The sequence below is a fragment of the Solanum dulcamara genome, chromosome 10, assembly GCF_947179165.1.
Source record: "Solanum dulcamara chromosome 10, daSolDulc1.2, whole genome shotgun sequence".
NCBI lineage: Eukaryota > Viridiplantae > Streptophyta > Magnoliopsida > Solanales > Solanaceae > Solanum > Solanum dulcamara.
Window position 1 is genome coordinate 15,120,667 of NC_077246.1, and position 72,089 is coordinate 15,192,755.

General features: G+C 35.1%; 2 protein-coding genes across 2 annotated transcripts; both read right to left on the reverse strand.

Moving 5' to 3' along the window:
* Nucleotides 1-13,624: 13,624 nt before the first annotated feature.
* LOC129905071 (uncharacterized) lies at nt 13,625-14,386 on the reverse strand. Its single transcript, XM_055980445.1, has one exon. The coding sequence runs from the start codon at nt 14,384-14,386 to the stop codon at nt 13,625-13,627; it is 762 nt and encodes a 253-aa protein (XP_055836420.1).
* A 3,631-nt stretch (nt 14,387-18,017) lies between these two features.
* Nucleotides 18,018-45,043, reverse strand: LOC129870788 (uncharacterized). The gene is made up of 11 exons (XM_055945649.1): nt 44,984-45,043; nt 44,852-44,913; nt 28,862-28,998; nt 27,026-27,084; nt 26,819-26,842; nt 21,509-21,591; nt 21,332-21,396; nt 21,114-21,163; nt 18,757-18,858; nt 18,339-18,398; nt 18,018-18,140 (listed from the first exon to the last, which is right to left on the reverse strand). Exons 1-11 carry the CDS (start codon nt 44,984-44,986, stop codon nt 18,024-18,026), a joined length of 762 nt encoding a protein of 253 aa, XP_055801624.1. The 5' UTR covers nt 44,987-45,043; the 3' UTR covers nt 18,018-18,023.
* Nucleotides 45,044-72,089: the final 27,046 nt, after the last annotated feature.

Below are 72,089 nucleotides of genomic sequence, written 5' to 3' on the forward strand. Positions count from 1 at the left end.
CCTCTATTTTCCTAAAAAAATGCAACTAGATGAAGCTGTTGGCTAACCTCTGAACATCCCTAGACAATGGCCTCTTGTCCGCGGCAAGACTCCCTATACTAGGAGTCTTCCTACTCAAAGCATTGGCCACCACATTAGCCTTTCCTAGATGATACAAGATAGTCATTTCATAGTCTTTTAGTAACTCAAGCCACCTATGCTGTCTCAAATTTAGATCCCTCTGACTGAAAATGTACTAAAGATTCCAGTGATCAATTAATACCTCATAATGCACACCATACAAGTAATGATGCCATAGATTCAATACAAATATTACCATTGCTAACTTTAAATCATGAGTAGAGCAATTCTTCTCATGAGCCTTCAACTGTCTAGAAGCATAGGCAACTACCTTCCTTTTCTACATCAATACTCCACCTAAACAAACTTTGGAAGCATCATAATACATGGTGAAGTCCACACCCTCCTCATGTAAAGTCAAAATAGGAGCCAAGAAAACTCTTTAGCTTTTGAAAGCTCACCTCACACTCGTCGGACTAATGAAAATATACTACCTTATGAGTCAGTCTCTTCAAATATGCCATAATAGTAGAGAATTCCAGCACGAAGCCTCTGTAATAACCAACCAATCCCATAAAACTCCAATTCTTGGTAGGGGAAGTAGGCCTAGTCCAACCTCTAACAAGTTCAATCTTGGCCGGATCTACTCTAATACCCTCCTTGGACACCACAGATCCTAGAAATTCCATCGAATTGAGCCAAAAATCACACTTCGAGAACTTTGCATATAACTTCTGCTCTTTCAATTTCTGAAGCACCGACCACAAATAACAAGCATGATCCTCATTGGACTTGGAAAATACCAACATATCATCAATAAAAACAATCACAAAGGAGTCTAAATACGGGTGAAATACCCAATTCATTAACTCCATTAACATTGTCGGAGCATTAGTCAGCCTAAATGACATAACTAAGAACTCATAATGGTTATAACAGGCCCGGAAAGCCTTTTTAGGAATATTCGATGACCTAATCCTTAGCTGATGATAACCAGATCTCAAATCAATCTTAGAGAACAAGGGAACTCCCTGAAGCTGATCAAATAAATCATCGATATAGGGAAGAGGATATTTGTTCATGACTGTCACCTTGTTCAACTATCTATAATCAATGCACATCCTCATAGACCCATCTTTCTTTTTTACAAATAGAATTGGAGCACCCTAAGGTGACACTCTAGGGAGAATAACCCCCTTACTAAATAAGTCCTGCAATTGATCCTTCAACTCCTTTAATTCATCCAGAGCTATGCGACATAGAGGAATAGAAATAGGCTTAGTGCCCGGCTCCAAGTCAATAGAAATGTCAATATTCCTATTCATAGGATCACTAGGAAGATCAAATAAGACTTACACTCTCTATAAATCAACTTGTGAGAACGGATATAAGAGATGACCTTATTAGGATAAGAACCACTAGTACCCTTCCATTCAATTCTTGGGACACCACGTATCGCTAAGGTAACAATTTTGGCATAACAATCAAGAATAGCATGATACGGAGAAAACCTATACATACCTAATATCACATCAAAATTGACCATCTCTAAAATAATTATATCTATATAAGTATCAACCCGACCAATCAAAGAAGATAAGATCGACACACACGATCCACTACTAAGGGCTCACACATAGGTGTAGAAACATGAATAAGCACAGGCATGCGATCACAAATCAAATCAAATCCAGATGCAAAATAGGTAAACACATAGGAAAATATAGATCTAAAATCATATAACACATATCTAGGTTGATGGTAAACCGGGACGATACTCGTGATAACTGTATCGAAAGCCTTAGCATTAGATCTCCCCAAAAAAGTATAGAATTGATCTCCCTTACCAACACCAATCTGTACCACACCTCTACCTCCTCGCGAGACTACATCACCACTACCAGATGCTCTACCATCTTTACCTGATTGACATTTATTCCGACCTTCAGCCGAAGGCGTTGAATCTTTCTCTAGATCAGTTGAACAAATATGCTTGGGTCCTAATTGAGTCTGCAGAAGGAATTATCACATCAAATGATTCGAATCCCCACAACTATAACAAGATCTCAGAACAGAGGACTATTGCAATTAACTCAATGAAATACCATAGCCACCTCGGCAAGAATTATGAGACTCTCGAGCTACGAGTCCACCCTCGGCTACTAACTTGGAAGCATGAATGAGTATCTGATGCTGAAATGAACTAACACTCTTGTGTGAACCTCTACCTCTAGATGAGATGCCGAAAAACTGACCACTAGAATGGGCCCTCTTGGGGTCCCAAAACTCCTCTCTAACCATCAACTTCGCCTTCTTGGCAGTGCTCACTATAGACTGCAAGGAAGCTCCCTCATGAGCCGACCTGAACACATATGACCTAATGGAGAAAGTCAATCCCCTCACAAAGTTGCTGACTCTTTCTGCCTCATCTAGGATCAATGTCATGGCATATCGAGACAACTAGCAGAATAGTGCCTCATACTCAACAACAAACATACCACCCTAGATCAAATCCTCAAAGCTCAACATGCTCTCCTCACGTACGCTCTATGGAATGAAGTAATCTTCAAAAGTACGAGAAAATGCATCCCATTCTACTAGAGGGAATCCTATTGGTCTAGACCTTATAAACGTCCTCCACCACTCCTTGGCTGACTTATAAAGATAGAGTGTAATAAATAAAGCCCCACGAGAGTCAACTATGCTCATTGCCTCAAGCATCTCATGGCATAAAGTTAGGAACTCGTGAGCATCCTTGCTCTTACCACCCTGAAACTAGGGTGGTTTCATCTTCTGAAATCTCTCATAACACTATTGATCATCTATTGTTAGAACTATATTAGGAGCAACTCATGGATTGATAGTTGGTGCAGGAACCTGCAGTAGCTGGCCTACCTGATCATGAACAACTGGGACCTGATACTATGCTGGGGTCTGAGCCCTTTCTCTTGTCTGAGAACCTTCGCGTATACCAATCGCACCCACACTCTGTGTGAAGCCCTCATGCGCACAAACATTTACAGCAGAGTAGCCTAAAGAAATGATGCAGTAGAAATTTCAGGAGGGACTTGGTCCTCTCTAGCATTAACATGTGACTCAAGAGAAGCCTCTCTAGCTCGTCCTCTGAATGGTACCGCTCATCGGGAACAACCTCTACTTGTTGCCACTCCATGACCATAGACTCTAGCTAGGGCCCTAGCCCTACCCCTAACTTAGGTCTCAAAATTGCATCAGGGATTTCCTCCTCTTTACCATTAGTTTTAGCTCTGATCCTCGGCATCTATCAAAACAACAGATGACACTCAACACTAGCGATAATAACCTCGCAGATAAGAAAGTATCAATAAAGGAAGTTTTCTAAAAGTCTTCATAGTCTCTCGAAGATAAGTACAAATGTCTCCATACCGATCCTCAAGACTTTACTTAGACTTGGATTGTACACGTGAGACCTATAAACCTAGGGATCTGATACTACTTTTTCACGACCTGAACCTGGGTGTGATGGCACTTATGCTTTCCCACCAAATAAGTTAGCCTAAACCCAAACAATTCAGTGAAATAACATGAAAGTAATTTAAATAAATCATATTTATATAAATTAGGAAGTCTTAACCAACTACAATAACCCCAAAGACTAATTTTTACATGGACAAGCCTTTAATACAACAGAAATAAAAGTAAGTACAAGTCTCAATATCTTTTTTTCTTGAATAGAAAAAAGCATAATAAAAGGAACAAGGGAGATTACCAGTATAGATCATCTACCTCTCAAGTCTCTTTAAAAACATCAGAATAATAAGGAGAAATTGAATCAGTGTCCGGACTCGAAACCTACACATGTGTAGATAGCAAGGAGTGAGTATCAAACAACAAGGTACTCAACAAGCCAACTAACAAAATAAAGTAAATCTAATAGACACTAGAACTTCTTTCATCTTAACCGAACCTCCTCAACTACAACCTGCACAAATCAGCCCAATTTATACTACATAGTTCATATAGCACATAGATCAAAAATAGCTCATCAGCATTACCGAATAAGCCACATCAGTATCAAATATATCAATCAAAGAGACAAAAGTGACATACACACAACTTCACAATTACAAATAAAATGTAATGCTGTGCAATGTGATATCAAGTAAAGTGATGCATGTATGTCCTAATGATGCACATCCACTGAATCTCAGACTGAAACTCATGGGGGGACTCACAAGGTCCATGTATCTGTCAGAACTATTTTTCATTAGCATCAATATCAATTGCTAGAACCATTTTCCATCAGCATCGCCGAAACCATTTCCCATTGGCATTGCAGGAACCATTTTCTATCCGAATAAATATCAATCAGATCTCACCATAATGTTTCAAAAGCAATACAAATAATCATGTTTACAGATATAATGAGAAATGATAGTATTTACAGTCACAATGTAAATCATATCAATGCAACTCACGTCACACTATTAACATTATGCCAACATCAGCATATACATTATTATAAGTCATCAAGTTTTCATTTCATTATCCCTTTATCATAAAATTAGGATCAATAGATGAGCAAGCATCTTCCAAGTCAAGTCCATAATCAACAATGAGCAAATGAAAATTTCATCAATTTCACAATTAGCTTTTCATCAAGTTCAAGGAGTTCACGTTTCCGATTACAATCAAAACACAAATTACCTTTTTATTAACACCGATCTTTCATTAAGCATAATTCACATAATTATCATCCTCAAACCTTGTTCCCATTACTCCCCAAAACACACATGAAAGAAAGTTTAAGTAATCTGCAAGATTTATGGAGTTTTGAAGTTCACTTGCCTTATTCAATAACCGATCAATCAAGTATTTGAGTCTTTCCCTTCCGAATAGCATTCAACTCACCACAATCTAATATAATAATGATTCACATTCAAAAATTGAGTCTAACGACACCGAAAAGATTAAAGTCGGGTAAAAGAGTCAAAATGGCTCAAAAATTCAATTTCAAAAATAAGGTTTAAATCTGAAAAATTTTATACGAAAATGATCCTCAAAGAATTTGGAATCTACCGGTGAAAACCAATTTAAAAATGGAGTTAAACCAATTCATAATCAACATTTTATCAAAATCCAAATCCTTAAACGAAACCCCAATTTCTTTAATTTAAAAATCACCAATTTGATGTTAAAATCTGCGAATAATCAATGGGTAATGGAGGTTTTGGGTTAAAATAACTTATCCAATCACTTTATCTCAAAAATTTCACTTGGGACGCTCCTTCCCGAGCTCCCAAGGTCCAACAATGGTGAAAAGTAAGATATTCCCGACTTTGGGAAATGTCTTTAAGTTTGGTAGGTATTGTTCTTCGCAATCGCAGCAACCACCTCACGATCGTTGAAAAGGAGCTTTATAAACCTTCACGTTCGCGACACGTGGCAAGCATTCATGATGAAGGGATCTGGTGAGCATTGCAATCGCACCACTTGGCTCGCAATCACAGAGAAGACTTCATCAAGCACAGAACACAACAATTACACTAAGAAACAAGTCTCTGAATGGACCCTCAAGATTTATTCGGAATCCTGTGCACAAAATCTATAGATACTACCATACAAAATTCAATGTTATAGACTCAGTGGAATCGTGAAAAATTGAATTTGAGGTCTCCTTTACTCAAAATCTGATAAATCACAATGAAACTAACTTTTGGCTCAAAATATCAAATCATGGGACCTCTAAAAATTCAAACAAGACCACCCTTAGGCTCGAAATCATCTCCCAAATCCAACAAAGTCATTGGAATTCCATTCTGAGTATCTGGTCTCCGAATGTTGACCAAAGTCAACTCTATGGTCAAAAACTCAATAATTTCCAACTTAGAACCTCAAATATACGATACTACTCCAAATATGATGGAATCAAATTCCCTATTCAGGAGATGATGGAATCGTTGGAATGGATGAAAGACACCAAATAACACTATTTAACAACTTAAGCCTCTCAAAACTCAAATCTATCCAAAAACCTTAACTTTTCAAAGAAATTCACAAATCCAACTTTTAATATTGATCGAACATGACTCAGGGCAACTAACGAGAGGGGTAAAATGGTCATTTTACTAAAATTAACCTTCAGGATCATTACATTTTTGTTGTATATGTTTTGGTTTTCTTTTGCCTTTAATCTTCTATTAATTCTGTAAATTGTTTATTCTTGTATATATTTTACCCTTAATCCCATTACTTGTATTTCTGAGATACGAGTTGGCTTACCGACTAGTGGGTTATAGTAGGTGTCATCATGACTCGAGAAATTGGGTCATGACATCTTATGAATATTGAATCAATTTATATTGTGTCCACACACAACTTTACTTTTCAAATATCATTTTCAATTTGAAAATAAGTACTATTTTTTTCCTTTTTCAAATTCTTTACTATTTATGTCCAAATGCCACTAATAAAAGTTGTGCACGCGTATTGAACGTGCCACATAGAGATGTCATGACTCGAGTTCACTCAGTGATAAATAGTCCTCCCAAAATACATAAATACATATTAATGCTCATAGGTATAAAAATTATCCATATATCTGAATCATCTATGAGACTGAGCTCAAAAGTCATATCTTCAATCATAAGTGAGACTAAGCTCAAAAATCATATCTTGAATCATAAGTGAGACTGAGCTCAAAAGTCATTCCTAAAATAATTCGTATTAAGGTTGTAAATCATATCATGCTTGCTTTCATGCTTAAAAGTCATAAACATAAGAGACTATAGAAATCATGCTAAATCAGTGCAATAAGGTTTTTAAAATCAGAGTGAAATAATAAAAGTAGGGATTTATGAAGAAAGATCATGATTTCATAGAAAGCCCTAACTTTTGCTCCTAGTAATCTTGTAGAATTCTTGAGAATAAAAATACATTAGGCATAAGAGTTAAAGGATACTCTCATTGAAGCCCTACATACTTGGAAGAAAAACACTAACTTGAAACCTTGAACTGAGACTTAAAGGTGAAGAATCCTAGCTTCTTCCTTGAGAGAACTTATAATGTGCAAATTTGATTTATTTGAGCCTTTGGCATGAATGGAGAGGTTATTAGTCTATAAGATACACTTAGGGAAGTTAATTGAGGGTAAAAGGTCAAGAATATCCTTCAGGAAACGTAAGAAAACCATAAAAATCAAAGAAAATGATCTTTTAATGAATTCTGTCGGCTAAATAAGCGATCTAGAGGTCTGATCACCGAATTATTCCGCTAGTCACTGAAATGGCGCTTTAGATTGCCAAAATATTCAGAGTTTGAAGGTTTTCAGGCCAATTTGGCGAGTTTCCAAATTTGCAAGTGAGCTCGCCGAAATTATCCAGTCCTGACATGCTCTAGTAAAATAACCATAACTTTCTACTCCAAACTCCAAATAATGCAAACTTGGAGACGTTGGAAAGAAGAATCATAAAACTTTAATTTAATAGGTCATAGACACCTAAATCTTTATATTCTAAGAGATATGATTATTTAAAGTTGACCCTTATATGAACTCATAACAAAACATAGCAGATAGAAATGATTTGAACTTGGCTTGGCGTTTGAGGTTCCTTATGACTCTAAACCATATCCAATACACTTCAAATACTTAGAAATGGACCTTAACATATATGTACAACTTAGAACTCATCGGTTTTGGGCATATTCTAAGGGTATGTATGGGTGCCCAAATCGGGCACCAGTCACAACCTACGGAGTTGGGTCGTGACACAGATGTTACTGGAGGAGCTCAGGCACAAACAAGAGAAGGTTTCTTTGTTTTGTGACAGTCAGAGCACTTTGGATCTTGCAAAGAATATGACATTTCATTCAAGGACAAAGCACATACGAGTTTAGTATCACTTTGTTCGTGAGAAGGTGGAAGAAGGCAGTGTGGATATTTAGAAAAATCACACTAATGAAAACCTAGAATATATGTTTACGAAGCCAATTAACAGTAACAAGTTTATATGATGTCGATTTTCTATTGGCCTAGCAAAAATGTAACATTGCAGTAATTGGGTAGAAAGAATGGTGTGAAGACTTAATTGATTCTCAATTAAATATTCAAGTGGGAGAATGTAAGAAAGTCAAAAAGGGAGGTGCACATGCACCATCCAAGGAAAAAATTTGTATTTTACGCTTTTCAAAAGTTGTTTCCTCCTTTAGCAACTTTTGACAAGAAAACACGTATTTTACGCATTTCCAGTTTCCTATAAATAGAGGGCATCTTGTTCTCATTTATTTCATCCCACAAAAATACAATCCAAAAGAGGAAGAACACAAAGTGAGTTATACACCAAGATAAATATTGTAGTTTTGAGTGTCCTCTTTAGTGAGTTATTTCTTTTACAAGAAAGAAGCGTTTGTTGTTGTTTTCTCCTTGTATTTGAGAGCAGTGTACTCCCATATTATCATAGTAAAATTCTTCTACCCCATGGTTTTTCTCCTCTATTTTTTGACGGGTTTCAACGTAAAATTCTCGTGTCTAATTTATTTTCATTATTTATTATCATATCAAACTTTAGTTGTGGTTCTTCCTCCCCCTAACAAAAACAACCCAAAGGCAGATCACTCCATAACTCAGGATCCAGGTAATACCCCCACTACTTTTTACCTTCTTCTTCTAATAGGTATGTGTAGTCCCCTGCTGCTCACCCTCATCCCCATTTTGTTTTCCAAAGCCAACCCCCTGCCCCTTTACTTGTCTTATCTCCATAAATCACAGCCCACCAATTACTCACGTCTATCGGCGTCAATCACCCTCATCATCCGTACTACCACCCCATCTCCCTTTTTACCTCCCTCATCTGAATCTATAGTCATCATTCCACCCATAGAACATCATAATGTGGTAACGAGATTGCAAAACAATATCTTCAAGTGAAAAAATTGTTGACTACACTCCCCAAATGAACCAGCCTGTACCTTCTATTCTTGTAACCCATAAGCAAGCATAAAAATTTCCATATTTGAGAGACACTATGAATGTTGAATTTGATGCATTAGTGAAGAACCAGACTTGGGACTTGGTTCCACCAGAGCATGCCATGAATATTGTCCCTCGTAAGTGGTTTTTTTTGAATTAAAACTAAGGTTGATGGCTCCACTGATAGGTACACAACATGTTTAGTTGCAAAAGGTTTCACTCAATGGCCCGCAATTGATTTTCACAAAACATTCAATCCGGAGGTTAAACCAACCATAATTCAAACAATACTCACACTTGTTGTACAGATGTACTGGCCCGCTGCATCAAATAGATGTCAACAATGCTTTTCTTTAGGGAAAAATTCAAGAAGATGTATATATGTCTCAACCTCCTGGATATGAACACACAAATCATCCCAACTATGTATACCATCTCAAAAAGGCAATTTATGGATTCCGACAAGCTTCTAAAGTCTGGTATAATTCACTGACTAGTTCTTTGATTCTAATGGGGTTCAAGATGTCTGAGTGTGATAATTCTCTCTTTTTTATGCACAATATGGGGTCACTATATATATTCTAATTTGTGTGGATGACCTCATAATAACAGACCTCATAATAACAGGCAGTGATGAAACACTCATTCAACATGTTATTACCTCTTTTTCCAAAAAACTCTCTTAAGTACCTTGGTTTATTACACTATTTCTTGCGCGTTGAAGTACACAGGGATGCTGATGATTTGTTTCCTAGTCAATCCAAGTATATACAGGAGATTTTACATGAAACTTAGAAGCAAAACTGCAAAGGAACTCAGTCACCTATGAGCATGTCCGAGACCCTACTAGTTGATAACGGAGCACCTAAAACTGATGGCAAAGAATACAGAAGTGTGCTTGGTAAGCTTCAGTACCTTTCATTTACCCGACTTGGCATGACATACTCTTTCAATAAGCTTACTTAGTTCAACACCTCTCCTTCTGTGCTTTACTGAAAGGCTGTTAAGCGTATCCTGCGGTACCTGAAGGAAACATTCCAGTATGGTATTCATATTTCCCCACAGAATTCAACTACTCTCTATGCATATGCTGATGTTTATTGGGCAGGTGACATCAATGATTGCCTCTCTATCCAGAGTTACATTGTTTTGTTATATTTTTAAACAGATAAGAAAAAATAAGGTTTAGCAACAGATTTTACATTCATATGACATCTTACATAAGGCTTGAATACATATAGCTATATAAGCTTTTTCAAAAAGTAAGTAGAGTCTATACATATCCAACCACTTACAAAATAAATTCCATAAAATAAGGATTACCCTTCCTTTACAAACCAAACATAATATTTAAAAGAGAACACTATTAGACTAAAAAACTATCTAGAAAATCTCATTTTCTAACACTCCTCCTTGAGATTTTTTTTGGATACTCCCAGCTTAGCCCTTAGAACTTCAAATTTCCCCTTAGGAAGAGCCTTGGTCATGATGTCTGCAATCTGCTGATCTGAGCTGCAATGAACAAGTTTAACTTCGCCATCCTTCTCTGCTTGTCTGATAGCGTGAAACTTCACATTTATATGCTTGCTATGACCATGTTGCACTAGATTTTTGGCCATAGATATTGCTGACTTGTTGTCAACCTTAAGGACAGTAGCTTCAATGTCATTTTTCTCCAAATCACATAGAATCTTTCTTAACCATAGAGCTTGATTAGTTGCACCAGCAGCGGCGATGTATTTAGCTTCTGCAGAAGATTGAGCTACCACCTCTTGCTTCTTTGAATTCCATGAGAACATGCCTGAACCAAGTGTAAAAGCATATCCAGAAGTACTTTTCATATCATCAATGCTTCCTGCCCAATCACTATTTGAATAACCCATCAATTTCCCTTGCTCTTCCTTTTTAAACCAAATACCAAAATCAGCAGTTCCCTTGATGTACCTCAACGTTCGCTTAGCGACGCCAAGATGAACTTGACTCGGAGCATGCATAAATCTCGACAGAAGACTTGCTGCGAACATGAGATCAGGTCTTGTTGCTGTCAAATACAGCAAACTACCTATTAAACTTCTATAAACTGCAGGATCAGCCCTATCACCTCCTTCAAACTTCGAAATCTTTTCATTGTGAACTAGTGGGGTCGATACAGGCTTGCATCTCTCTATCTTGAATCTTTTAAGAATATCCCATGCATATTTTCTCTGTGAAATGAAGATTCCATTTGTAGCTTGACGAATCTCCATTCCCAGAAAGTAATTCATTTCACCCAAATCAAACATTTCAAACTTGGTCTCCATTTCTTGCTTGAATTGATTTATCATAGCTTCATTGCTTCGTGTTAACAGAAGATCATCAACATAGAGTGACACCAAAAGCACATCTCCTCTTTTAGCCTTCTTCACATATAAAGTGGCTTCATTTTCACTTCTCTTGAAGCCACAATAAATAAGATGAGAATCAATCTTACTGTACTAGGCTCGAGGAGCCTGCTTTAATCCATACAATATCTTATGTAGCTTGTAGATTTTATCCTCCATTCCTGCAACTTGAAATCCTTCTGGTTGGTTGATATAAATCTCCTCCTATAGCTGTCCATTTAAGAATGCTGATTTCACATCCAAATGATACAATTTCCAATTTGATTGAGCTGCCAAAGCAAATAGAAGCCTTATTGTATCATGTCGTGCAACTGGTGCAAATGTGTCTCCATAATCCAGACCTGCAACTTGCGCATAACCTTTCACAACAAGCCTTGTCTTGTATTTATAAACTAAACCATCTGGATTAAGTTTGGTTCGATAAACCCATTTCACCCCTATTACATTTCTGTCTTTTGGTTTATCAAACAGCTTCCAAGTATCATTCTTCTCTATCATACCAATCTCATCCTTCATAGCTTCAATCCAAACTTCATGTCTTGATGCTTCTTGATAGATATTTGGCTCTGAGATTGCAACATTACATCTTTCATATATCTCAGAAAGGGACTTTGTTTTCAAAATGGGCGAATCAAGTGAGGATTCCCCATCTGATTCTTCATCTTTTTCCAAATTTTCAGAGCCAAATGATTGGATTTCAGGCAGCGGACGTAAGTTCTGAAAATATGCATTATCTTTCTCAATTTGCTCCTTATCCCAGTTCCAAAAAGTATGCTCATCTACTACAACATCTCTTCTGATGGAAATACTTTTTATTTGTAAGCTGAAAACTCTATAACCTTTGGCTTGCGATGAATAACCAATAAAGATCCCCAATTCACCTTTCGGTTCAAGTTTGCTTCTTTTGACTGAAGGAACATGAGAATAGCAAATCGAACCAAAGATTTTTAAGTGCTTAGCAGATGGTTTTATTCCACTCCAAGCCTCAATAGGAGTTTTCTTATCCACAGCTTTAGTTGCCAACCTATTTAAAAGATATACTGAAGTATAAACAGCTTCTGCCCAAAAGCTTTGCGGTAGTTTCTTTTCAAGCAACAAACATCTAGCCATTTCAACAACAGTCCTGTTTTTCCTCTCCGAGACTCCATTTTGTTCGGGTGAATAACTTACTGTCAACTTGTGATCAATCCCCATATCTTCACAATACTTATTGAACTCATTTGAAGTGTATTCACCACCATTGTCCGATCTCAAAGACTTCAGCTTACAACCACTTTGTCTTTCAACAAAAGCTTTAAATTTCTTAAAAACTGAAAATACTTGGGACTTGTTACTCAAAAAATACACCCAAGTCATCCTTGTTAAGTCATCAATAAAGAGAACAAAATATTTATTTTTTCCTAAAGATGATGTCTGCATATGTCCACACACATCAGTATGAACTAATTCAAGTTTTTCAGTTGCCCTCCAGGTAGCACTTTTAGGAAATGATTTTCTGTGTACCTTACCCATCTGACATGCCTCACAGACTTCTTTAGACAGTGAGATCTGAGGTAACTCTTTAGTCAAGTCTTTCTCATACATAAACTTTAAAGTAGCATAGTTAAAATGCCCATATCTTTTGTGCCACAACCATGACTCATCCATACTTGCAAAATTTGCATTATCAAACTTCCCATCTAAAGGAAAAGATTTATCCACCATTTCTACTTTAACAATCAAATTATCTTTTGAGTCAAAAACCAAACAATGTTTGCCCTTAAAAATTAAGGAACAACCTTTCGACATCATTTGAGCCACACTTAACAAGTTACATGCTAAACAAGGAACATACAACACATCATGTATAAACTTTGTACCTTGTATAGTTTGAAAGGCAACTGAACCCTTTCCATGTGCATTGACTGTTTCACCATTTTCCATCCTAACTTTAGCTTTGAACGACTTGTCAAGTTTGTGAAACAAGAGTTCATTGTGTGACATATGACTCGTACATCCACTGTCTATGAACCACGAGGATTTGTTGCTTGTGTTTTCTTTGTGAGAAGCCATAAACAAGCTTTCTTCTTCCTTTTCCGACTCTTCAACAAAATTTGCCTGCTGCTCATGATGTTGTTGTGGCTGATTTTACTTGACCCTGCAATTTTTCTCAATATGACCCATCTTTTTACAGAATCTACATTGAATGGATGGCTTTCCTTTGAACCAACAGTCTTTTTCTTGATGATTGGTTCTTTTACAGTGGCTGCAAGGTGGAAACTTCCCTTTCTTTGAAGATTCCTTCCATGGTTTTCCCTTTGTCTCCTTCCATCCTTCTATTGTCCTTCACAAGCTGCTTTCCTTTATGTTGTGCCTGAAATGCCATTTTTGCTACTTCTCCATCTCTTATGCTTGATCTTTGTTCTTGGGCTTGCAACTTGCTGATCAGTTCTGCAACTGATAAAGTCTTTAAATCACAAGATTCCTCTATTGCTGAAATCTTGGACTCGAACCTTGCTGGTAAGCTTATCATCATCTTCTCCACCACCTTTGAATCTGGAAAGATTTCACCAAACAACCTTATTTTGTTTACAACTTCCACAAGTTTGGCAGAATACTCTTTCACAGTATCTCCTTCTTTCATCCTTAACATCTCAAATTCTCTTTTGAGAGTTAAGAGTTTGACAACCTTCACTCTATCACTTCCATCGAACTCCTCTTTTAGCTTATCCCATGCTTCTTTAGGTGTTTCACAAGTCATTATTCTTGTGAAAATCACATCTGAAAGTGCTGAATGAAGACATGTGAGAGCCTTTGGTTTCCTTGACTTCGCATCTTCATAAATCTTCATTTGTGCAACTATTGGATTTGGTCCAAGTGGAGGAGGATCATCTTCTCTTTCAATTGTTTCCCATAGACTAAGAGCTTTGAAATAAGCCTTCATCTTTATCACCCATATGTGATAATTTTCTCCTGTAAACATAGGAGGGCCTGCACCCAAGAAGTTGTTGGATGCCATGTTACTGCTGCTCACTACTCAGCTCACCTTAGAAGAACTGGAGAAAACCTTGGCTTTCTTGCCTTCACAGATCCCTCAAGAAGAAGGGCTCTTGATACCACTGTTAGATTTTTAAACAGATAAGAAAAAATAAGGTTTAGAAACAGATTTTACATTCATATGACATCTTACATAAGGCTTGAATACATATAGCTATATAAGCTTTTTCAAAAAGTAAGTAGAGTCTATACCTATCCAACCACTTACAAAACAAATTCCATAAAATCTCAACAAACCAAACATAATATTTAAAAGAGAACACTATTAGACTAAAAAACTATCTAGAAAATCTCATTTTCTAACATGTTTATCTGGGCACGACGCCCATTTGTTGGAGTTTTCATAAGCAACCAATGGTCTCTTGATCCTCCACTGAGGCTGAATATTGTGCGGTTGCTTCCGCCTTGTTTGAAACGAATTGGGTTACTCACTTGCTCAAAGATCTTCATTTGTCACTCCCCTGCTGCTCTAATGATACTTTGATAATCTTGCGGTCACGTACATTGTCGAGAATCCGGCACATCATACCAAAATGAAGCACCTTGAGGTTGATCTTCACTTAATTCGTAAACAGGTCCGCAATGGGTTGGTCCAAATAAGGCACATACACTCCGCTGACTAACTTGCAGATCCTCTCACCAAACCATTGTCCAAGCCAACTTTCTAGCGAATGCTTCCTAAGTTACGCGTTGTCTCTTCACACCTAACTTGAGGTGGGCGTAATAGTTAGCATTAGTGCTTTACTACTGTTGTAACATTGTTTTATTGCACACAGTTTGATTAGGATTATGTTTGTTCAATTTTTTTATTTTTTTTGTTTCTCATCCGGTGTCCGGAGCCCGTGGAGCCTCGATTAAATTCAAATCGCGTACTGTATGGCCTATTCAGTGGTAACGCTCCCAACAAGATTTTCTCATACAAGGGATCGAATTCGAGACCTCTGGTTAAGGATGAAACAGTCTCACCACTACACCACAACCATGTTAGTGCAATTTATTTAGGCATTAGTTTGTATTAGCTGTTGTTATTTGTTCCTACATTCTAGGAGATTATTTAGGCTAATTTTGTTTATTGCATCTATATAAACTCCACATGAGTCTCGTCAAAGAAATATACTTTCTTCTATTCTATTTATCTGCCTTTTTACTTTTTCAACTAGAAAACAAATATTTTTTTTTCTTTTTCAAATTTCACAATTTTATGCCCAAACGCCATTGACAAAACTTGTGCACGTGTATTACGCGTGCCACATAGAGATCATCGTAATCGTCGAATATTGACTTAATTTATATTATGCTTATACACAACTCTAATTTTCGAATATCATTTTAACTTGAAAATAAATACTTTTTTTTTCATTTTCAAATTTCACAATTTTTATATGAAGATATTACTTAATCATGACATGTATGTGAAGCCAGGGGCAGATCTAGGGGGCAGGAGTGTGTTCAACTGAACCCCCTTAGCAAGAAATTTTACTTTATATATAATATATAAGGTACTTTTGCAATTGTTATTTTTTACATATAGATTTTGAATCACCTTAAACACAAGACAAAAGACCATCTTAGTGTTTTAGGGGTCAAAATTACCTTAAGGTTCCAAGGTCAAATTTTAGATACTACATTTTTATTTTTCGAACCCCCTTAGTGAAACCTAGATCCGGATCATTCAAAGTGGCTCTTTATTTTGTCACTAATGGGGATCACAACAAATCAGACTTGTGCTATATGCAGCATTGCTGATGATCTGAATTCAGAGTTTTCACTATGGAGTTCAAAAAATAAAAATATCAATGCTAAAGGTAAAGATGCAGCTGCAATGATTTATCAAATGTCTTTTCTTGTGTGCATATACCATATGGAGGAAAAGAAATGATGCTCTGATTAGATTGGTGATTCAGTAAATACTTTTTAGAGGCAGTGGCAGGACAAAAATAGCTATTTGCTTAATTTTTATCCATAGTTATAAAATGGTAGAAGTCTGGAAGTAAATGCAAGATTGGGACCTATGTCCAGATATGCATTGGTTTTTCCATGCATTGTTGTATTGATAAATTAATGCTACGAATGATAGGCAAGACTAATACATCAACCGTCTACTCAATATTCTTGTACAAGTCCACGAAATAAAACTCTGCTAACTGTTGTTTTAAGTTCTCTTGACCTGAATAAATCATTTGCTCATTCAATGACATTAATAGCTTTCGTTTGCGTCTTTCTCTGCTAATTACAAAATTACCCTCTTCTGACTAAAATTTCTAGTAAATTTGCTAAGCATTTTTACCTCACTCATGGGGCTTTAAGCCAACAGGACTATGAAGATATCACACAATATTAATTTATCATTGTGACATCCAATTAACAACAACAACAACCCAGTGAAATCCCACACTGTGGGTCTGGGGAGGGTAGAGTGTACGCAGACCTGACTCCTACCATTGTGACATCCAATTAAATAATAAAAATGTTTTATCGTTTTCTTTCCCCCGATAATACAGGACAGTATTATTTCCATATTGTACTTGCCTTTGGAACAAGACAACAACAACAACAACAACCTAGTAAAATCCCACAACATGGGTCTGGGGAGGGTAAAGTGTACGCAGACCTTACTCCTACCAAGGTAGGATGGCTGTTTCCGAGAGACCCTCGGCTCAATAGAAACATAAAAAGAGGTCAGATAAGGCTAAGAAGTTTAAAGGGATATAGAAAATCAAATAATTAAAGCGACACAGATAAAATAGAGTAATCAAAGTACAGAAAGTAATAGATAATAATAGAAATCAGAGCATACGAAATTATAGTGTGCTAATGCGCCTACTAATATGGAAGAATAATGAGACTATGTACCAACCTTCTACCCTAATATGGGTCCTCCACACCCTCCTATCTAAAGTCATGTCCTCGGTAAGCTGTAACTGCGTCATGTCCTGTCTAATAACTTCTCCCCAATATTTCTTCGGCCTACCCCTACCTCTTCTGAAACCATCCATGGTCAACCTCTCACACCTCCGCACAGGGGCATCTGTGTCTCTTCTCTTCACATGCCCAAACCATCTCAGTTGCATTTCCCGCATCTTGTCTTCCACCAAGGCCACTCCGACCTTGTCCCGAATAGCCTCATTTCTAATTCTGTCGCTCCTTGTATTCCCACACATCCATCTCAACATTCTCATCTCGGCAACTTTCATCTTCTGAACCTGACAGACCTTAACTGGCCAACACTCCGCCCCATATAATTGCCTTTGGAACAAGGCATCCAAGTGAAATTTCCCCATTCCCTTTTCAATTCAAACACACAGCTCTGGAGAAATACTGAAAGATGAAGATGAGAATTTAAGTTTACATCCATTGTTAGATCAAGTGTTAGAAGTTAGTATCAGTTCCCCTAATTTTTTGGTCTTATGGAGTTCACATGATTAGCTCCAAAGAATGACTCATTAATTAATGAAGGAAATCCAAACAAGAAATGCTAACTTCCAAATCAACAGTGAGGACTAAAGGAACGCGCAAAACTCATCTACAATTCTAGGTAGTCCTTTGCCTCATATTATAGAAAGTGACTGCAGCACAGCATGAGTATTTCTAGCTCCAAATCACTCATCTGACTTTTTAGCACAAGTACCATTTTCGATCGAGTATTCAACAAATTCATCAAGAAGGCAAGGCCAAGCTCCTTCAGCATCATAGTTTGATAATGTAGCATCCACAGTCTGCACAAGAAGTCATAGATACCAATATAATGTACTTCTTTTGAAATATAACTACAAAACCTTTAGCAATCTTTTGATATGATTTTAAATATATAGAATAAGCACAGAAAGTCAGAACAAAATGGAAAAAGTGTGTGCTAAAGGTCGTAGAGGGTGTGTCTGGAAGCTAATATGCTAAAGTGAACAGTCATTACTTACCTTTGCAAATTCCAGTAGCTGTAACCAAACATCACGCGAGATAGCCTTGTTATGCCGTTCCTGAATCAGGTGGTAGCAAAAGGATATCATAAGAAGAAAGAAATAACAGGGGTGAGAGTTACAGCATCCTCAATAACAGCAAAAACACTTGCAACACAATAGGCGTTGTGCGGAAATAACAACCAAGTAAATGCTGAAGCACGTGCACATTAAGATAGACACAAATCAAAAGGGATGGAGAATTGTCAAGCATGAGATTACATCAAGTAAAAAGAAGCCAATGATCGTCCAGCAAAATACGGCACATTGTTATTTTCATTAAGCAGATAAACTGAATTTCAAACCTAAAAAACTTAGTCAGCTGCCTGTACATAGAAGACTTAAAAACCGGTTACCCAAGGATTTTCCGTTCAATTACCTGGATAAACTGACACCATTGATCAATCAATGGCCATTGCAATTCTGCAAACAGCAACTGCCACAACGCAAGTGCTGTTTCCAAGGCCAAAGCTTTCTGACCCTGAAAATTATGTGGATATAGTAATCTCTACTGCAGTAGAGGAAGCTCAGAGAGAGTGTATATGTTTTGCACCAATGTATAATGGTAAATACATGGAAATCTTCATGCACATGTTTACTGGAGATCTATAAACAAACTATCCTTACCTAATATAACAAAGTAAGATAGACATATACAGCTGAAACTACATGCATCGCGTATGTCAGCCTAAAATTTTATTTAATATCTATGCATGAGGGTTAAAAATATATATATTACTATCCAAGCCGTACTCTTGAACTCTTCCTGATTTCAAAAATAAACCAACTGCAAAATGTAAGTAAAACATGCAGAACTAATACAACCCAAAAAAGTGACAAAAAAGAACATAAGGATCTACTGCTCAATAGTGTTCACGCAATACTGTACAATTTTCTTCACTCTGATAAGATAGGAAACTTTTTTTTGATGGTTTAAAGGTAATTTATTGATATCAGACAAAGAAAATAGTAGTCCTAATATACACGTATCATTTAGTAATATATACAACAATCAGCCAGTCAATCAAGCCAAACTATAGATGCAAACTAGCATACTCCTGTAAAACGAAAAATATAATTATAATAGCAAGGAACTAATAACCTCGAACAGCGATTTCTACTAGACTTTTCAATCCAAACTGCTTAAAAAATGTCCAAGGGGTTGATTCAAGATTTTTCCTTTCAGTTTCCAAGTGTAGTCACCTGCTTTCAAATGTATAGGAATAGTACTATTTTCTTTTACAATGGTGATGTTTGAGCCAACTTGTGTGCACCTAGACTAATGTACTGAGCAGCTTATCCAGCACACAAGCACAAGTTGCCAAGGTAATCTATCTAACAAAGTTGGAGGAAATGGGCTCTACTGGAACTCAAACATGGTATATAAAGGACTTCAACAATGATATGGGGAGGGGGGGACAGAACAGTACTTTAGGTGTTCTAATTGGAACTCAAACATGGGATCTCCAGGTTGTTACTCCAGTTCCTCAACCACTATGTCATTCCCGCGGAACAAGACTTAGTAGTTCATCTGGTTTCCTTTTAACTAATAGTTTAGGCATAATATAGTTTCTAGGATTCTCTTTTTGCTCAATTAGAACAGCCTATAGTACTGTTCCTTCCTTTTTTTCTCCTTTACCATTGTTCCACTTAACAGCAAAATTCGTCAACATGTAACACTAAACCTTTTAGACTACCTGCAAATCTCATTTGCATGTATTCACCTCTTTGCATTCTCAAATCCCACAAAGTATGTAAAAATAAAACAAAATGTAGCAGCATAGACTCCACCAGAAAGCAATAAAGAGTATTAAAATGAGCTTTAACAAAGCTACACTGCATATTCTAAACCTTGGACACCTCCAACTTATCCTGCACGAACACCACTAAGGCAGTCTTGGATAATCTATCCAGGGCTCCACTTTCTAACTTCAGATAACATAGACAAAGACAACTGACTCCAGTTGTCTAATGAATTCCACCCCTTTTTTGACGTCTTTCTGTGAGTTCTGGACTCTAGAGGTTACTTCCCAAGTAAGAAACCGTTCATCCAATATCTTGGTTTCTTCACTTTAAGATTAAACCCAAAATCAAACATTTCTCCCTTCTTGTGTATCATGCTACTTTGTAGTGAGCAGCTGCAGACAGTTTTTGAGGTTCTGTCGACACAATAGAAACCTTGTCCTCTGAGGGTCTTTTGTATTAAATATAGTTTCGTCTAACTAATAACTTGTTGTAACTAATTAAATGTTTCCTTTGCTGTTCAAATCTATTGAAGAACTTCAATAATTTACTGCAACATCGCAATTAAAGGTGGTTCATTTGGCTTTAGATTTTCTTCTGACAATGAACCTGCACCGAAAAAACAGCTTTTCAGTGTTTTTGGTACAACCTAAGTATTCCGATGTATGAACTATTCTGATAGACTAAATAGTTAACATGGGATAGGTTCGGAATTCATCAGAGGCTTATCTGGTAATGAGGGAAAAGGAAAATCCATTTTTTGAATGGGCAGCAATCAACTGACTTGTTGCTTACTCGTATTCTCAACATGCTAGCTTCTGACTAGTCAAATGAATACATGAAAGAAAAGAACCAAACAAATGAAGAAGCTTCTGAAGCTAAAATAAATAGCAATCCTTTAGAATTTAAATGAAAAAAAAAATGCAAACCCAAGACAACCTTAGAACTATTGAAAGAAAAAGAGTAATGAGGGATCAGTGATTAAGTACCCACCTTCTCCTTTGCCCAATCAAAAGTAAAGTTGTAAATTTCACGGAAAGTATCTGGAAAATGGTTTAAAAAAGTCAAGGAAAGGAATCTTTTCCTATAGTAGGATAAAATTAACAGTTAAAGAATAATGTGCTATCCATGTTCATATTTCATATAAGAAAACATGGAAGAACAATGGAATTTCTATGATCAAGAATGAGGAATTCCATGACAGGACATACCTTCATCTTTCAGCTGAGATCGCAAAAATGGGATTTTTTTCTTGAATTTCTCCACTGAATCTATTCTGCCATTCAGGATACAGCTTCATCACTTTGACATTAGATATCTAACTATTATAGTTGCCACAGTAAAAGAAATTCAATTATAGAAGGAAAAAGGCCTTAATCTAGGCTTACTCAAGAGACTGTACTCCATCAATGAACTCCTGCTTGGAGAATTGACAAATGGTCTCAGCTCTCAAATGCCATGAAAGTACCAACTGTAATTCAATGCAATAGTAAGAGAATCAAAGATCACAGAAGCCATGTATGCCTTTTAAGATAGGTAACAAGTCCTATATTATTTCTAGGAAATATTCTAGTAAAAACATTACAGGAATCCATGAATTGGCATCGCATGCAAAGTAGATGCTTAGAAGTTGAGAAGACCATCAACTTACAACCAAAAGCAATTCTCAGATTACAAGCTTTCTTAGTAATCTAGGCTTAGGCCGAAGAGCATCTGTTGTTCAGCTGAGAACTTTTAAGCTATCAAGTATGAAGTAAACAAGAAGTAAAATTATGCTTTCAAGTGAAAACTCATTTTTTTGCAAGCTGCAAACGAATCAACCAGATTGGTATGGTTCAATTTTATGTCGATAACGTTGTTATCTGGGCTGACTTGCGTGCACCTCAACTATTCCACCAGATACTAGTTACCTCCCACCAGCATAGACATTGGGTTACTCTGCACACCTAGGCTTAGATAGATGGGAAGAAATCACTCAGTGTTTTCTGCCTCTGTTGGGATTTGAACCCTCGTCTCCAAGGCTTTCTCCACTTCATTGGTATGGCTTAAATTTTACCGTGACATAAGGTCATTTTTTTGTAGTGATTCAGAGCTCATTAAAGGTTATCCAGATTGACTGTAAGAGTTAAATGGAGGTTTTTCTTTAATTAACTTTCTAAAGATAGATACAGCCAATTAAACCATTTTTGCACCACTCCTGGTCCTCCTCCTACCTTCAAAACTTGTCACTGAAAGAGTTAGATGTTGAAATTGAAATTGATAAAATTGATAAAGATCAACAAGCAACCATGGAAGAAGAGAGAACTCAAGCTCTTGTTGCAATGTGTTGGAATATCACAGATGCTTCACAAGATGTATGGGTCTAGTATGGATTTTATTATTATTATAACTAGTATGGGTTTATTGTTATTTGAAACTAGTTTGGGTTGTATTGTTGTTTTATCTTTTATACTTGTATATATTAGAAAAAAAAAATCCATTCTTGGTCTCTTATTTTTCTACATGGTATCAGAGCAACCTTGAGAATCTAGTCTCTTTGTTGCCTCTTCTTCCCTTTTCCTCATCCTTACTCTCCATTTCTTAGTTCCACAATGATGACGCCAACAGATGTCACTTCTGCTAGCTCTACAGGCACCGAAAATACCACCAACTCTGGGACAGATCACACCCATCCTTTCTATCTTCATGCTTCAGATTCTCTAGGAATGAATCTTGTTAACTCACCCTTTAATGGGAAAGGTTATGGTGGATGGAGGAGATCAATCTTGAAAGCTCTTTCAGCAAAAAATAAGGTTGGGTTCATTGATGATACTCACAAAGAACCAGCTTCAGTTTCACCGGATTTCAAGTTATGGAACAGATGCAATGATATGGTTCTGTCATGGCTGCTCAACTCTCTTTCAAAAGAGATAGCTGACAGTGTTATCTACTCCAAAACAGCCAAAGATCTGTGGAAAGAAATTGAGGACAGATTTGGCCAGTCCAATGGAGCACAACTCTATCACCTGCAAAGAGAGTTAAGTGACTTGGTGCAGGGTTCAAATGACATTGCTGGCTATTTCACAAAGATCAAAAGTCTTTATCAAAAGTCTTTTAGGACGAGCTTGATGCTTTGAACAGTTCTGTCAACTGCTCATGTGACTGCCAATGTGGTAGAAAAGGAAAAATGGCCAAGTCTATTCAAGATGAGAGATTGATCCGATTTCCAATGGGTTTGAATGATGTCTATGCTGCTGGAAAGAGTAACATATTGATGCTCTCACCTTTACCCTATGTGAATCATGCTTATTCACTCCTAATGCAAGATGAAAAGCAAAGGGAGGTATATATGAGCACACTCTATCCAGGACTCTGCTTCTTTCTTGGCCACAAATCAGAACACCCATGGTCAAAGGTTGGATATTATGAGTCTAAGGGGAAAGAAAGCCATTGTGATCTGTTCTCACTGTAAGAAACCTGGGCATTCTGTGGATAAATGCTATAAAATAATAGGTTTTTCAAGTGATTTCTAGTTTACCAAGGCAAAGAGGTTCCAGGGAAGTGTGAGGAGCAATGCTGCTTACATAGAAGAAACACAACGACAAAATCAAGCACATTTTAATGGAGAAGGAAAGGGACAACATTTCACCCAGGATCAATATTCACAACTGATTCATATGATTCAGAATGTGAGGATGAATCAATCAGAAGGTTCAACTGATGATGCTTCAGCCAATGCAGTGACCTGTGATGGTAAGGTTTTCAATAAAGCACCTTATAGAGTTGTTCATTTCAATCAACGAACCTGGATATTGGATTCAGGTGCTACTCAACACATGTGTTTTGATTCAAAGATCTTCTTAGAGCTTAGTAGTCTTAAGACTCCTGTATTTGTTGATCTTCCTAATTCTCATAGGGTCAAGGTTACTCAAGTTGGAAGTGTCCCTTTACATACTAAACTCATTTTGAAGGATGTCTTATTTGTTCCATGTTTCAAATATAACCTCATTTCAGTCTACAAGTTGTGTAAGCAGTTAAGTTGCTTACTCATTTTTTCCTCTTTTGGTTGTTTCTTGCAGGGCCCTTCAATGAAGAGGCCTCTGGCATTTGGTGAAGCAAGAGCAAGGCTATATCTTCTAGAATCAAGTTTCCAGTACCTTAAGAGTTTTGTCAGCACATCAGCTAATTTATGCAATCAAGAAAACTCTATATGTCTTTCTGTTTCAAGCCCTTTTTCAATTCCTGTAAAGAATGCTTCTGATGTAAGGCTGCGGCACCTTAGATTGGGGCATATCCCATTTCAATCAATGAAGAATATTTGTTCAGTTCTTGTTTCTCATCTTCATTTTAATTCTGATTGTAGTATTTGTCCCTTAGCTAGACAATCCAAGTTACCTTTTCAATCTAGTAATATCAATTCTAAGAAGATCTTTGAATTAATACATATTGACACTTGGGGGCCATACAAAACTCCTTCTCATGATGGACACAAATATTTTTTAACCATAGTGGATGACTATAGTAGAGCAACTTGGACCTATCTTCTAAAAAAAAAGTAATGCCTTCACTGTCTTAAAGTATTTTCTGGTGATGGTTGAAAGACAATTCAATGTCAAAGTTAAGACAATCAGGTCAGACAATGCATTAGAATTGGGTGGGAGAAACTTGTCAGCTAAATTTTTTGCTTCACAAGGAATTGTTCATCAAACCTCTTGTGTTCATACTTCGCAACAAAATGGTGTTGTGGAGAGAAAACACAAGCATCTTCTCGAGGTATCAAGAGCACTACTTCATCAATCCAAATTGCCTATTTCATACTGGGAGAGTGTGTCCTAATTGCTACGTACCTCGTAAATAGATACCTCTCTTAAGTCCTTAAAAACAGAACTCCCTATGAGGTTCTATTTGGAAGTCCTCCTAATTACTCCAATCTTAGGAGCTTTGGTTGTCTCCGTTATGCCAGTACTGTTTCACACAATAGGATAAAGTTTGAGCCTAGAGCCATTCCATGTGTCTTCATAGGCTATCCCTATGGGGAAAAGGGATATAGACTATTTGTTTTGGATACTAGAAAGATAATAGTTTCCAGAAATATCAAGTTTCATGAAAATATCTACCCTTTTCCTACCATCTCATGTTCACAATCATCTTTCTTAACTCGTATATTTACCACTGATCATTCTATATTACAAACCGACTTTCTGCCAAACACTGAACCAAATAAGTTTCCACTAGGAATGCAGTCACCTAATTCTCAACATGTTTGCAAACTCAAGAAGTCTTTATATGGACTTAGACAAGCATCAAGGCAATGGTACTCAAAATTGACAGAAGCTTTAAATTCCAAAGGTTTTTGCTCATCACTCAATGACTACTCACTTTTCTTCAACAAATCAGGATCTAATATCTCTATTCTAGCTGTCTATGTAGATGATATTATTCTAACGGGAAACAATCAAGTAGAACTAATGCAACTAAAAGAGTTCTTGCATTCAGAATTTAAGCTCAAAGATTTGGGAGATTTACACTCCTTTCTGGGACTTGAAATCCTCCGGGAGCCAACAGGAATAATAGTAAGTCAAAGAAAGTTTACTCTAGAGCTTTTGAATGAGTTCAATTGTGATCATTTACCTCCAGTATCTTCTCCACTCGATCCATCTTCAAAATTGGATTTTTTCACCGGTGATTTGTTGACTGATCCAACTTCTTATGGGAGATTCCTTGGCAAATTGAATTATCTCACCCACACTAGGCAAGATCTCTCTTTCCCGGTTCATCATCTCAGTCAGTACATGCACAACCAAGAGGACCTTATTTTACTGCTGCTTTGAGAGTACTTTGATATCTCAGGTCAAACCCAAGCCAAGGCCTTTTCTTATCTACTGATCCTTCATTCAAATTACTTTCCTTTTGCGATGCAAATTGGGGTTCTTGTCCCAACGCTCGTAGATCAATCAGTGGGTTCTTTATCAGCTTGGGAGGATCCCCAATTTCATGGAAATAAAAAAAATAAGCTTTTGTTTCTTTATCCTCTGCTGAGGCAGAGTAAAGATCTATGAGGAGAGTGGTTTTAGAGATTACTTGGCTTACTCGATTACTCACAAATCTTGGGGCTACTCCTTCAGTTCCGATTCCAATTCACTCTGATGGCCTAGCTGCAATCCATATTGCTCGAAATCCCGTTTTTCATGAACGAACCAAACATGTAGAAATTGATTGCCATTTTGTTCGGCAATAATTTCTTTCCGGTTTGATTTCTCTTCAATTCGTCCCTTCTTCCTCTCAGCTTGCAGAGTTGTTCACTAAACCTTTATCGGGACCATCTCATCATTCAATTCTCAGCAAGTTGGGTCTCGCTTCACTCCCCTCCAACTTGAAGGGGGGTGTTGGAATTGAAATTGATAAAATTGATACTGATCAACAAGCAACCAAGAGAGAACTCAAGCTCTTGTTGCAATGTGTTGGAATATCACAGATGCATGTATGGGTCTAATATGGGTTTTATTATTATTATTATTATTATTATTAAAACTAATATGGGTTTACTGTTATTTAAAACTAGTATGGGTTGTATTATTGTTTTATCTTTTATACTTGTATATATTGTCATTCCTGACAGTGAAGTAACAACAAGAATTTATTTTCCCATTCTTGGTCTCTTATTTTTCTACAGTAGAGAGACAAAATAGAAAAGTAGACGAGAGGCTAATTGCACATACCATAACTATATCCTGAGGATCAACCTGACAAGAAAACAAAATGTTTTATGTTACTCAGGCATCATCATCAAGAAATTATCAAGATTGGAAAGACAAACAACAAAACACTGTGTACGATATACAACACCTAACAACTCTTCTCTTGAAATTCTAATCATGGAACATAGTGATGCTTGACTCATAAGATCAGCCAACTGAGTAAAGCACCTGAAGATCATTGCAGAGGTTGCTAATTCCATTAGCCATAATCATGTCAACATTCGGGTCTGCAAAATGGAAAAGAAAATTATATTTGTTTACACACACACACACATAGAGACTTCCATATAAAAGAGATCTAATAATAGAATGCAAGTTTTTTGACAAAGTAGATGTTCAATAGTATCATCCCAATAAATATGTCTTTGAATGCGGAGCTACCTTAGCTTTTACTAAAAGGTTAACTACTCTTAACCTTTTACCCTTCAAAAGTGTTTACTGTAGCATCAAGCAAATCATGTCTCTCATCTATTGCATGTGTTTGCCAATTGTCTGCTAAAGGTAATTGGCTAATTAGTTGATCAGTATTTATAATGGTAAAAGATATCCCCATTGATTTGGAAATTAATACAAAATATGCATGTTATTCCTTCTCCAGAACCAACTCCTCTCCCATTCTTGGAGGAAAGGAATTAAGAAGAGAAGGGGGTTGCCTAAGAGATATGAAAGATCCGAGGAGTTGGTAGTTGGCGGGACGGGTTGCCTGGGCAAGGTTGCAAAAGGGTGAAGGAACATCTGATGGAGAGTTCACCGTTTCAATGACTTCTACGGGGCAAATTTGTTACAAGGTAAAAAGGATTATACTTGGCATCTAACTATTTAAGTAATGATAGGAGCATTTTCTTTCAGAAAATATTAATGGTAGGACTACTCTACACTCTACAGGCAAACCAGGTGAAGGGGAAAAGATAACCCTATTACAATATTAAAATTTAAACCAGTTCAGAGTCAGCTGACAACAACATACTTAGTGTACTCTCACAAAATGGGGTCGGGAGAGATAAAGTGTACGCAGACCTTATCTCTGTCTCTGAGTCAACTGACAAATTTTGGTAAAAGTTTGTAAAGAAATTAGACATTGGATCACTTATTTGTAAAAAAGCATGATAAAAATCAGTGAATATTTCAAACTTATGTCTTCAAAAAGATATATACACTAACCAGAATTAAGTTTCAGCAAATTTTCATTGATCAACTTTTTTATGAAAGAAATTTCATCAAGGCATCAAGAAGATGCAGGTAGTAGAAAATAAGAGTAAATAAAGACAGAGTCAGCCCTAGAAACAAAAGAAACTAGGCTAAAGCTAAGTAGCTGAAAAAGTCCAAAAAGTTGAATAGGGGAATTTACAGGTGCTAGGTTATGGCAACTATATAACCACAAAAGACATCTAGCCTTAAGTGAGTATGAAGGAGTTGATATCCCATCATAATTTCATTGATCAATTAAATAACAAAGTTAATAGTGCATGACAGCTTCATAAGTTGAAACATGCCTGCCTATAAGTCTGGATAAAGCCAGATAGTACAGAACAATGTAAATTGACATTGTGACAGTAACTTTTAATTAGTCTTCTGCAAGTTCAGGTCAAAGCATTCTAGAGTCAAGCAGACTGTACTCGACATAGTCAATCTTATCTGATGTTCAAGTCTAACAGAACCAAGAGATATAGGCAAGCAGTAAGTCATGGTAAAACCCAACGACCTCAAATGTTTTAAATCTTAATATGATCAATCCAACTTAGGTTGTCTGTTACTTGAGCTTCAATTTGAAGAAACCCTCCTACGGAAGCTTCCACTAGGAGGCTGCTAAGTATGTTTATTCTTCATTCTTTTCCATCTCAGCTTCATTTGGGATCAAGAAATAAGCATGATTGTCACTGGTTATTGACAGAGCATATATAGACTATTATATATAGAAAAGAATTATAACCAAGGATTGAATAAGTAAACTGTAAATAAGATAAATAGTCTTTAGTTTACAAGGTTTTAGGAGACAGTCCTGACCTTTGTATTTATTGAAAAGCATCTCCCATCGGTTTTTCTCTGTAGCTGCCTTAACATGTGCCTGGCTGTAGTATGCTTCTAATGCTCCTTCAAGATGCCAATCATTGGTCTTCATAGTCTTCATAGCGTCTTTCTCACTGTGTATAAATTTAAGGATTAAGGGAGGCAAGCTATGCAAACAAGGGCCTCTCAAATTAATCCACATAACTTTTCAGCAAAAATTTAAAAATGCTTAAGGAAATTCTCTTAGATGATCATGCGACCAAAATAAATGAAAAGTGACTTTTATTCCAGTTATAGGCACAGAGGGACTAAAGCAATTGGGTTCGTAGATCATGAAAACATATTGGCAATTTCCCTGAAACTTGAATTTCAAGTGTTTCCATTTTTTCCCAATTCAGGAAATTAAAATTGTGGAGTATTCATTGGAGGTCTTTTCATAATGTAACAAACAACTTAATAGCTATATATATATATATATATCATATATCATCATATATTGTTAAAAGTGGGAAGCTCCAATATGAAATTCTATATAAGAATGCAGGACATAAGACGCGTATATATAGGATTTTGGGAAAGAGAAGAACATGAATTGATATTGCACTTTCATTAAGAAGGAAGTAACGGCTGAAGAATTAGATAAAATTGTGATACATTTGGCTAGCTATCCCTGAGAGCAACTATTTTGTTTGAGGTTTGTTTCACTGAAAGAAAAATTTTCATCTTAATCACTAACTTTCTAAAACATCTGTAATACTAATTTGTCATGATGAATATATTTTTGCTGTTTTTTTTTTATCATCAAGTTTGGTATAGGAAAGAGTATTGACTCATATATTAATGTAAAGTATATTTCATTTTGACCTCTTATACTAATTAATAAAAAAATTCCTACATAGAAATTGAAAAATGTATTATTGTATCTACATTTTTTGCTATTCCTTTTATGAGTTAGAAGGATTAAAAACCAACTTTTTTTGGCTAAGGAAGAAAAGAAAAGAAGTAACATTGTCAGCGGAAAAAATCAATTTCACTATCCAAGGTATTATTATCATTTTTTACCTTTTACCCATTATTATATAATGTTTCATTTCTTGTATCATGAATTGAATTTTGCTACTCTTCCTTGAATGTTATCAATATTTAACTTGTATGTAAATGAAATGATAGGAGTTGAATAGATTAAAGAAATTGGTAAATTGGGATGAGTTTTAACTTTTAAGTTGTATCTATTGAGTGTATTATGAGTATGGTATGAATTCTAAAATTTGGGGGTGTGGAGCAGTGTCAAACCAAAACACCCATCAAGCATTAGTTCTTCCTGAAAAGGAGGTGATCCAACCGCAAGAAGGTGATCCAACACCATTTGGATAAAATACACACACAAAAAAAGATCTTAAACATAGCAGCAGTGATGGATGAAAAAGATACATGATGATATGGAACTTTGAAGATCCTTTCTTACTAATGAAAAACAACATACAAAGAAGAGACCTTGTATAAGATCAAAAAAAAAATGGTCAGCATTGGTTTATGTCCCTAGATTGTAACATTACAATTTCTTTAAGCAAAAAAAAAATTACTATTTCTCCACTTTTTTATTCTTTCTTTCTTATTCAAAATCGTACCTAATTATGATCTATAATTTAGAATACTAATTACTTTTTATACAATTTTCACTCTTTTTTTTAAATCAAAATTTTGGTCCATTAGGACCGGATTTTATTAATACAATTGTCACTCTCAATTCATTTTTATTGAATCTTTTTTATTTGTGTTGTGTATATCTGATTATGTGTGTTGCAATGGTGATAGTGGTGTCACTTTGTCATAAATCGTATTGGCTTATTTTGAGCTCAACTGTCAAGTCGCTAGCAAAGTATCATATTCATGAAACTTTTACTTTATCAATTCATCTTTTATTACACAAAAATACATTTCAATAATCTTGTGAGGTCCATTATGTAACATTTTTATAAAATAACTTGGGATAGACGTGCAACGCACGTGTACGAAAACTAGTATATATATATATATATACAAAGGACAGGGAAGGGGTAAATGGGAAAGAGGATTACAAGGTGGGGAATCGAATCCCTACCAATAGTTGGTAGGTTGATCATTAGCATACGTTGATTTATTGGTCAAGTGCACTAGACGACACGAAAGTCTCATTTAGATAGTACCATCAACTGGAAGCCTCACTACGAAGAAGTTCTGAGAGTTATGAAAGAAGTGTCGAGTTTATATTTCTCATCAGTGGAGAATGGAAATTGAACGCTATTAGGTCAAATCTCATGTTGTTCCCATTGGCCCGGTAAATGTGTCACCTCGATTCGAAATGCAAGGCTCAATTACCTCTGGGACATGGAATAGTACTTTAAGGATGTTCGTGCTTCAAAAGTGCAATCCAGTTAGAGGTGAACTACGTTATATTGCTGCCAAGCTTCCGGTAGCAAGCGCATGGCCACTTATAACAATGTTGTCAAAGGCGTGCTTAATCCCTGAAGTGAGGCTCAAACTGTGTTGGGTGCATCTCCTCTCTTAATGTGCGCTTCAATGTTGTCATCAAGGTTCTACGACATACTTTTCCTTGCCAATGAGCTTATTGAAAGAGGTGACACTAAACAATTGATACTTCACTTTATCGAAAAAAAATTCAATTTCTTTGTTCATATATTTGTTATTCATGCTTATAATTTTTAGTCTTGGACTAAACAAGTATATTTGTATTTTTTTTCCTTTGTGCTTTTTTACATTAATGCTCATACTTTATTTGTGCTTTGACCCCAACACACCTAAGAGGTTTTTTACACTTTTTGCTTTCGAAAACAAGGGTGTAACTGACTTATGTGATAATACCTCCACCCTTTATGACCTAGATCAACTGAGTGAAGAATTGTATAACCTATCTAGTGGGCCTCGCCCCACAAGCACCCAAATTTCCTTTTTTTGTACCTTTGGTTTGCCTGCACGAATTGACGAACACGCCACTTAGAAGCCCTACTCATATTCCAAAGGTGCTACTTCAATTCAAGAGCCCTTTCAATTGCATAACTTAAAAAAGTTATAAACACAGTAGAAAAGTGGTTTTAGTCGAAATTCTCGTTGGACGTTGAGCCTACTCCACAAAATTTTATGTCGTTATCCATGCAAGAGAATCTACAATCTCTTATAAAGAATAGAGACATTACGAACTTTTTCTAAAGCATGAAAAAACAAGCAGCAGTGAAAAAGTTAAAGCTGATTATTTGGAATATGATAGATTGTTCCAGTAAAGTTTCTAGAATAGTCTAGTGTAGTAACTAAGATAATCATCTTAAGGATATATCTAGATATGTAGAAGATAATGTTACTAGATTTTTCTTGTAGATATTCTAGAGAATTAGATATTTGTAGTAAATTATGAAATAGTCTAGTCTAGATCTTGTAGCATCTAGAACCATCCATAGATAAGTATAAATAGGATGGTCTTGTACATTTGTAATTAACCCAACCCAAACACAGATAATTCAAAGCAATTCAAGAAGTCCTCCAAAATCTTCCTTCTCCTTGCTAGCTTCCTCTTCTTTAGTTAAATCTTTTGATCTTAGTTAATGATCTTGAGCTAGCAGAAGGTCTCCCCAATTATACTTTTCTTCTACTATTCTCTACATGGTATCAAATCCATAGTCGTTGATTGGCTTCTGGGTTTTATTTCAAGATCGGGCTAGTGGTCGATTCAACTGGTTTGTCCAAATGGATTTAAGTGGTCATGATAATGGATTGGGATGGAATTATTGAACCAGTCCAATTACAAGGTATATAAGACATGTATGGAATCATACCTTGTAGGTGAGGATTTGTGGGATATTGTTAATGGGAGTAACACAATTCCACCTGACGACTGACTAGAAAATAATAGCATATATAAAAAGTGGAAATAGATTAATGCAAAGGCGGAATTCATCTTGAAGAGGTCAATATCCTCCACCCTGTTTGACCATATTATAAGGTGCAAATCAGCTCATAAAATATGGAAGACCCTCGATATGCTATTCAACAAGAAGAATGAAGCTCGGCTACAAATACTGGAGAATGAATTGGCTAACACCACTCAAGGTAATCTTTCTATAGCCGAGTATTTTTTGAAGATTAAGAACTTATTGTTCTGAGATATCTTTATTGAATCCGAAGGAGGCTAATTCTGAAGCACGAATGAGAAGAATTTTCATTCCTAGTTTAAAACCTGAATATATTCTAGTTGTGACGTCGATTCAAGGATGGGCTCAACAACCATCCTTGGAAGAATTTGAATTTTTTTTATCATCACAGGAGATACTAGCTAAGCAGTTGTCTGGTGTGTTTGTCAATGAAGGGGAAGGAAATGCTCTTGTAGCAAACAAGAGGAACACTCTAGATTATCAGATGGTTTAAGATCGCTTAGAAAGAAGAAAGAATCCTCTAGCAATTACAATAAGAAGCCTCTCAAATGTTATTGTTGTGGTGAAATAGGACACATAAAAAGATATTGTCGAGCTAAGGAGAGAAAATTGGCTCAAATTGAGAAATCTACTAAAGAAAAAGAAGACTGGGGAAGGTGCTTAGTAGTTGAGACTCGAGCTATAGATGCTATGACTTCCATTATTTTTGAAAGAGACTGGATCATGGATTCAGGACATTGTGCAGTCGATCACGTTGAGAAGCAAGACACAGATGTCATCGGTACGAAGCAAGAAACTTTTGAAAGTGTTCATACTGATAATATGATAATGTTTATCGAAAAAAATTAAAGAAGTAGATCCTGAACAAGCAGTGTCTAAAACTATATACGTCAGTGGTGACCTTTACGAAGAAAGCATTAAGGAAGATGTATTGGAAGTTGAAGTCTCTGGTCAATTGTCTGCCACTAATTTAGAGCAAACACTGGAAGCAAATGGAGAAGATGGAGATCAAATAGATGAAGAAGGTGACCTTGAAGGCTGCATTTCAAGAAGAGAGACAGATAACAAGACTTTCAGATGCTCTGAAGCTGATAAACAAGTTATTGAAGAGTTAGAAAGGGAATTTGGTGGTGGATCCTATCATGGTGTTGAGACTTCTTAGAAAATTGATTTTCATACTACCAACAACTCAAATGAGGAGGCTAATACAAATGAAATCTCCTTCTATTATGGAGTTGCGTCAGAAGGAGTAGAATCTAAAATCTTGAACCATGGAGTTCCAAACTTTCCCATCACAAATGTTTATCCAGATAGTACAATTGTAGGGAAGCTAAGATAAAGGGGGATCCCAGGAACTCAACATGGAGATACATTACATGGTTCGAGAAAGCCACACAAAAATATTATTGAGCCAATCCGCCATAGAGTTTAAGATTTTGTCAATACATACTCATGTTTCTTTGAAGGACCAATCGATTATGGAAAACCTTCATCATTGGAAGAACTAAGAGTTCACCAAGGAGCGTTCAAAAGCTTCGATTGAGTTCTTCTACAACAGGCTTGGGGTAGTTTTCAAAATATCACTTTAAGGGGGAGTGTGAAAAAGTTAAAGTTGATTTTTTGGAATATGATAGATTGTTCTAGTAAAGTTTCTAGAATAGTCTAGTGTAGTATCTAGGATAATCATATTAAAGAAATATCAAGATATGTGGAAGGTAATGTTACTAGATTTTTCTTGTAGACATTCTAGAGAATTATTTATTTGTAGTAAATGATGCAATAGTCTAGATCTTGTAGCGTCTAGAACCATCCATAGATAAGTATAAATAGGATGGTCTTATACATTTGTAATTAATCCAACCTAAAATAAAGATAATTCAAAGTTTTCCAAAATCTTCCTTCTCCTTTCTAGCTTCTTCTTTTTTAGTTGAATCTTCCGATCTTAGTTAACGATCTTGGGCTAGCAGAAGATCTCCCCAATTAAATTTTTCTTCTTTTATTCTCTACATTTTACCATCCCAATCGATTACGGAAAACCTTCATCATTGGAAGAACTAATAAGAGTTCGAAGAAAATTGTTGAAATCTTCACCAAGAAACATTCAAAAGCTTCGATTGAGTTCTTCTACAACAAGCTTGGGGTAGTTTCAAAAAGATCACTTTAAGGGAGAGTGTGAAAAAGTAAAAGTTGATTTTTTGGAATACGATAGAGTATTCTAGTAAAGTTTCTAGAATAGTCTAGTGTAGTATCTAGGATAATCATCTTAAGAAATATCAAGATATGTAGAAGATAATGTTACTAGATTTTTCTTGTAGACATTCTAGAGAATTCGATATTTATGGTAAATCATGGAATAGTCTAGATCTTGTAGCGTCTAGAACCATCCATAGATAAGTATAAATATGATGGTCTTTACATTTGTAATTAACCAAACCCAAAACAAAGATAATTCAAAGCAATTCAAGAAGTCCTCCAAAATCTTCCTTCACCTTTCTAGCTTCCTCTTTTTTAGTTGAATCTTCCGATCTTAGTTAACGATCTTGGGCCAGCAGAAAATCTCCCCAATGATACTTTTCTTCTGTTATTCTCTACATTTTACCATCCCAACCAATTACGGAAAACCTTCGTCATTGGAAGTACTAAGAAAAGTCCGAAGAAAACTTTTGAGATCTTCACCAAGGAACATTCAAAAGCTTCGATTGTTGTAATAAAGTTTTTAGAATAGTCTAGTGTAGCATCTAGGATAATCATCTAAAGCAAATATCTAGATATGTAGAAAGTAATGTTACTAGATTTTTCTTATAGATATTTTAGAGAACTAGATATTTGTAGTAAATCATGGAATAGTCTAGGAGCCCGTTTGGATTGGCTTTAAGTTAGTCAAAACCAACTTAAAGCCCCTTTTCAGCTTTTGGACGTGTTTGTCTAATGCTAACTTTAAGTCAGAAAGTTCTTAAAGTCAGTCAAAAATGAAAAGTTAGGATTCCTAACTTTTTTTTCTAAGTGCTTAAAGTCATTTTCTTTGACCATGAAAATTACTTTTATATCCCTTATATTTTAACTAAATTCCCAAACTACCCTTTTTATTCTTTTAACCCTAAAATTCACATAATTTTCCTCATTTAAGCACTTTTATCCAAACACTCAACTGCTTATTTATAAAAATAACTTTCAGCACTTTAAAGTTCTAAAAGCACTTCATACATAAAAGTTACTTTTTTAAGCTCATCCAAACGGGCTCTAGATCTTGTAGCATCTAGAACCATCCATGGATAAGTTTAAATAGGATGGTCTTGCACATTTGTAATTAACCCAACCCAAAACAGAGATATTCAAAGCAATTTAAGAAGTCCTCCAAAATCTTCCTCTGTCTAGCTTCCTCTTTTTTAGTTGAATTTTCTGATCTTAGTTAACGATCTTGGGCTAGCAGAAGATCTTCCCAATTAAACTTTTCTTCTTTTATTCCCTACATTGTATTGTCCCAATCGATTATGCAAAACCTTCATCATTGGAAGAACTAAGAAGAGTCCGAAGAAAACTTTTGAGATCTTCACCAAGGAATATTCAAAAGCTTCGATTGAGTTCTGCTACAACATGCTTGGGGTAGTTTCCAAAAAATCACTTTAAGGGAGGGGGGGTAGGGGTGTGAAAAAGTTAAAGTTGATCTTTTGGTATATGATAGATTGTTCTAGTAAACTTTCTAGAATAATCTAGTGTAGTATCACTACCAAACAAATGCCTTTTAGCCATGGTTTATTAGCCACGGTTATAAATACTGTGGCAAAATTAATTTAAAAGTTAAAAATGTCTACGCATTAGTAATTGTGGATAAACCCTCGTGGCCAAAAAAGGAGGTAAATAAATTTCACTCCCTCCATTTATTTTTTCATTTTTCCTTTTTTTCTATTATTTCCCTCTTATTCCCACATTCTTTAGTCTTTTCCCTCACTTCACGCAAAATAAACACAAGAATGTAAATCAGTTTTCTTCCTACGCCCAAAATTGAACTCTTCTTCAGCATACCTAGCTTCAAATAGCAGGTAAATTCACTTCTTATCAGGTAATAAATCTTTGCAATTTAGAGTTTCTTCCTAGTGTTTTTGCTTATTGAAGTTATGAGCATATAAAATCTATAATTTGATGTGTTTTGGTGGGTTTTCTAGTTGTTAAGAATAGGAATTTTTATGTGTTTTCTTAAATCAGTAAGATTTGTTAACTACTAATGTGTCAACTTGAAAAATACTTTGCAGTGGTAAACTACAGAGCGATCGAACGACCACCACTTTCCATCGGCGGCAAACTTCCTCCGGTGAAATTTTTGCGATCTCCTTCTCCGGAGAATAGTGTTTGTACGTACTCATGTTTCTGATTTTGTATTTCTGTTTAACTTTTATCTAATCAGTTGAATTTTCTCAATTACTTTTTTTCATTTACTTATAATATGTTCATGTTCTCATTTCTGAAAATTTATGTGATAGATTGCAAGATTTTGACTAATTTTTAGCTTTTTTCTCTGAAATTTTTTTCACTTAAGTTTATAAAGAACTTAGTCCTATTTTTTTATGTGTTCATATCTTCAACAGGTTTAGTCCAACATGATTGACAAGAGTTGGATTGAGAGTCCAATTAGATCAAAATAATTCTCAGATGGTGTTGTTCAATTTTTAAAATTTGCCTTTTCAAATGCATCTATTAATGGAAATTTTTTATATCCTTGTATTTTATATGGATTTTCTATTATGTGCAATAGAGCTGAAGTGTTTAGTCATCTGCTTCAAAGGGGGTTTCTAGAAAAGTATACATGTTGGCATATGCATGGAGAAAAGCGTGCTCAATCGAATGTAGAATCGTTATCCCGAGTACATAATGAGACGGATAGACAATATCCTATGCATGATATGTTGAATGACGTGTTTGGTGTCTTTGATAATAATGAATTTCAAGATTTTGGTCTATCAAATCTACCAAATAATGACAATCCTAGAGGTGATGAAGGTAAGTAAGAGTCAAGAAGAGAGAGGAAATTAAGAAGTTGTTGGAAGATGAGAATCAAGAACTTTATGATGGTTGTACAAAATATAGTAAACTGTACATTTTTCCACGGTTCAACCGCGGCTAATCTGTAAAGTTAATTTGCAAAAAAATATAAAGTGCCTACATTTTATTAGCCACGGTTTAACCATGGCTAATTAAAAATTAGAAATGAAATTTATTTTTTGGCAATTAACTTTACGTATGACTTAAGCGTGGCTATATCTTAGTCCAACTGTGGCTAAATAATTGTTACCACGAGTGTAAAAACCATCGAAAATTTACTCGCGACGCCCGTTATGGGCACGCTTCTGACTATGGTCAAGATGTCGTGGCCAAGATGTGTTAGCCACGGTTTATGTACCATTTAGCCACGGTTTTTCCAGTTGCTAACTCACGCGTTTTTTGTAGTGTATCTAGGATAATCATCTTAAGGAAATATCTAAATATGTACAAGATAATGTTACTAGGTTTTTCTTGTAGATATTTTAGAGAATTGATATTTGTAGTAAATCATGGAGTAGTCTAGATCTTGTAGCATCTAGAACCATCTATAGATAAGTATAAATAGGACGGTCTTGTACATTTGTAATTAACCCAACCCAAAACACAGATAATTCAAAGAAATTCAAGAAGTCCTCCAAAATCTTCCTTCTACTTTCTAGCTTTCTCTTCTTTAGTTGAATCTTCCGATCTTAGTTAATGATCTTGGGCTAGCAGAAGGTCTACCTAGTTATGCTTTTCTTCTGATATTCTCTACAGAAGCTTCTATCAAATCCAAATATCGGAGCTATTGCATAGAGGACACACACCACTCCTCGCCAAGGAAACAACCCTAACAATTGTTAGGTACAAATGGTCCTCCCATCAATACAAAATCTTGGATATACTATTTTGATAGTTTAATCAACGATTCTACTAAAATGGTTTCGTCTTCTCTTAATAGCTCTATTAATGGAGATAAGCATTCACAGAAGAGAATGAGAAGAAGAAGAAGAAAGGAAAAGAGAGAAGATGAACTAGATATTTTCAGAAACTGAAATCAGGCACTGTTACATTGCATTCAACTAATCATGTGCTACACCTCTAACCACCTATATATACAGCTAACTGACTAGTGCCAGCTAGGCACCTCTAACTAACTTCTTGACAGTTGTGTAACTAACTAACTAACTACATCGTTAGCTTGTTAATCACTTATATGTTCAACACTCCCCCTCAAGCTGATGGTTGAAAGACATTCTTTATTCCAAGCTTGCTGAGTAGTGAGTTGTGTTGCACCTTTCCCAGAATTTTAATGAGTAGATCACTAGTTGATCTTTGGTGTTTATGTGCTCAATTTTCAACATTCTGGCAAATTCTTTCTTTGACAAAGTGACAATCAATATCTATGTGTTTTTTGCTCTCATGAAAAATGAGATTGGTTGCAATCTGAATGGAAGCTTTGCTGTCACATATCATGTTCACAAGAAGTCTTACACTAATCCCCAACTCCTTGTATAGACCTATTAGCCAAGTTACTTCTGCAGCACATGAGGCCATACTCCTGAACTCTGCCTCAACTGAACTTCTTGATACCGTTTCTTATTTCTTTGAATTCCATGAGATGAGTGCACCTCCAATTTTCACTGAGTATCCTGCGACTGATCTCCTGGTTTCCAAGAATGCTTCCCAGTCAGAGTCACAATAAGCTGTGAGTGTGTTTGTATCTTCTACTGGTATCAACAAAACTAGGCCAAGTACCTCTTTCACATACCTTGCTACCCTCAATGTGCATCCATGTGTGACTTCTTAGGGCAATGCATGAACTGACTTAACACTTGTACAGAGAATGCAAGATCAAGTCTTGTCATGGTAAGATATAGAAGTCCACCTACAAAACCTTTGATACTTAGTAGGATCTGTGAGTGGTTTGTCACCTTCAGGCACTTCATGATTAATATGCTCATCATATATGATAGATGTGAGATTTTGATTTATTTCTAGTGGTGTGCAGGAAGGCTTGGCTCCCCCTAGACCATATTCTAAGATTAACTCAAATGCATACTTCCTTTGTGACATTAGTATACCTTTCTCAGACCTAGTGAACTCAATCCCTCGAAAGAACTTGAGCTCCCCTAGATCTTTCATCTTGAACTTGTTTTGAATATCATGTCTTGTGTTGCATAGCAGTTGATGATTTCTTCCAGTAATCAATAGGTTATATACATATACTAATACCACCACAGTGTCACTACCAACTAGCTTTGTGAACAATGAGTAGTCATAGTGACTTTCCTTGAAACACATATGAACTAATGCTTCTTTCAACTTCATGTTCCATTGTCTTGGTGCCTGTTTGAGTCCATACAGAGACTTTTGTAGTTTGCAGACCTTCTGAGTCTCTCCATATCTGGAGAACCCACTAGGAATATCTATTATACCTCCTCCAACAAGTCACCATTAAGGAAGGCATTGTGAACATCCATCTAATAAATGTACCATCCTCTAGAAGCAGCAAGAGCCACAATGGATCTGACTGTGACCATCTTAGTTACTGGACTGAATGTTTCTCCATAATCAAGCCCCTCTCTTTGGCTGAAACCTTTGTCTACAAGTCTGGCTTTGAATCTCTCCACTTCCCCTGATGCCAAGTACTTGATCTTGTATATCCACTTGCAACCAATGGTTTTTTTACCTGATGGTAAGTCAACTATGCTCCATGAGTTTTTTCTTTCTAGTGCAACAATCTCTGACTCCATAGCTTTCACCCAAGTAGGATCGGCAACAACCTCTTTAAAGGATACTGGCTCCCATATAGCTGAGTAGACCTGAAGCACCTGTCTGTAGGATGAGGATAAATGTGAATAAGTGAGCTGATTGGCCATAGGGTCGGTACATGCATTACCCCTAGGCTTAGTAACAAAATCTTGCAGCCATAGAGGTGGTTTACTAGGTCTTCTTGATCTTCTAGCAGGCTCAATAGTAGTTGAGACAGCGGAAGGAGGCAGTTCTGATGATGGCTCAGGAACCTCAAGTGAAGATGTAGCAGGAATGAGAGTTGACACTGGAGTCATCTCAGGGACAGTACTTGGATTAGGAGGGATGGATAAAGATGGAGTTACAGTATCTAGAAGAACTAGTTCAAGCACTAGAAACATAGTGTTAGGGGAAGCTTGGAAGTTTTTGAATGGAGAAAGATGTTCCAGAAAACACCACATGCCTGTTAACAAAGAAAGTGTGAGTATGAATATTAAACAATACATATCTCTTTTGAGAAGATGAGTAGCCTATAAACACTATAGGAACTGCTCTAGGAGAGAACTTGTCCAACACTTTAGGACATGCAGAATAACACAGACATCCAAACACCTTGATATGTGATAGAGATGGTGGATGTAAATATAACTTCTCAAAGGGAGACTTGAAACCAAGTAATCTAGAGGGTAGCCTATTTAGAATGTATACAGCAGTGGACACACATTCACCCCAATACTTGAGAGGAATAGACGCTTGAAACCTGATAGACCTGGCCATATCAAGGATGGTTCTGTACTTTCTTTCAGCAACATCATTCTGCTGTGGTGTATACATACGGGTGGTTTGATGAGCAATGCCAAGATCACTAAGTAGAGCTTTAAAGGCATGGCTGAGAAACTCACATCCATTATCAGTTCTTAGAGTTTAAACACTTATGGAAAAAACATTTTTTACTTGTCTAAGAAAGTGTTTAAGTACTACTAAAGTGTCAGCTTTAGAAGAAATCCAAAACAACCATGTGTATCAGATAAAATCATCCATAACAGTAACAAAAAATCTCATTCCATTATGAGTAGGCACTTTATAAGGTCCCCAGATATCACAGTGCAACAACTCAAATACATTCTTGGACACATGTGCTTACAGGAAAAGGAAGTTTTGTTTGCTTAGCTAATGGACACACTGTACAGTGATGGTGATCCTTATTTCTTAGGGAACTAAGTGAGTCATGCTTATTTATTGCATCTATAGGAGAATGACCTATTCTCTTGTGCCATACATCCACATATTCTGATGCAGATACACATTGAACTACAGACTTGACTTGGCTACTACTACTACTACTGACCAGCTGCTTTGGAGCTTGATGTGGTCCTCCCCTTAGTATGTTGAGTCCCTGTTCTTCCTGACCAACCCCCTTCACCTGTCTAGTGTAGAGATCTTGAAAAATACAGAAATCAGGAAAGAAACAAACCATACACTGTAACTCCTTTGTGATCTTTGACACTGACAACAAGTTAACCTTAAAGTCAGGTATGTATAGGACATTTGAGATAGTTTGATTAACAAAGGTACTACTGTTACCAATCTGAGATACTATGACTACTTTGCCATTTGGAAGATGAACTTTACTACTTGAGTTATTAGGAGTCTTCTTACTCATGTCTAGTATTTCAAAGTTAGAGGTGATATGATGAGTGGTTCCACTATCAACTATCCACTCTCCAGCTTCATAACTATATAAGAAAGCTTTGAAATAACTACCTGCATCAGCAGTAGCAACTTTGGCAGTTGGTTCTACCACGTTTTCAACCCCAAAAATTGTCTTGGATAGGAGTTGTAAGATCTGTTGATATTGATCCTTAGTAAAGAAGGCTCCAAGATGTTGTACTCCACTTGAAGTTGGCTGAACTTGACTGTGATTCCCTTTGATCTCTTGCCCAAAGTTTTGTGGTAGCTCTACTTGATTAGCATACCCTCTTGACTTTTTTTTTGACTTAAAGTCTGGTGGATATCCAACAATCTTGTAACACTATTCTTTTGAATGACCCTTGCACCCACAATTTTCACACTACACCACATTCTTTCTGCCTATATAGCCTCCTCCAGAGGTACTTGCCCCACTGCTATAGTTAGTGATCCTATGACTATAGAGAGTTGTCCCTTCAAGTGCACCTAGACTAGTTGTAACAGATTTCACTAGATTTCTTTTCTAATCAATTAGAAGGGCATATGTTTTGTTTAGTTTGGGAATAGGATTCATCATAAGAATTTGACTCCTAGGTGGGGAATAGGACTCATTAAGCCCCATCAAGAATTGCAACAATATCTGATATTCACAGTATTCACCAAATTTCTTTGACTCAGGACAAGGACAATAAGGACAATGCATAAGAGCATCATATTCATCCCAGAGGTCTCTCAATTTAGAGAAATTGTCAGCAACAGTCATTGTTCCCTGAGTAAGAGTATGAATCTATCTGTGTAAGTGAAAATTTTTAGAGCCATTAACTGTGTCAAACCTTTCTCGAAGATCAAGCCATACTTTGCGTGCATCAGATGCACATACCACAGAACTTAGTAGGCCAGGTCTGACAACATTCATAATCCATGGCAACACTACAACATTGCATTTCTCCCATTGGTCATGTAACTCTGCTTCAAACTTAGATTTAGGAAATCGACCATCCACAAGTCCTGACTTGCTACGACCTACAAGTCCAATCCTAAAGGACCTACTCTATAATGCATAATTCTCAGATCAAGTTAGTTGTAGAGAGATAAGAAAGCTACCTGGAGTATCGTAGGTTGAAGAAAGAGTGGATGATTATGATTGATTGTTGAAAATGTTTCAGTTCTTGCAACTGCATTTTGAGTTCCTTTATTTTGAGGACTAATTGCCATTGTAGATATCTTCAATTTCTGAACAGCTCGACCTTTTAATGCTTCCTTGTGAGGTCATCTTCAGCAGTGGTGAGATCTGAGCATCTTGTGATCGTCTCTGTATTGTAATTCTCCTACGATCGTAGGCTCTGATACCATGATAGATCCATTAATGGAGATAAGCATTCACAGAAGAGGAATTGGATATTTTCAGAAATTGAAATCAGGTGCTGTTACATTGCACTCAACTAATCATGTGCTACACCTCTAACCACCTATATATACAGCTCACTGACTAGTGCCAGCTAGGCACCCTCTAACTAACTACTTGACAGCTTTGTAACTAACTAACTAACTTTACCATTAGCTTGTTAATCACTTATATGTTCAACATCTCTCAATAAATTCATACCAGAAATGGGGGAATTATCGTGTAGCTTGATTAGTTCAACCGACCTTTCTTTCGCTACAACATATGTTTTTCACTCCATCATTTTTGGAGTTGATGGTGTTGAGTATATCAGGTTTACAGTTCACATCGCCATATTACTCAGCTTAAGTTACTGCATAAATTAAAAAATCCACCATCTTCGCCGAGAAGGAGGTCGTCCATATGTGGAAGAAAGTTAGAAAAGGAATCAGAGCATACATATTGTTTTATGCAACTCTTCCTAAATAACCAAAACAGCTTTAGTTACTCTCCTGGTTCATGCATATCTCATCACAAGGTATGGTATAGAGACATTATACAAGTATACATTGTTAATTAACTAGTGCAACTCCAAACTATATCAAATTATGTCCCATAAATGAGGCAGAGGGAGTAGAAAGTATCATGTTGAGTTTTAGGTCTACAAACACTAAAACTCGTACGGACAAGTAATGCAATTTCTTAACACAACCTCACTCCACAATCAATTATGATAACTCTAAAAAACTAAATGACTCTCATTATGCGATTAGATTATTAAATGGATGCCTACACATCAAGAAATGGGGTAGCATTTTCCTAAAGAAGTGTCAAGGACGTTTTGCACAATATTTCCTTAATTCAAAATGCAATATCTTCACTTGACTCATTATATAATGTACTATACAATCATTGGTAATGATCATAGAAAACTGGGGCCTAGCCATAAGGCATGCTTAGATCAGCTAATATAACTTTGGGTCCACTAGCAATTAAAAACCAACCACCTAAACACAATAACCTTAATGGAGACCTGCACCTGAATCTTACATCCCCAAATATTTACACCAACATAACAAAATTTGCAGAATATTGAGAAATGAAATGTAGCCTCCAAGGCTTTGGTTTAGTGGTAAGAGTGTCGCACGTGATGTAGATTAGATACACGTCATAGGTTCAAACTCTATCATAGATGATTAAGTGTTAAACGACTGAAAGTACCTTGACCCAGTAACAGACATAAATTGCTGAACTTTCTCCTTGTGCGCAAACCCCAGCTTGTTCTGCAAAGCAAATGACAATTAAATCAAATTATGAGTAACTGAAATAACAAGATCAAGAATTAGAACGCACCATTTTTACGACTTGTTTTAGAAAATGATGATATATAGTAAGTGTTTTCGATTCCTCTCTCCGCAATTTCTTGTGTTAGTTTGGGACTGAAATGCTTATAAGTTATTGTTCGAAAGCCATATATTGTGGCGAGCGCATGGTATTCTTCAATAAAAGGCGAAAGAATAGTTCCCACTTTGCTATGTCATATGTGCTCTCCTCACTCACGTGCCTTTGCATCTTTCTTTCCCCATTTCGCATTATGGGAAAAAATAAATTAGTTAGGTTAGTTATTAGTTAAGTCATATAAAAATTTTAAAAATGTATGTAAAAATAATATCTATCTATATATTTTTTAAAAATCTGGAAGAAAAAATTCAACTACCTCATTTATTTTAAATCGCTGTCAACCATTTAAATTGAGTACTTAGGATTTATATGTATAAAGCAAAATATTAAGACAACGCTAAAAAAAATGAAAAGGAAAGCTAATAAATATTGAATATGAAAATACAGGACAGTTCTAAAATTTGATTTACGGATAAGCTTTTGTTTGAATGTGTATTAAATAAAAAATAAAAAAATCACAATATTAAAAAAAAGGGGGGGGGGGTGCGTTGGGTGTTTCAATGTAAAAGTGAATTGATGTATAGGTTTTATGAAAAAATTAAGTTGGAGTTCAAGATTTTCATTCGGCTAGAGTTCTTATTTGGGCAAAAAGCTTAACTATACAAAATAAGCACTTAAATAATCACTATAAACAGTAGTTTTACTTTTTCACCAATATAATAATAAATTTTTTATAAAACACAAAAAATAATTAAAAAAATAAAAGAAACAGAAGATAGAAAAAGGACAACTCATGATTCATTATTGGATGATATTCTATTTCCTTAGTTTCCTCCCCTTATTTAGTTTCCACAATATCTCAAACATTAGTTAATGGTTCTTTTTCATAAACTCAAAAGAAGATATTGTAATCAAAATCAAATTCTCTACCTAATCTATTCTGAAAGTCGGTTCAATGACAGATATGAACATTGTGTCAATTTTAATTTACCATGACGGAATATAGGATGTAACAAGTATGTACCATAATAGATGTTTCGATTAGGATAGTTTTAAAGTATTTTGTTGGTTTTTCTATGATGTTTTTTTTAAAATGGGAAGATGATATATTTTTTTGGTTGGATTTTGATTGGATTAGAAAAATCAAGTGTTATCAGAACGCATAAATCATTTGATTTTTTTTTGTTGGATTATGGTATGTATACTCATTTAAAATACGTATTCAAATCACACCATAAAGGGCTATTTAATGAACTTTTATATTTGACATTTGATATTTTTAAAAATTATATTATGACTTACATGATGGATATTTGGTGTTTGGTGTTTTTTATCGTATTCTATACAATATAGATTAAACCATAAAGTTCACAATTAATTTACACCATATATAGACACTTAAAAATTGTTAAATGACTGGTTTGTTTTCCGTGTATATGTTGGTATAGTTCATATATTTTAGATACTTTATATACACCAATTTGCTTGGTGTATGTGTATGTGTTTATGGTATTTGTGTTGGTGTAGTTAAATTACTGGTTAATTAGTGGTGTATGTGTTTTCTGCTTGGATTATAGTATATATATTAATACTTAAAAATATGTACTTGAAAATAGTTAAATTATTGATAAGTTTATGGAGTATGTACCAATTTGCTTGGTGTATGTGTATGTGTTTATGGTATATGTATTGGTTTAGTTAAATTACTGATTAATTTGTGGTGTATGCGGTTTTTGATTGGATTATGGTGTGTATATATATATATATATAGTTAGTTAGTTTATGGTGTATGTGTTGGTGTAGTTCATATATTTTAGATACTTTATACACACCAGTTTGCTTGTTGTATGTGTTTGTGCTATATGTGTTGGTGCTGTTAAATTACTGGTTAATCTGTGGTATGTACTACTTATAATAAGAATCTGGAAAAAAATAATTTGGATTTTGATTAACACGAATTTGTAATGTAACACATGAAAGCACGTGGATTTCAAGATTGAAGAAGTGATAAATGATGTTGTTTGGATGGTTAAGGTTGTTGATTGTTGTTTACGACAAAAATAGATAATGACTAAGGGGTGGTTCTCTGATTCTTGATTGTTAACTTTGAGTTTTCTTGTTGAAATGCTTTGGTTATAACTATAAGGGGTTAAGTGTAAAAACAATTGTTGTGTTATAGCCATTTTTGGGACATGTGGTAATCAAGGGGAACATAATGAACATGAAGAGTATTTAATTCATGAAATTAGGGAAGCAATTCTCGGGAACAGATGAATATTCATAAGTGGGTCCAGTATTGGCCTATTGCTATAAAGGTGTGTATATATATGTGCATGTTCATATTGATTGTTCCATGTGAAATGCTTATGTGATGCATATTCAGGAAATAAAGGGTATGTGAAATGACTTCTTCTTGATAATCTCATGTAATCAACTTGTTTAATTTTACTTATGGTTACAAGTGTGGTTGTACAATGTGATTGTGATTGTGCATGTTAGTCATGATTGCTCGTTGACTCGGTACCACGCCGATACACTAATATTGCTAATGATTGGCTCGGGTACCACGCCTGATACAAATATCTATAAGAATGGCTCAGCGCCGATAAAATTTACTAACAATGATTTGCTCGAGTATCACACCGGTACACTAACAGTTTATGTGGTTTTCATGAGTGAATCACGTTTAATTCTTCGTGATGTGTCACATATTGGTTCCTTGAGTGGATCAGGTTGTTTGTGATCATGTGGGACATGCTTTATGTGTTTATTAAGTCAAGGTTTAAGTCTGGGAGTCTATTTCTTTTGTTGACTCGTTGTATATGTGTTAGCCATGTTGGTTCATGAGTGGTCGGATTGTTGTGTTTAAATGCTAGGATAGTTTTTATGTAGACAAGGATTGCATGTTAAACTCCGCAGGCTATGTCTTAAGGATCCTTGAGACATACGAGTTACTTGAAAGGTGAGTGGGACTCAAGTATGGGTGAGCGGGATGGTCTGATTCATGTCTCATGTGACGGTTAAGCTTGAAAAGTCTTAGTGTGTATAAATTGTTAGGCTTGGAAAGCCTTTGTGTGTATAAATGACTAGGCTTGGAAAGTCTTAGGGGTGGGTCATTTGGTGTGATGGATAAGAGGAGTTAAATTTTTGAGTGACATTTAATCCTTTGTTTGGTTGCAAAGGTTGGGATAACTTATCAAAGATTAACAATTAGTACTGAAATAAGTTATTCCTCTATGGGGGTGAAATAATAATTCAGGATAACTTATCTTGGAATAAAGATGTAAAATAATAAAAATACCCTCTTAAACTCCTTTTTTATACACCATTGTTACATTCATGTATAATAATATAATTTTTAAATACATTTATAATAACATTCATAACTTTAATTAATCGTTATTTTTATGCTAATATATTTTTTTAATTAAAAAATTATATTTTATAAATAAAATTTCTATTTATCAATATATTATAAGTTGAATTTATTTGTCTAATTCTTATTTTATTTATATTTTAATTTCTCTTAAAATGTTCACTCCACCACTAAATTACATATTTTTTAATTAAATATATTATTACTAACTTAAAAATTATATTTTATATATCAATTAAAATGTAGATAATTTTAATAATAATTTTTTTTTACTTTAATAAACTTAAAATGAAAGTTTTATTTTTAATTTAAACAAGATGGAAGTTTTATTTTTAAGCAAAATAAGAGGAACATTTAAGCTAAATAAGAGGAGCATTTTATTTTTAAGTTAAATAAGATGAAAATATTATTTAAAGCTAAATAAGATGAAAGTTTTATTTTAAAGTTAAATAAGATGAAAGTTTAATTTTAAAAACACGTGGCACAATCATGGAAATGCATAAATAAAAATATTTATGTTCAATAAGATAAAAAAATTATTTTTAGAAATGAATAACTAAAGCTTGCAAGGAAAATGTAAAAAACTAAAAAATAAGGTGGAGGGTGTTTTTGTAAACAAACAACTAATTCTTTGATATTATGCAATGAATATAATTTTGAATATCACCAACCAAACAAGCAATAAAAACTACTCTCAGCATAATTAATCCCAGTATAACTTATCCTAGCATAACTTGTATCCAAACCAAATGACCCCTTAGTTTATTTGTCACGCCCCGAAAGGGTACTCTAGGCGTGGCCGACACTCGGAGACCATTGTTGGCCCCAAGCGAACTACCTGGTCTGATCACTCGTTCAATCACATCAGCGGAAGACTTAAAATAAATCAAATAATGACACTTGAGTGGGCTAACACCTTAACAACTCAAATAAGGAATAATTTTAAAAGTCAAATTAATCTCATAAATAATAGCCTCAAAATACTCAAGGTATAAAGTAGCTCAACCTCATAACTCAATACTAAAAGTATGGTTTTAAACAGACTCTGAAAGTACCATTCTAACTCAACTCTGACTATGTCTATGAAGCCTCTATCAATTATCAAGAAGGTGGCGAGATAAGTACGCGACTACCTCAAAAAGGAAATACTCAAAATCACAAATGAATAAAAATGATCCCTCCGAAAGCAAAGAGGTCTCACCACTATTAGAAAAGGAAATAGATCTTCAATGGAGCACCTATTGATGATCTATAATACTTGTATCTACATCATGAAATGATGCATGCAAAATAGTGTCAGTAAATGAAATGTACGAGTATGTAAACTAGTTGAAGGAAACACGATTCAACAAACTCCACATCAAGTAACTCAACTCAAAAGTAACCCAAATCAACTCAAAATAATTTACAAGTTTCTAGCAAACAATGTTTTGAAAGTAGACTCAATGATATGTAACTCAATCAAATCAAACCATTCATTTTAGGGAGTGTCTCTAACTGAAAACCATCACTTATGAGCGAGTAATGATAAAACAATTTGAGCTGCAGTTGCTGCAGTCGTCCAATACCTTGCCAGGGTAAGGGACAATCAACCTCAATGGATCCACAATCAATCAAAGTCCATCGTTTGGGGACTTGAGAGGCATGACCTCTCCTACGCTGGCTACGTATAGTTTATGGGGTTCGACTTGTTATTTTCTCTTATCCAAATCGGTGCTCAATACTACTCCCAAAAGACTCAATATGCTAATATGCTCAATCAAATCAACTCATTTAGTCTCTTTGAACTCTCATCAAGCTCAACTCGTCTCAATCATCAAGCTCTTTTGTTTAAAACATGCTTTTGACTCATTCATAATTCCTCAAGATTCTATCTCAAATCAATCATTTAACTCAATGCTCAACTCATTAAGACTTAATGCTCAGGCTCTTTCAAAGCTCAATCAAATATGCACACTCAGTTTTAGAAAAATCATAATTCATTAAATGCATGAAAATCATTCTCCTCATCACAAAATAAATGCATATAATGCAACAATCATGAACTGAGCTGGAGTTCATGGAAAGGGAATCATTAACAGTTAATTCAGATCTGAAATCATAAGAATCAACATAATGTATTCATACATACACACACACACACACACACACACACATATATATATATATATATATATATATATATATATATATATATAATTATATATATATAAAGAGAGAGAGAGAACTTGATTAGGAATTACATAAATAGTTCAAGAACTCAGTCAAACCGTATTAGAACTCAAACTCAACATCAATCTTAACTAAACAAACATGTAGGGAACGAGGAAGAACTCAATACAACTTTGTGATTAGCCTTACATACCTGAAAATCGAAGGAACAATCGAGGCATAAGGAATTGATTCAAAACCCTTGAACCCTACCTTTCTTTCTTCTCTACACTTGCTTCTCTTAAGAAAATACAAGTGTGAATGAGAGGAAAACCCTATTGGGTAAGTTAAGGGATTGATTTTTGCTTTCTAAACATGTAGGGTATAGTTGGAAAAACGTGAAGAAAGACTGAAATGTCTATCACTAAAGTTTGAGTCGGGAACCCTTTACGGAAGGCCACCATAGCCCGTTAAGGTCACGATGAGTCTTGGTGAAGGTTGTGGTGGTGGGGTTGAGTTTGGGTTAGGAGGGTCGACTTCATAAAGGTTACCATGGTCTGTGATGGTCACTACGGACCATGGAGCCTATTGTGGTTGTCCCTAAGATTAAGAAGTCTTGAGGGTCTAATCCACGGAAAGGACTATGGTCTTTGGTACTCACCACGAGCCATGGTCCCTATTATGAACTCCTCCCCTAGCTCCTGTCCTCTATATGACCCCCCTACATGGACCGTGAAGAGGAGGACAGTCTGTGGTAGGTCTCATGGTCCCTGTCTGTCACAACCCGATTTTTTAGGTCATGATGACGCCTACTATGACCGACCAGTAGGTAAGCCGATCCATATCCCGTAACTGCAAGTAATAGGATGTCAATATAGAAGATCAACAACTTAATCTAAAATGGTAAAGTAATAATAGGAGCATACAATGAACGGGCGGAAGTAACTATATATATATACAAAAAAATGATCCCTCCTAGAACCTGGAAGTCACATGTATAGAGCTGCTAATAAAAGAGTACAAGTCCCAAAAGTCGACCATAGATACATAGCTGTATCAAAAAGAAAAAGACAGGCAAAATATATGTACAGAAGGAGATCGGTAAATCTAGAACGCAGTGTGCTCACCTTGCCTCCAATCACGACCACAGCTGGCACGAATCAATGCCAGTATCTAGTACTCGGACCTGCATCATGAAAACAGATGCAGAGTGTAGTATGAGTACCAAAACAACAGGTACCCAGTAGGCATCATAGGCCGACTGAGTAAGATAAGCAAAAGTAAACTAAGATGCGAGTAAAAGATCACAACCAAATACAGGTCGAGAACTAAATGTAGGTATGTACACGAGCATACTAGCAAATAAAGAGAAAGAATCTAACTAATTTTGCTGGGCTCCCATAAACCTGACGGACACACTCATGCATAAATAAAGAGTAACCACATACACGGATTCCCATAAGACCGACAGATGCAAGAATGGTGCTCACCACGAGCCATGGTCCCTATTGTGAACTCCTCCCCTAGATCTTGTCCTTTATATGACCCCCCCTCTACGGACCGTGAAGAGGAGTACGGTCCGTGGTGGGTCTCATGATCCCTATCTGTCACGACCTGATTTTTCAGATCATGATAGCGCCTACTATGACCCACCCACAGGCAAGTCGTTCCCTATCCCAGAACTACAAGTAATGAGATGTCCGGGTAGAAGAACAACAACTTAATCTAAAATAGTAAAGTAATAATAAGAGCATACAATGAATGGGAGGAAGCAACTAAATATATATACAAATAAAAGAATCCCTCCTAGACCCTGAAAGTCACATGTATAGAGCCGCTAATAAAATAGTGTAAGTACCAAAAGTGAACCACGGAAACAAAGCTGTCTCAAAAAGCAAAGACAGGCAAAATATATCTATAAAAGGAGACGGGTAAATTCAGAATGCAATGTGCTCACCCTCGCCTTTGATCAGGACTGCAGTTGACTCGAATCAACACAGGTAGTTAGTACTCAGACTTGCATCATGAAAAAAAATGCAGAGTGTAGTATGAGTACCAAAACAACAGGTACCCAGTAGGCATCGTAGGCCGGCTGAGCAAGATAAGCAAAAGTAAACTGAGATCCAAGTAAAAGATCACAACAAAAGACAGGGCGAGAAGTAAATGTAGGTATGTACATAAACATACCAGCAAACAAAGAGAAATAATCTAACTAATTCTGCTGGGTTCCCATAAACCCACCGGGTACGCTCGTACACAAATAAAGAGTAGTTATCTGCACAGACTCTCATAAGCCCGACAGATGTAAGAATGGTGCTCATCACAAGCCATGGTCCCTATTGTGAATTCTTCCCCTAGCTCATGTCCTCTATATGACCCCCCCTCTATGGACCATGAAGAGGAGTACGGTCCATGGTGGGTCTCGTTGTCCCTCTCTATCACGATTTCTCAAGTCATGATGACACCTACCATGACCCATCAGTTGGCAAGCCGATCCATATTCCAGAACTATAATTGTTGGGATGTTAGGGTAGAAGACCAACAACATAATCTAAAATAGTAAAGTAATAATAGGAGCATACAATGAACGAGCGGAAGCAACTAAATATATATACAAACAAAAGGATCCCTCTCAGAACCTGGAAGTGACATGTACAAAGTTACTAATAATAGAGTACAAGTCCCAAAAGTAGATCACAGAAATATAGTTGTCTCAAAAAGCAAAAGACAGGAAAAATATATGTATAGAAGGAGATGGGTAAATCCAGAACGCAGTGTGCTTATCCTCACTTCCGATCACGGCCGCAGCTGGCTCAAATCAACGTCGGTAGCTAGTACTCGAATTTGCATCATGAAAACAGATGCAAAATGTAGTATGAGTAACAAAACAATAGGTACCCAGTAGACATCCTAGGCTGATTGAGCAAAATAAGCAAAAGTAAACTGAGATGAGAGTAAAAGATCACAACCAAAGATAGGGTGAGAACTAAAGGTAGGTATGTACATGAGCGTACTAGCAAACAAAGAGAAAAAATCTAACTAATTCCACCGGGCTCCCATAAACCCGATGGGTACGCTCGTTCATAAATAAAGAGTAACCACTGTTGACACCAATTTTAGACCTCCACAACGTAATTTAATTTTTTTGAGTTTCTTTAATTTTAAATAATTTTAAAAAAATTAGCTTGCATAAAAACTAATAATATATATTTTTTACTTATATAATTATTACTTTTTATCATTATTCGAAAATCATCTCAATTTTTTTTCTTTTAAACTAAATATTTTGTTAATTAGTTTGACTTAATTAATAGACTCATATTTCAAGTTAATTAGTTTAAACTGAAGTTAATTATTTTACTTTGTCAAAATTAAGAAGTTTATTAATTAATTGATGTTTACTCATCTTATTTTAACTATAGCCTTCTTCAATTTTAAATAAATTGAAATAATTAACTTTTATAAACCCCAAAATATTTTCAAGTTATTTTAAATAATTTTGTCATCTTCATTATTTTAAGATAATATATATAGTTTTTACCTTTTAGGAATATTCAAAATTGATCTAAAAAAAGGGATTTTTTATTTTATCAATTATTTCGTAAATTAGTAGCTTTTATTTTCGAATTAATTAGTTTATGGTTAGGTTAATTATTTTATTTTTGTTAGAATTAAGAAGCTTGTTAATTAATTAGCGTTAATTTGTCTTATTTAAATTTTAGCCGACTTCACTACTTAATTTTTTATTTTTTGATTTACACATTTTTGACGCCTTTTTAATCCTTGTAGCCATTTTTATAACCATTTTTAATACACCTAACCACCCTATACATTATTATATTCCCTACTCCTAACTTTAACCCATACAATTCCCACACTCCCACTTGATTACTACAATATTTAAATCTAATATTTAATTCCTATACAATATTCCAGCAAATAATTAATTATATATTAATAATATTTAATTTCTACATTAATAATTAATACTACATCATGCAAAATTTCAGCAAATAATATTGTCACGACCCAAAATGGGCCATGAGTGGCACCCACACTTAACCTCCTAAGTGGGAGAACCAACGATACAATCCCAACTTATAAAACACGATAATAATGCTGAAGCTTAAACCTTATTAAAGTAAGAAATAACAAAAGCCACTAAAATCTATTACATAACGTTCCCCAAAATCTGAAAGTCATCACATTAAGGATATCTAAATTGTAAAACTAAGTCTGAAAATGTCAAACATCAGAATAAATAAATAACAAAATGTGTCCCAAGACTAAGGACACCATGCCATAATCGAGAGAGTCCATCACGAGCTAGAAAGATAGCTCACTCTGCAATTTGATGAACTGGAGACTGATTAGAGCTGAGGACGAGTCTAAGTCGGTGGAACACTCGCTGCACTCTATAAAATAAAACAAGAAAAGATACAAGTAGGAGTCAGTACAGGACAACATGTACTGAATAGGTATCATCAGCCGACTCAAAATAGGAATCAATATGCAATAAGTAATAGCGCGAAATCAGCAACAACACTTAACAGGTGGCAACCAAAGAACAGTTACATAACCAGTCAACAATATTAAAATCACATATGAGGACTCAAGTCTCCATATCACACTCTTTTGGAAAATGAGTTATTGGAGATTGGATAGTATTAAGTCATTTTAATTTGTTTTCCTTTAATATTACTGTATCAAAACATGACACTCGATCCAAATATACCGTGTCGGAATATGACACCCGATCCAAATATACCATGTCGGAATATGACACCTGATCCAAATATACCGTGTTGAAATATGACACCCGATCCAAATATAATTAATTTATCATTCTTCATGATTACATTCCACTTCATTAAAAAAATTTCATCAACCCTTCTTTATTCAAGGCATCATTTTTGATAGGGCAAGTTCAAGATTATGGATTTCATGGCCTCGGGATTTCAGACCAATCACAAACATATCAACCATCCAAACCACAATAATTAAATGCGTAGTAAACTTCACACATTACTCAATAAATATAAATCACTATTAAGAGTCTATCTATGATATAGAATAAAAACCATAACCTACCTCAATCAAAGAACCGAAGTCAAGCAAACTAATTCTCCAATGCTCTTCCTTTCTTCCGCGCCTCCGGACGTCTCCAATCTATCAAGTATGCATAATTCATAAGTAATGAGTTCGTAGACACCCGTATTGCTACACTTCTAGTCTAAATTCCAAAAATCCTAGAGCACGAATCTATAATTACATTCCTAATGTTGATGCCATTAATTTGTCAAGTCTCATATTTCTTAATTTCAAGACTAGGGTTAAGTATCAATTCCTTCAAATAACATAAATCCAATGATATTCATCTAATATAATACACTTATTATTTAACTACATATCTCAATATATCAAAACTTCAATTATAATGTGATAATTAACTAAAAATAACTAAAGATGAGATAACTATTAAAAACAGTGGCCACACACTATGCAACCAAATTGCAGAACCTCTTTTCTTGATGCTCAATTCGTTTTTACTTAATAGTAGTACTCCTAGTGATTAACCATTAATTAATAATATATATGCATTACCTAACCTAGCAATTAACATGCAGAAAGGAATGGAGTTTAGCCATTACCTGAATGTTGTCGCTCGCTATCTCTTTTCTTTTTCACATTTCTGTCTCTTCCTTCGTTTCTTTTTTTTTTTTACAAATTAGGGTAATTAATTATGAACCAATAAATAAATAATAGTTAAATTCCACAACTTATTTTAATAAATATGGATAAGTGGTATAACATATTAACTAAATTATCAATTTAGTCCACTAATTAAAATAATTATCTAAACTTACCCCTCAACTAAATAATTGTAGTTATCGACTAGTCTAAATACCCATTAAAAATTTATGGGATGAGTCTTTTATTAAATAACAAGCTTTAGTTCTCAAAATGACCTAATGGGTCGTTACAAATATATAATATAATATTATCTTAAGTGTTTGTTAGCTCCCTGTTGTAGATATGTTTATAAATTCAAGTTCTAAAATTATTAAAGATTGTCGAATGGATTCGAGTAAATAATAGAATGCTTATTTACTTAAAAGCTGTACATAAATGCGTTTGTCCATTTGGGGTATCTGAATATTGGATTATGAATTTCCTGGCCATGAAAGTTGCTTTGTTGAAACTTCCTAAGTGAAAACTTGCTTCATGACTTCATTTTTCTCTTGCAAATGGTATGTTGTAAGACATTGATAGAGGTGTACTTTAACTTTGCTTTTTATTTAGTAAGCTTAGAGAGTGATCATTGATTACCTATGCAGATTTTCCATTAAATTTTCACTGTCAAGTTGGCTAAATATTTTTCATTTTTACTCTTTTCTTTTATTAGGAGATTGTGTTTGTTGTTGTTAGTTTTGGTTTCTAATTTAATTTGTTGGCGTCCTTATGCACGTTTAAGAATCAGATTATCCTTCTCTAATTTTTATCTTTTCTTCTCTTTGCATATGTATTCGGTGTGAATGAATTTGTAGTCTTAAGGCTAGACTCACCCATATGGAGTCTCGAAATGAGAATCGACAGTACCTCTCATCCAAGCAAAGAGCCATCGCTCTATATTCTTAAGCCACACCCGATAGCAAGAAAAGCAAGCGACATGCTCGGGGGTCCCTATGGCGTCTTCTTTCCTTTTCTTCGTTATTTGCTTAACTCCTTTATGATCTTTGATTTATTGGTTTGTTTGGGATTTATTTTCATAAACTTGGGATAATGTTCGAACCCATTAGTAACTTGGAGCTAGTAGTAAAAATGTTAGTTGATCATAGAACACCTTGTTTAGCTAAATACATGGTTTAGTAGCCCAAATATGATTTTCCAAATACTCCCTTTAACCTAAAAAAAGGGATTTTAATGTCTTAATTATTTACTCTCATATTTAAATAAACATGTTTTAAAGAAGTCCAATTTATTCTTAATCATAAAAACACTTGATCAAAGATTGGTACTCTATCTTATTTAAGTATTAGTACGTTAAATACTTTAGTTATAATATGCAAACAAATCACATTTTTAGTATACGTTTTGGCTTTCAAAAAATGATTGAATTAATTTTAGTTTAATACTAAGAGAAGATGGTTGAACTTGCAAGTTTGTTTTACATACTCAAATTCATGACAAATAAAAAATATAAAAAAATGTTTTTTTTGCATTTAGTTGTCCGAATTGTTGCTTTCACTAATTTTAATTATAGGTATTTTTATATGTACTATCTATCTACTGAAGTGAATTTTGAAGCCTAAAATATTTTATTATATGATGCTTCTTCTAAAAGACTCATAATATGCCTTTTGTAAGTTATATTTACACTTACGTCATATTTTTAATTAAGTCTTATATTAACCTAGGTTTGATTGGTAATTGTTTTTAAAGAATCTTAAAGGATGCTTAACCCCTTTCCTTTAGGATAACTAAAACCCTTACCTAGAATCATATAAGTTAAGTAGACCATTAATTGGAGTGTATTTTTAGCATTACATTAGTTAATTATTTAGGTATCCTAATTTACCTTTTTAAAAAAAATATTAGGTGGAGACTCCTTAACTTAAATAATTTAGAAATCACCAATATGTGGTACACCATTTGACCTCGAGTTAAAATGGGGTATAACAGCTTAGCGACTCCGCTGGGGAAATAGGTTCTAAACCATAACAGACTTAGGTTAATGGTTAGAATTTTCTTTATATTTTTATATTTTTACATTAATTGTTTGATGATTTATTAATGTGATTATTTATTTGCTATTGCTTGATATAAATTGTATGTTTGCAATTATTTTATTGCTTTATGTATTTGAATATTTGTTACTATTTTATAAACTATCATTCCGTTCATACTTCCTCTAATTCTGGAAAATTAACACTATCGCACGTATACGTGAGGTGTGTTTTGTGCACCCATAATTTTTTTTCAAAAATCCCAAAAATTTAGGAGAGTTGGTGTATGCGGGGTGTTCGGATCTTTTTTCGTGTGGCTGCGTAGCCTTCTCACTCAAGTTGTCCGCTCGGAAACCTTTTTGTCTGGTGAGCCATATCTTAGAAAAATATAAGATAGAGTTGTGCTTCCCCTTCAATCTAAGTCATGCATCCATACACCTTAGGTGGGTTGACCCATGATGTCAACTCCATATTTAGGAAAACCACCCATATGTCAATGGGTTTCACGACCTAATGACCAATAAGCATATTTTGTGGAATATGATAATGATAGACGGATTCAAGCCTAATTTTGACATGGTGAGTTTGGAAAATGTGTCCTCATTTTATTAATTTGTATTGTAGGATGGATTCAATTCCCCAAGTGCCCAAAATTAGGATGGTCAAGGGTGTTCCTTACAAATTGGAGAAATGGTGGGAAATGTTTAGCCCCAGCTAGAAATCAACAATTATAAAAAAATTGGATTTCCTCACTATACTATTCAAGATCTCCCCGGATAAGCATATGGTTAGAGCGTTACTTTCATTTTGGGATCCAGATCGCATTGTGTTTGCATTAAATGACTTTGAGATAACACATGCGTTGGAGGAAATCCATTATTTCACTAATTTGAAGGATCGAGGAAAAGGTCAGATTATTACACACAGCCAGTCAGGAAAGAAATTTCTTCGATACTTAGAATTGAAAAACACCAGGGAACTCGGGTGCTTCAAACATAATTGGGTTTCCTTGGATTAATTATATGGGAGGTATGGATGCTCGGACAGTTACAAGTTATTTAGAGAAGAATTTTCTTGCACCTCTACCCATTGACAAGTTAACTGTCTTATTGCATTTGTTGTGGCTTTACTAGGAACCTTGGTATTCCCACAAGAACATGGAAAGATTAGCACTTGTATATGCTATGTGGCTAAAGATCCTTTTAAAGGAGTTGATGGTAAAGAAATCATCTTGATTCCCATGATTTTGGCTAAAATACTTCGAGCCCTCGAAAAGTGTAAATGAGGGGAAACAAGCTTCTTTGAAGGTTGCAATATTCTTTTGCAAATGTGGGCGATAGAACATTTTTACCTAGGTAATGACATGGTAGACATATGCTTTAGTAATACAAATCATATTAACAGTTTTTATGATAGGATGAAACGGTTTGTGTCTCCATTTGGTACTAATGATTGGTACGAGTTCTTGATTTCTCGCACTAGTGACCAAATTCAATGGAAATATCCACTACTCTCATGTCCTATTGCCTATATAAGATATAGAGGATTTTACTACATCGAGCTCATTGGATTGGACGGTATCCAACCATATGCCCCGATATGCATGCTCCAACAGTTCGGTTAAGAACAAATAATTCCTCTATGAGCAAACATGAAATTTTCTGAAATTTCCTTCGAATCAGACTTTAAAATCCCTAGAGCTGATGAGATTCTTCATGAATGGGATAATGTTATCATGTTGGAGGTAGGAGATAGACCAACAAGAAGAATTCCAGTATATCAGGCATGGCTTCGAGAGTATCGCAATAGCATAAGCTTGGAAGGTGAGCAAGGTTTTGAGGATATTAGAACGATAATTTGGATACAACACTATCATCTTGGAACCAAAATAGTTACACTAGATATGTGGACTCAAATGACGAATATAATGCAGATACTGGATAGTGCGAGAGTAGGGCCTAACAGTGTTGGAACATCATCCTCATTCACTTTACCATTTTGATTAAGAGCAGAAACTAGGCCAATTCTTAGAATTGTTTCCCTATTATGCCATCTTTTCATGTATTTTTGTTATTGTACTCTTGTCTTGCTATTTATTGTTTTCTTCCAAACTCGAGTTGTCTCAATTTAATGGCTTGAATCAACCTATCATAATCTTATTTATTTGGCATTTAGGCCCACCTCTGACATAAAAGAGGTCTCGTGCATATTACGATGTATTTATATTATTGATTTCTCCTCTTACTATGTAATTTATTTGCTACGTGATGCATGCTTTCTTCTTTCTCAACACCATTTGACTAATTGATTGATTGAAGCAACGATTATTCACTTTATACTAACATTCTTCTCTCTTGTTTTACAAAGATTCTTTTTCTTTTTTTTGATTTATTTCCCAAAAGGTTGATTTGCGTTGACTACGAACTGGCGGATCATCCATACTTTACTAGATCAAAAGCCCAATCATCCACTGATATGACTGAATCAAGTGCATTCGATCAAAGTGGTTTGGGACTTGTCATTATCCTAAGAGACGAGCCTGAGACTTCAGAAGGAAGGGATCCAATCCTTTATGATGAGCACATTGCTAACCTGATGCAACAAATGGCCAATATGCAAAATGAAATTGATCGACTTCGAAACCTTACTAATTTGTCCATCAGCCTAAATACACCACTTCCTGAACATAGGACAAATGCAACTATTCCACCTGTTGACTCTTCCTCGCCTCAAGACTTCCCTCCAGATCCTTCCCTTTTCAAAACCAATTTGACTTCTCCCAAACAACCCGTCAGCCAACCACAAGTCACTTTCACAAATATCAACTCACAACAGACCAATCCATTACTTTTCACTATCCCTTATATTTCCCAAACTCCAGTCCTCCAAACTATAGCACTTACCTAAGCTCTACTCACCGAAACTATCCCACTTATCCAAAATACCCCACTCATCCAAACCACCTCGCTCACCCAAAAATACCAAGCGATCCAACACATACCAGTGATACACACTGCAATTCCTAACACACAATATGTGCCACAAGTATATGTTGCAGAAGCTCAACCTTTTGATACTTCAATGTTAGCCATGCCAGAAGTCGATCCATATGAGGAGATGGAGAGAGAGTCCAGATCAAAAAATAGATGAAAGTGTAGCTAGGGAGATTCGTAATTTGAAGGAAGCATTTAAAAATATCCAAGTTCACAAAGAGTGTGAAGGTCTTGAGTATGAGGATTTATGTGTTCATCCTAATGTCGAGTTGCCTGCGGGATATAAGGTACCGAAATTTGATGTGTTTGATAGGAAGGGAAATCCTCGTGCTCATTTAAGATCATACTGTGAAAGTTAGTCAGAATGGGGAAAGATGAGGCCATTAGAATGAAGTTATTTATAAGGAGTAAACTAGGAGAAGCCCAGGATTGGTACACAAGTCAGGATCTAAAGAAATGGCATAGTTGGAGTACCATGGAGCAGGAGTTCATGGATAGGTTCAAGTTCAACACTGAGGCTATACCAGATAGGTTTTATTTGATGAAATTTGAAAAGAAGTTAATGGAGTCTTTCAGGAAATATACCATGAGGTGGACAGAAGATGCTGCAAAAGTTCAACCTCCAATGACGGAAACTGAGATGACCTCTCTTTTTATACAATCTCAAAAGGATGCAACATATTATGAAAAAATGATAAGTGTAGTAGGAAAAAAGTTTTTTGAAGTTGTAAGGATAGGAGAATTAATTGAAGAAGGTATTAAAACTGGGAGAATCACTAATTTGTCAGCCTTGCAAGCAACACGTAAGGCAATTCAGTCAGATTCAATTATAGGAGTCCTTAAGAAGAAGGATGGAGTTTCCGCTGTCATGACCATTCAGGAACGTAGGCCAAATAACATGTTAACATACCAAAACCCATTACCCCAACCTTCATACTATAGTCAGTATACCTAAGTTCCTCAGCCATATTACTAGCCTTCTGCCGCCCCTTACCCATTTTACACCACTCAGCCAATATATTATCCACCCAGAGCACCTACCTATCTAAATCCCTCATAATACCAGCCTATATACTCATTTCAATCCCACTATCAATCACAAAATTGCCCATCAATCGTTAACATATGTCCTTTCATTACCCTTCGAGCTTTGGGAATTGATATTAGGAAAATTCGTGAAAGTCATGTAAGGGTTAGAGGTTTTGATGGGACATAAAGGGGAGTCATTGGCGAAATTGATTTGACATTGCAAATTGGACCCGAGGAGTTCGTAGTGGAATTTCAAGGATTGGACATATCTGCTAGTTATAATTTATTGCTTAGGAGGCTATGGATCCATATGGATAGTGCAGTCTCTTCTACCCTATACCAAAATTTGATATTTTTTTGGAATAATCATGAAATTATTGTTCATAGAGAAGGTAGTAATTCAATGTATCCTCAAAATTCGATCCCTATTATTGAAAGTATGGAAGAACTGGATGGGTTTGTATTCCATACTAAAGAGATTATGTGTGTCAATCAAGTTTAAAGGGTAAATTGTCACGTGTGCTTATAATGGTGGCTTGGGAAATGTTGAAGAATGGTTTCATGCCCGATTGAGGTCTTGGAGTGAATTTAGGTGGAATAGTCGAACCAATTCAGTTTCCTGGCCAGAAATACACTTTTGGTTTAGGATACGAGCCTAAACGTGAAGAAGTCTCATTGTCCGATCTCAAAAGAAAAAGTGACATTCCATTGCCACAGCCCATCCCACTATTGATTCAGTCATTTTCCAAGGAATGTGTTATAAAAGAATCAAAGGAAGCCGCTGAAGACAACCTCATGGAAGGACTCAAAAACCTGTTCATTAAAGAAGTGGAATGCATTATGATTTTGGAGATGCTTTGAACAATTGGACTTCTAACCCATCCCCATTTCTCTGAGAATCTTGGTAGATGATTGTATTAGAATTAATAAAATAACGTCATTCAAAATTGAGGCCTGAATCATGTTTATGAACTTAATATGTTTTTCCTCCACCTTAAAACTTAAATGGCCTATCTAAACTATGTTTTCTGCCTTAAATTTCAAAATTTAGTCCTTAATTATTAATTTATTTTATTTATTCCCCCCTTTCAGCAAGAAAACTAATAAATCTGCCAATACTGAGAATGTGACATGTAATGAAACAAACAAACAAATTCCAAGTACCGAACAATTTTGTTGCAGAATATGAAGAAGATGTGAAGCCTAAAGAGTTGACTGAAGATTTTGAACATTTTGAGAATAAAGGAAAGCCAAATTTGGATGAAACTGAGATGGTAAATTTGGGAGATTCAAAACTAGTGAAATAAACAAGAATTAGCATCCATTTGACTCTTTCTCAAAGAAAGAAACTTATTGATCCTTTGAGACAATATATGGATGTATTTGCATGGTCTTATGATGATATGCCGGGTCTAAGCATAGAGATTGTCTCACATAAGGTGCCAACTGATCCATCTTGCCCCCAGTCAAGCAAAAGCCAAGAAAGATCAAGCCTGATATGAGTTTAAAAGTTAAGGAAGACGTTTCCAAGCAATTCGATGCCAACATCATCCGAGTCACAAAGTATCCTACATAGTTGGCTAATATAGTGCTAGTGCCAAAGAAAGATGGAAAAATCAGAATATGTGTAGATTATTGAGATCTCAACAAGGCGAGCTCGAAAGATGATTTCCCTTTCCCGAACATTTAAATACTTATTTGTAATTGTGCAAAGCATGAGTTGTAGTCATTTGTTGATTGCTTTTCAGGGTACTATCATATTCTAATGGATGAAGAAGACGCTGAGAAAATGACATTCATCACACCTTGGAGAGTATATTGTTATTGGGTAGCCTTTTGGACTCAAGAATGTAGAGGCAACATACATGAGAGCTATGACTACCATTTTTCATGACATGATCCATAAAGAGATTTAAGTCTATGTGGACGATGTTATTATCAAATCACGAAAGAGCTCAAATCACATCACAATTTTGAAAAAGTTCTTTGATAGGTTAAGGCGATATAATCTGAAATTAAATCCTACAAAGTATGCATTTGGTGTCCCTGCTGAAAAATTATTGGGTTGCATTATGAGTAGGAAGGGCATAGAATTGGATCCTTTAAAGATAAAGGTTATTCAAGACTCACCTCCTCCAAAAAGTCGAAAGGATGTAATGAGTTTTCTTGGTCGACTGAATTACATTAGTCGATTCATTGCACAGTCGATGATAATTTGTGAACCAATCTTCAAGTTGTTGAAGAAAAATACTGCTATCAAATGGAATGAAGATTGTCAGCAAGCTTTTGACAGAATCAAGGAGTACTTGTCTAGTCCCCCAGTCTTGGTGCCTCCAGAACATGAAAGACCATTGCTACTATATTTGTCGGTATCGAACAATGCATTCGGATGTGTGTTGGGACAACATGATGAAACTGGGAAGAAATAATAGGCTATATACTACTTGAGTAAGAAATTCACACCTTACGAAGTTCGATATACTTTATTGGAATGCACTTGTTGTGCCTTGACTTGGGTTGCACAAAAGTTAAGTCATTACTTATGCGCGTATACAACTTTTCTCATCTCAAGGATGGATCCACTCAAATATATATTTCAAAAGCCTATGCCTACTGGGAAGTTGGAAAAATGGAAAATTTTACTAAGTGAATTCGATATTATTTATGTCACTTAGAAGGCCATCAAAGGATAAGCGCTTGCTGGTCATCTTGCTGAAAACCCTGTGGATGAAAAGTATAAACCTCTTAAAACTTACTTCCCTAATGAAGAGGTATTATTTATTGGGGAGGATATTTCAAAAGAATATCCTAGGTGGAGGATGTTCTTTGATGGTGTTGCAAATTCTAAAGGAGTCAGTGCTGGGGCAGTGCTAGTCTCAGAATCAAGTCAATATTATCCAATCTCAGCATAATTCAAGTTCTTATACACTAACAATATGGCAGAATATGAGGCTTGTATTCTTGGACTCAAAATGGTTGTTGCTATGAATATACAAGAATTGTAGGTTATAGGCGACTCGGACTTATTGATTCATCAGGTACAAGGCGAATGGAGCAACAAGAATATGAAGATACTCCCTTATTTGCAATTTCTGAAGGAAATATGCAATAAATTTGTCAAAATAGAATTCAGGCATATTTCTAGAGCTCAAAATGAGTTTGCAGATGCTTTGACAACCATGTCTTCTATGATTCAACATTTAGACAGAAATTACATAGATTCTATCACAATCAATGAACAAGATCAACCGGCCTATTATTTCCATATAGATGAAGAATTGGATGGAGAACCTTGGTACTATAACATTGTGAGGTATCTCAAAGAAGGAGATTATCTAGAAGGCATAAGCAATATTCAAAAGAGAACACTGCGGAGGCTTGTAAATCACTTTTTCTTAAATGGAGAAATCCTTTATAGGAAGACTCTAGATTTAGGGTTATTAAGGTGTGTTGGATCCCAAGAGGCGAGCAAGTTGATTGAAGAAGTACAAAGGGGTACATATGGGCCATACATGAATGGTTTTACTTTGGGAAAGAAGATTCTACGGGCTGGATATTTCTGGATGACAATGGAAACAAACTGCATCTGTTTTGTGAGAAAATGTCATCAATGTCAGATTCACGGTGATTTAATCTGGGTTCTACCAAATGAACTCAATGTGATGAGTTCTCCTTGGCTGTTCGCATCTTGGGGCATGGATGTCATTGGTCCTATTGAGCCAGCCGTATCAAACAGACACAGCTTTATTTTGGTAGCTATTGATTACTTCACAAAATGGGTAGAAACATATTTACACAAGTCTGTGACAAAGAAGGTGGTGACAGATTTTGTTTGCAATAATATAGTTTGTAGATTTGGTATACCTAATTCAATTATAACAGATAACGGAGCTAATCTCAATAGCGATTTGATGCATGAGATATCTGAGAAGTTCAAAAGTATTCACCGCAATTTCACTCCTTATTGACCTCAGATGAATGGAGTAGTTGAGGCTACCAACAAGAATATCAAAAGAATATTATGGAAGATGATTGATAATTACAAGAATTAGCATGAGAATTTGTTGTTTGCCCTCCTCGGCTATCGCACCATAATTAGGACTTCGAATGGGGCAACACCTTATGTTTTGTTTTATGGAACAAAAGTCGTATTACCAATGGAAGTTGAGATACCATCCCTGAAGATAATCCAAGAAGCTGAGTTGAGTGATGCCAAATAGATACAAAGTTGATATGAACAGTTGATGCTCATTGATGAAAAGAGAAGGAATGTAGTTTGTCACGGACAACTCTATCAACATAGGATGGCCAAAGCTTTTTCAACAAAACGGTAAGACTAAGAGAGTTCAAATTGGGATAATTGGTTTTAAAGCGGATATTCCCACACCAAGATGAAGCTAAAGGGAAGTTTTCCCCTAATTGGCATGGGCCTTATGTGGTTCACAGAGTATTGACTGGAGGAGAATTGATTCTAGCAAAAATGGATGGAAAGATATGGCCGAAAGCCATCAATTCATATGCGATTAAGAAATACTATGTCTAGGAGCTTTTATATTATTTTCGTGTAATATTTTGGTATGTATTGAAGAACTACGTTCCAATATGATTTCCTTGGAGGGATACTTAGGAAACCCACATCGGGTATGGTCACTTAGTAGAAATTTTACAAAAAGATCCCATTGATATATACTTATGAACAACGCTTGGCCTGATTTCCTTGGTGGGATACGTAGGCAGCCTACATCGGCTTCGGTCACTTTATGAGATTTTTTTTTAATTTTTCCCTTTTTATTTTTGTATGTAACAAATTACGTTGGTTTGATTCATGTTGGATACATAGGCAACCAGTAAAGGGTTCGGCCCGTTTGTTTCAAATTCTGAAGAAATGTATTCACGAATTATGCTTGATGGGATAATAGACAGTCTATGTATGGCTTGGTCTCATCATGATGGAATGTCAATATCTCTCTTCACCAAAATAGGGACAGTTTTGCGGGTAGCATTACAAGAAGACATAAAGAGAATTGAAGAGCATGTGGTAAATCAAATATTCAGGCAGAAGAAAGACTCCAGAAAAATAACATTTGCTTCATTTCACGACATGTCACAATCTAAAGTTTTGCAAAAATTCTTTACCTATATATATATATATATATATATATATATATATATATTTATATAATTTATCTTATTACTTTTAATATGAACCTTTCAATCAAATATTTTCCTGTTATTTATTAGCCAAGATTTAGAATGGACATAGATTGCAAGTCCAAACAAAGTTGAAGAAAGAAGAAGTATGAAGAGCTAGAGCTTCAAAGTAAAAGCGAATCAACCTCCCCGAAACTCATAATTTTTCGTTGAATGCAGGCTTGTCAGAATTATCGGCCAGCAAAGAAGTCAATAATCTTTACAGCCTCGAAAGGATCATACGCCGAATGGTTTGAATTAGTTATAAATTTATATTTTGGGAAACTTATGAATAAAGCTTCCTAAAATTTCAAAATATCGTGATGCACAAATATTTTCAATTGCACTACCTATGATATTAAATCTCTCCGCATAAATATTCTTAAATGCATTGCAAAAATGCTTTCAGATATTTTTAAATGCGGTGCACAAATGATTTCAGCTATCTTCAAACATATTGCACAAATGTCTTGAAATATCTTTAAATGCATTGCACAAATGCTTTCAAATATTTTTTAAATGCACTGCATAAATATTTTTGATATATTCAAATTCATTGCACAAATGCTTTCAAACACTATCAAATGCACTAGACAAATGTTTTTCAATATATTTGAATGCACTACACAAATGTTTTCAAACATTATCAAATGCACTGCACTAATGCATTCCAATATATTCAAATGCACTGCACAAATGCTTTCAGGTATTTTAAAATGCGTTCCACATGGCTTTCAATTGCTTTCTAATGCATTGCACAAATGCTTTAAATACAATTGCACGAAATGCTTGCAAAAATGCAATATTTGTAAAGACGTCATTTTCATAAATCGCAGACTTAAAAGTCACATTCTTCACAAATCACTTGGTTTAAGGCCTCATTTCATTAATTATCGCTGAAAGGCACCATTATCATGAATCATCGACCTTAAAACTCTATTTTTCATAAGCTTTGATTTTATTAAATCATTACGGCTTGCAAGGCTGCATTTTCATATACTCACACCCTAGAGGTGTCATTTTCATGAGTTTGTTGTAAATCGCTTTATATTTAATATTTATTTATTAATTGTCTTATCAATTTTAAATTTTGCAGAAACCGTATCATAACGTGGAACTGTTTCTAAGCAGTGAACTAGGGATATCAATTGGAAAGTTAAACTCACCAACAACGGTCATGAATCTACTCTCAAACTCTATTTAGCATATGTTCCACAATTTGGGATATGTAGAAATTCTCACATTAAGTTTTCGACCAAATCACAAACCTGCTAGCACTTTATAATTATTTTCCAATATTTTTCTTTGATCTACTTGCTAGTCTTAAAATGCAATTTCGCCATAACTCGATACTGGGATAATTTTTGGGTTAGGCTTTACTTCGTTCCTCCCAATATTCTCGCCCTTTGTTGAGTCCAGGTTTCAATTCCACTTTTATCTCTTTATATTGTCATTATGTACCTTCTTAAAGGCCCATTTTACTTCACTTTATTTTTTTTAAATAACTCTTCACTTGTTCAATTTTTTTTCTTTTCCTTGGCTGCCTCTGTTAACATTTTTCTCATTCACTAATATCGAACAATTTTATGATTGATGGTGTTGTCAACTCACTCCACCTTATTCTGGCATAACTTCAGAGCTACACTTGGTTTGATTCTCGAGCAACTCGAGACTTGTTGGCAACTCAGAAACAAAGTTCAGCCATAATTTTTCACAATTTTTTTTATCCTCGTATTTTCATAAACTTCACTTCAACGTTGATGGTCGGGACAAAATTGGCTATTATGTCAACTTCTTTGCCCAAAAACTCTTTCATCGTCTACGGTCAAAGAGGAACAACAGTTGACACCCAACTTTAGACCTCCACAACGTAATTTAAAAAAAATTGAGTTTTCCTCAATTTTAAACAATTTAAAAATAATTAGTTTGCAAAAAAACTAATATATATATATATATATATATATATATATATATATATATATATATATATATATATATATATATATATTTTCTTGAACAATAATATATATTTTTTACTTATATAATTATTACTTTTTATCATTATTCAAAAATCACCTCAAAATGAATTTTTATTTTAAACTAAATATTTTGTTAATCAGTTTGACTTAATTAATAGACTCATATTTCAAGTTAATTAGTTTAAACTTAAGTTAATTATTTTAATTTATCAAAATTATGAAGTTTATTAATTAATTGATGTTTACTCATCTTATTTTAACTTTAGCCTTCTTCAATTTTAAATAAATTGATATAATTAGCTTTTCTAAAACCCTAAATATTTTCAAGTTATTTTAAATAATTTTGTCATCTTCATTTTTTTAAGATAATATATATAGTTTTTATATAGTTATAACCTTTTAGGAATATTCAAAATTGATAAAAAAGGTTTTTTTTAATTTTATCAATTATTTCATAAATTAGTAGCTTTTATTTTCGAATTAATTAGTTTATGATTAGGTTAATTATTTTATTTTGTTATAATTAAGAAGTTTGTTAATTAATTAGCGTTAATTTTTCCTATTTAAATTTTAGCCGACCTCACTACTTATTATTTTTTGATTTACACATTTTTGACTCCTTTTTAATCCTTGTAGACATTTTTATAACCATTTTTAATACATATAACCACCCTATGCATTATAATATTCCCTACCCCTAACTTTAATACATATAATTTCCACACTCCCACGTGACTACTACAATATTTAAATCCAATATTTAATTTCTATGCAATATTCCAACAAATAATTAATACTATATTAACAATATTTAATTCCTACATTAATAATTAATATTACATCATGCAACATTTTAGAAAATAATATATGATATTATATTAATATATATCCATCCCTCAAATTTTATACTTTTCTAACACCACACACGCCTATTCCCCTTTTCCTCATTCATTTTCCTATACACTTACATTAAATAGTACTATATTAATTAACCCATCGCCATCTAACATTACTACAAAATATAATATACACCCTAACCAACACCTATTTCCCCCCTACACTACAACATCCCCAAAATCCGAGAAAATCTATACTCAGACGCATGCATATGCCAATTCCGCATTATTTTATTCGTCCGTCCATTCCGCATTATTTTATACCTCCGCCCATTCTGCATTATTTTATTCATCTATCTCTCATCTCTTTAAACTATCTATTTTCTCCTCTAAAGGGGGGCTGCCGATTATTGTTCATGTTCCCTTCTGGCATTTGGCTTTCGATAGAAATAACAATTTGTATGTTAATTTTGGCTATTGACAGCCATCTGAGTTAGCTTGTAGATCTAAGGCCGAGATAGAGATCTACACCCTAGTTCACAGTTCCAAAAAAGGTCAGTATCCATCCTCTTTTCAGTTTGCTATTTTCAAACTTAAGTGTGTGATTTTGTTTGGAGTATTCTTGTCATGCCTCTATTTTGTTTCAATATTTTAGACTCTATTTTACCATGAGTTTTATACCTAAGAATCAATGTACATAGATAACAATAATTATGGATACATTTTTTAAGAAAAATTGTTGATTTGTTCACTCACCGAACATGTGATTAATTCTATCATTGGTCTATTTTCTCAATTCTAAAATTCGTTTTGCTTGTTCTTACTTCGGAATCTATATGAGAAGACTTAAAAATGAGTTATGAACATTAGAAGGGAAGCTACTGATTCATATAAGTTTGAGCTAGTCGAAGATGTGCAAAGTTTCAAGTAATTTTGTTGCTCTTCTAAAAAGAAAATTTGTTATCTCTAGCCTATTTGAAAGACTGTTTTTACCCATTTTCCTATTAACTCCCAGCTACTTAAATTAATTATAAGAATATACATGAGGTTTCTCTTCTTAGTAATTGGCTGAATCTAAACGAATGTTTATAAAAATATAAAAATAAATAAAAATGTTCTTAAGTGTTTGTTAGATCCCTGTTGTAGATATGTTTATAAATTCAAGTTCTAAAATTATTAAAGATTGTCGAATGGATTCGAGTTAATAAAAGAATGCTTATTTACTTGAAAGTTGTACATAAACGCATTTGTCCAGTTGGGTATCTGAATATTGGATTATGAATTTCCTGGCCATAAAAGTTGCTTTGTGAGACTTCCTAATTGAAAAGTTGCTTCATGACTTCATTTTTCTCTTGCAAATGGTATGTTGTAAGACATTGATAGAGGTGTAGTTTAACTTTGCTTTTTTTTAGTAAGCTTAGAGAGTGATCATTGATTACCTATGCAGATTTTTCATTAAATTTTCACTATCAAATTGGCTAAATATTTGTCATTTTTACTCTCTTCTTTTATTAGGAGATTGTGTTTGTAGCTGTTAGTTTTGGTTTCTAATTTTATTTGTTGGCATCCTTATGCACGTTTAAGAATCAGATTATCCTTCTCTAATTCTTATCTTTTCTTCTCTTCTCTTTGCATATGTATTCAGCGTGAACGAATTTGGAGTCTTAAGGCTACACTCACCCATATAGAGTCTCCAAATGAGACTCGACACTACCTCTCATCCGAGCAAAGAGCCATCGCTCTATATTCTTAAGGCACACCCGATAGCAAGAAAAAC

Coding starts and splice junctions, on each gene's coding strand:
- LOC129905071 (XM_055980445.1), bottom strand. CDS start 14,386: ATGGCATCCAACAACTTCTTGGGTGCAGGCCCTCCTATGTTTACAGGA.
- LOC129870788 (XM_055945649.1), bottom strand. Junction 28,999..44,851: donor ATGTCTGTTACTGGGTCAAG/GTACTTTCAGTC, acceptor ATTTATACACAG/TGAGAAAGACGCTATGAAGA. Junction 18,141..18,338: donor AGCTACTGGAATTTGCAAAG/GTAAGTAATGAC, acceptor CTTCTTGTGCAG/ACTGTGGATGCTACATTATC.